Consider the following 72,089-nt stretch of genomic DNA (forward strand, 5'->3'; position numbering starts at 1 on the left):
CTTCACTGTCTGTGAAGTTATTTTCTTGGTCAGAAGCAATACTGTGTGGAATACCATGATGATGGATTCAGCATTTTGTAAGTGCATAGATGGTGGTTTTGGCCGAAGCAAATGTGCAGGAAAGGCAATTCCATAGCCAGAATAAGGATCTACTCCAGTAAGGACCAAGTGTTGTCTTTCCTATAGAAGAAAGTGGTCCAGTATAGTCATCCTGCCACCAGTTCACTGGCTGATCACTCTGGGGAATGGTGCCATATCTGGGCTCAGTGTTGGTCTCTCCTGTTGACAGATCTGACAGTCAGTAGTAGCTGTAGCCAGGCCAGCCTTGGTATGTGGAAGTCCATGTTGTTGAGCCCATGCATAAGCCCCATCTCTGCCACCATGGCCACTTTGTTCATGGGCCCATTTGGGCATTGACAAGAATGGCTGGGGAAAGAGTCTGACTGTCACAGAATGGGTTATTTTATCTACTTGATTACTGAACTCTTCCCCAGCTGAAGCCACCTTTTAATGAACATTCTTTTGTTATGTTTTTTTTGTTTGTTTTTTGTAGATCAGGCTGGCCTTGCACTCACAGAATCTGCCTGCCTCTGCCTTCAAAGTGCTGGGATTAAAAGTGTGTGCCACCACCGCCCAGCCCTGAGCATTCTTGTGAGCATTTTCACATCTTTTGCCCATTGGAGAAATCTACCCATTGACTTCTTCCCCAGATGTCTTTATCATCTATTTCCCAATTATGTGCTTATTAAGTCCCTGACCATAAGCCAATACATTGGCTACAGCCCATGAATCAGTGAGTATCATGATCTGTCTGTTTCTTCTTCCAAAAAAAATAATGACCATGTGTACTGCCTGAAGTTCTTCAGGCCATGAAGATTTCCCTTTGACAGTGTCTTTCAGGATTGTTTTGGGAAGGGGTTGTAATGCTGAAGCTGTCCACTTCTGGGTGGTACATACATAATGTACATAACCATCAGTAAACCAGGCCCTAGTCTTCTCTTCCTTACTCAACTGATCATAGGTCATACCCCATTAAGCTGTAGCTGCATGCTTGGCAGCAGATAGGATTGTAACAGGAGTAAAAACCTAGGTATTTGGGCAACTTCTTGATATAACTTGCTTGGGTCCAATCATGTGCATACTACTTGCATTTGACAATGTATTGCTGCTGTACACATCTTACTTTATGACTTGGTAGGCCAGATAATACCCAGCTCATGATGGGCAGATCAGGGTACATAAAAACTTGGTGGCCCATTGTCAAATGTTCTGTTTCCAGTGAAGCCCAATAGTAGGCCAAGAGTTGTCTTTCAAAAGGAGAATAGCTGTTTGCAAATGAAGGTAGAGCCTTGCTCCAAAATCCTACAGGTCTCTTCTGTGATTCACATATAGCGTCCTGCCAAAGGATTCATACAGCATCTCTATCTGCCACTGACATCTCAAGTAGCTCTGGGTCTGCTGCATCATATAATCCAAGTAGTAAAGCAGCCCGTACAACAGCCTGGACTTATTGAAGAGCCCTCTCCTATTCCAGACCCCACGCAAAGCAAGCAGCTTTCTGAGTCACTTGTTATATGAGCTGGAGTAACACACCCAAGTGAGGAATGTGCTGTCTCCAGAATCCAAATAGGCTCAGTAAATGTTGTGCTCCTTTCTTGGTGGTAGAATGGGCAAGGTGCAACTTATCCTTCACTTTAGAAGAAAAATCTCTGCATGCCCCACACCAGTGTACTCCTAAAAATTTCACTGAGGTGAAAAGCACTTGAATTTTGTTTGGATTTATTTCCTAGCCTCTGATGTATGTGTGTGTTACCAACAAGTCCAAATCTCCAACTCACTTGGTTCAATAAGAATAATTTCTTCAATATAGTGGAGCAACGTGGAAGAGACAATCTAGATCCCTTCCAAGTTATGACACAGGCAGGGCTGAAGAGTTGACAGATCCTTGAGGTAGAGCTGCAAAGGCGTACTGCTGGCCTTGCCAACTGAAAGCAAATTGCTTCTGGTAGTCTTTATGGACAGGTACCTAGAAAAGGCATTTGCTTGATCAATAGCTGCAGACCATGTACCAGGAGATATGTTAATCTGCTCAAGAAAGGACACCACGTCTAGTACAGCAGCTACAATTGATTGTATTTTTGATAGTCAGCTGTCATTCTCCATGATCCATCTGTCTTTAGCACTGGCCAGATAGGGGAGTTGAAGGTAGATGTGGTTGGAACAACCACCCTTGCATCTTTCAAGTCCTTGATAGAGGGACTAATTTCTGCAGTTCCTCCACGGATGATATACTTTTTTGGTTCACTGTTTTCCCTGGCAGAAGAAACTCTAAAGGCTTCCATTTAGCCTTTCCAACCATAATAGCTCTCATTCAACAGGTCAGGGAACCAATGTGAGACTTCTGCCAACTTCTAAGTATATCTATCCCAATTATACATTCTGGAACTGGGGAAATAACCACAGGATGAGTTTGGAGCCCAGTGGACCTACTGTGAGTGGGGCTTCAGCCAAAACTCCATTAAACCTGATTTCCATAAGCCCCTACTTTAACTGGAGGGCCACAATGTTTTTGAGACCTCCCGGAATCAGCATCAATTCAGAACTAGTATTCAATAGACCCCAGAAAGTCTAATTGTTTCTTTTCCCCCTATTGTACAGTTGCCATTGTAAAAGGCTATAGGTTCCTCTGGGGAAGGACTGGAGAAAGGCTGAAAGTTCTTCTTCAGGAGAACCTGGCCATCCCTCATTTAAGGGGTTCTGAGTCTGCAAACTGACTCAAGGCTTGAAATTCATTCACCAACCAAGATTACTTTTTGCCACGATCCAATGGAGTCTTTCTTTCATTTGTTTGAGAATTTTTCCACTTATACAGGACAAACAAAAATGCAGTAGACTTCTCATCTATTTTATGCCTGGAAATACCATGATTGGTCAGCTGGTATGGAAAGTTCATACAAGTCATTCTATCATAGAAATCACTTTGCTATGCTTCCCATTATGGGTTAGGCCACTAGGGACATTGCTTTGTCTATGCTTCCCATTACAGTGACTATGGTCACCTCACTTTGACAATTTAGGGCTGCCACTTTTTTGTTGTTGTTGTTGTTTTGTTTTTTGTTTTGTTTTTTAGAGACAGGGTTTCTTTGTGGCTTTGGAGGCTGTCCTGGAACTAGCTCTTGTAGACCAGGCTGGTCTCAAACTCACAGAGATCCTCCTGCCTCTGCCTCCTGAGTGCTGGGATTAAAGGCATGTGTCACCACCGCCTGGCTCAGGGCTGCCACTTTGAGGTCCAATTAAGCCTGTTGTTTTTAATTCATCCACCTGAGCAGCATTCCCACCCCTAAGGTCTGGCACAAGGAACAGAGTCACAGCAAAGCTCTTCAAATGTGCTGGTGCTCCCTTACCAGTTTGCATATTATATGATTAATGAAGGGCATGTCTTCTGGGCCTTGCCATTGTGGACAATGACATTTCACACAGTGCACCCACTCTAGCTTTGCAACTTCCTGAGCCTTAAAATCCCAGCCCAGAAGCAGTATCATAGGAAGGCCAGAGCTTCAGGCCTGGAGCAGTGTCAAGGGAGCCACAAGCCTCAGGCCCAGGAGAGAGGAGTGATTGCCAGGTGAAATGACAGCAGTGGTTTCTAGCAGTAGCTTCCAGAAACTATTGCAAAAAGTTCCTCTGGGAAAGAGCACCTGTGTCCCAGTCAGCATCCACTGCCACTTCTTGGTTTGAGATATCCCACTACTACATTGACCACTGGACCATCAGCCTCACCTACACCCCCAATGGGAGGAGCATCTACTGAAGCTGCAGCCCCACCTGCACCACAAGGAGGGATCATCTTAGCACTGGGACCACTTCTACCAGTAGGAGCATTCACCAGAAGCTCTGCTGTACTTGTGCCTGAAGGAGCAGTTATTGGAGCCACAGCCCCCAACTATACCAATTGGAGAAAGAGAGCACCCCTGAAGCATAAGCTCCACCTGTATTGATTAGAGGAAGAGATGTGTAGATAACAAGGTAAAAATATGCTTAACAATATAAAGAGCAATACAGCACCAGTAGAAACTAGTGCTACAACAGCAAGACCTGAGCATCCCAACACAGATGAAGTAGAAGAAAATGACCTAAAAAATAACTTTATGAGGATAATTGAGGCCCTTAAAGAGGAAATGAAAAATTCCCTTAAAGAAATGGAGGAAAAGACAAATAAAATATTGGAAGATATCAACAAATCCCTTAACGAAAACCAATAAAATCAATCAAACAAGTGAAAGAAATGATTCAACACATGAAATCTGAAATAGAAGCAATAAAGAAAACACAAAGCAAGGCAATTCTGGAAATGGAAAATCTGGGTAAATGATCAGGAACCACAAATGCAGCATAAACAACAGAATACAAGAGATGGAGGAGAGAATTTCAGGAATTGAAGATATGATAGAGGAAATAAATATTCATCAGTCAAAGAAAAAAATTTTTTTTGGTTTTTCGAGACAGGGTTTCTCTGTGTAGCTTTGGAGCCTATCCTGGCACTCACTCTGGAGGCCAGGCTGGCCTCAAACTCGCAAAGATCCATCTGCCTCTGCCTCCTGAGTGCTGGGATTAAAGGTGTGCGCCACCAAAGCCTGGCCAGTCAAAGAAAAATTTAAATCCAACAAATCCTTAACACAAAACATACAGGAAATCTGGGACACCATAAAAAGACTGAACCTAAGAATAGTAGGGATAGGAGAAACAGAAGAAGTCCAACTCAAAAGCACAAAAAATATGTTCAATAAAATCATAGAAGAAAACTTTCCCAACCTAAAGAAGGACATGCCTATGAAAATACAAGAGGCTTACAGAACACCAAATAGACTGGACAGAAAAAAGTCCCCTTGCCACATAATAATCAAGACAATAAACATATAGAATAAAGAAAGAATATTAAGAGCTGCAAGGAGAAAGGTCAGGTAACATATAAAGGCAGACCTATCAGAATTACACCTGACTTTTCAGTGGAAATAATGAAAGCTAGAAGGTCCTGGTCAGATGTTATGCAGACACTAAGGGGCCATGGATGCCAGCCCAGACTATTTTACCCAGCAAAGCTTTCAATAGTGATAGATGGAGAAAACAAGATATTCCATGATAAAACCAAATTTAAATATTACCTATCCACAAACAGCCCTACAGAAAGTACTAGAAGGAAAATGACAACCCAAGGAAATCACCTATGTCCACAAGAACACAGGAAATAGATGAGCTTACATCAGCAAATCCAAAAGAAGGGAATTGAGCACACAATGCCATCACCACAAGCAAAAACAAAAGTAACAGAAACTAGCAATCACTGGTCATTAATATCCATTAATACAAATGGTGTCATTTCACCTATAAAAATAAAACAGGCTAACAGATTGGATATGAAAACAGAATCCATCCTTTTGCTGCATACAAGAAACACACATCAAACTCACAGACAGACATTACCTTAGAGTAAAGGACTGGGAAAAAATTATTTTCAATCAAATGGACCTAAGAAACAAGCTGGTATGGCTATCCTAATATCTAACAAACTAGACTTCAAACTAAAACCAATCAAAAAAGAGAAAGAAGGGCATTTCATATTCATTACAGGAAAAAACCATCAAGAGGAAATCTCAATTCTGTACATCTATGCCCCAAACACAAGGGCTCCTCCATTTGTAAGAGAAACATTACTAAAACTTAAATCACAAATCAAACCCCACACACTAATAGCAGGAGACTTCAACAGCCTACTCTCACCACTGGACTGATCTGCCAGACAGAAGCTTAACAGAGAAATAAGAAGCTAACAGATGCTATGACTTAACAGACATCTATAGAACATTCCACCCAAACACAAAAGAATACACTTTCTTTTCAGCACCTCATAGAACCACAGATACAAAAAATTGGAATAAACCCTGTACCCTATCAGATCACCACAGCTTAAAATTAGAATTCAACAGCAACATTAATTTCAGAAAGCACACACACACGGAAACTGAGCAATGATCAAATGAACTACCACTGGGTCAAGGAAGAAATAAAGGGAGAAATAAAAGATTTCCTAAAGTTTAATGAAAATGACCTCACAACATACCTAAACTTATGGGACACAATGAAAGCAGTGCTGAGAGGAAAGTTCACAGCACTAAATGCCTACATAAAGAAGCTGGAAAAATCCCACACTAGTGAATTAACAGAACAACTGAAAGCGCGAGAACAAAAAGAAGCAAACTCACCCAGAAGGAGTAGATGGCACGAAATAGTCAAATTGAGAGCTGAAATCAATAAAATAGAAACAAAGAAAATAATGCAAAGAATTGATGAGACAAAGAGTTGGTTCTTTGAGAAATTCAACAAAATAGACAAACCTTTATCCAAACTAACCAAAAGACACACAGAGGGAGTATCCAAATTAACAAAATCAGAAATGAAAAGGGGGACATAACAACAGACACTGAGGAAATCCAGAGAATCATCAGGTCATACTTCAAAAACCTGTAATCCACAAAACTGGAAAACTTTAAGGAGATGAACAATTTTCTAGATAAGTACCACATACCAAAATTAAATCAAGAACAGATAATTTAAATGCACCTATAATCCCTAAGGAAATAGAAACAGTTATCAATAGTCTCTCAACCAAAAAAGGCCCAGGCCCTGATGGATTCAGTGCAGAATTCTACCAGATGTTTAAAGAAGATCTAATACCAATATTTCTCAGAAAATAGAAAGATCTCCCATGCTCTTGGATAGGTAGGACCAACACAGTAAAAATGGAAATCCTACCAAAAGTAATCCACAGATTCAATGCAATCCCCATCAAAATCCCAGCATAATTCTTCGCAGACCTTGAAAGAACAAGTCTCAACTTCATATGGAAAAACAAAATCCTAGGAAAGAAAAAAAAAAAATCCTGTACAATAAAGGATCATATGGGAACATCACCATCCCTGATTTCAAGCTCTACTATAGAGCTATTATAGTAATGAAAACAGCTTGATATTGTCATAAAAACAGACAGGTGGACCAATAGAATCAAATTGAAGATCCCACTATCAACCCACATACCTATGAATACCTAATTTTTGACAAAGAAGCTGAAAATATAAATGGAAAAAGAAAACATATTAAACAAATGGTGCTGGTATAACTGGCTGTCACCATGTAGAAGAATGCAAGTATATAGATATCTATTGCCATGCACAAAACTTAAGTCCAAATGGATCAAAGACCTTGATATAAATCCATTTGCACTGAACCTCTTAGAAGAGCAAGTGGAAAATACATTTGAATGCATAGATACAGGAGACCACTTCCTAAATAAAACATAGTAGCACAGACACTAAGAACAACAATTAATAAATGGGACCTCCTGAAACTGAGAAGTTTCTGTAAAGCAAAGAACACAGTCAACAAGACAAGACAGCTCCCTACAAAATGGGAAAAAATTCTCACAACAACACATCTGACAGAGGATTGATCTCCAAAATATACAAAGAACTCAAGAAACTAGACATCAAAATACCAAATAATCCAATTAAAAAATAGGGTACTGATCTAAACAGAGAATTCTCAACAGAACAATCTCAAATGGTGAAAAGACACTTAAGGAAATGCTCAACATCCTTAGTTATCAGGGAAATGCAAATCACAACTTCTCTGAGATCCCATCTTACACCTATCAGATTGGCAAAGATCAGAAACACCAATGACAGCTTATGCTGGAGAGGATGTGGAGTAAGGGGAACACTCCTCCATTGCTGGTGGGAATGCAAACTTGTACAGCCACTGTGGAAATCAGTATGGTGATTTCTGAGAAAATTAGGGATCATCCTATCTCAAGACCCTGCAATACCACTGTTGGGCATATACCCAAAGGAGGCACATTCACACCACGCGGACATTTGCTCAACTATGTTCATAGTAACATTATTCGTAATAGCCAAATCTTGCAAATTCAACTGAAGAATGGATAAAGAAAATGTGGTATATTTACACAATGGAATACTACTCAGTGGTAAGAAATAATGACATCCTAAAATTTGCAGGCAAATGGACAGGACTAAGGAAAAAAAAAAAAAAAAACGCCACTGAGTGAGGTAACCCAAAACCAGATAGACAAATATAGTGTGTACTCACTCATAAGTGGATACCAGACATAAAAGATACCCAGCCTACAATCTATAACCCCAGAAAGCTAGAATCCTCTTCCAGAAACAGATGGAAGCAGATGCAGAAATCCATAACTAACCATTGGGCCAAGCTCCTGGAGTACAATTGAAATGAGGGAGGAATGAAAATATGAACAAAGGAGTCAAGACCATGATGGGGAAAACCACAGAATCAGCTGACCCGAGCTAGTGAGAGATCATTGAGTCAGGTCTGACTAACAGTGAACCTGCACAAGACCAAACTAGACTCCCTTAATATAGGTGACAATGGTGTGACTGGGACAACATATGGGTCCAAGATCTAACTCTAATGCACAAATTGACTTAGTGAAGCCCAATGGAGAGCCTAGCCTAGACACAGGGGTGTGGGGAGTGGAAAGGTGCCTTGGTCCTGACTCAGCAAGGTGATGGGACAGACTTAGTAGACTTCCTAGGGGAGGCCTTACCCTCTCCGTGGGGCAGATGGGAGGCAGGTGAGAGTGGAGGGAGTGGGAGGAGAGGAGTGAGAGGGATGTAAAAATAAATTAATAAAAATAATAAAAAAGAACTCTTAGCTAGTGCTCCAACACCATGTTTGCTTTTATGCCACCATGTCACGCCACGACAATAATAGACTAAACCTCTGAACTGTAAGCAAGCCACCTCAATTAAATATTTTCCTTCATAAGAGTTGCCATGGTCATGTTGTCTCTTCACAGCAATAGAAACCCTAACAAAGACAGCACATACCAATGAACTTAGTCTGATCCTGTTGTATGTTCCTTCCACCATTACCCCACAGCCTCCAAATCCATCCCCACACAGGTTCCCCAGACTTGTGCTTGAATGAAGCAGCAAACTCATTAAGCTCTTTAGCAGTATAGGCACCTCCTTCTGGACGCCACCTTCAACCTCCGCTCTAGGAGCCTGCTTACCTTAAGTCTGTTCTGAAATTGAGTAGAAATGTAATAGAAACAGAAAAGATTCAAAGAAATGTATTATTACAATGGAAAATAATGCAAATAATTAAAGACTGTTGAGACGTTTCTAATAATAAGTCCTCTTTGCTATTGTTTGTTCTTTGAGACAGGGTCTTACTTTGTAGGCATGATAATATCAAATCTTTTTAAAAAATTAAAAAAATTTAATTACGTATATGTGTGTGTGTGAGTGCATGAGTGTAGGTGCCTGAACAGTTCAGAAGAGAGTGACATATTCGTTGGAGCTGGAGTTATAGGTGGTTGTGAATTGACTAATGTGGATGCTGGGAACCGAACTCAGGTCCTCTGCAAAAGTAGTACATGCTTTTAATTTCTGAGCTTTCTCTACAGCCTCTAATGTCCAACTCTTAATCTTCCTATGGGAGGCTCTCAAGACCTGGGAATTCAGGCATGAACCACAATGCCCAGCATTAGAGATAAATCAATAATTGTATTGCAAGGACAGAATAATGAAGCCAAGGAAACTACCTCAATTTGAGTTGCTTTCAATATAATGCAATTTAAACTGCTTATCAAAAACTTTTTTTTTTTTTTTTTTTTTTTTTGAGACAGAGTCTCACTGTGTAGCTCTAGTTATCCTGGAACTTACTAGGTAGACCAGGCTGGCCTCAAACTTACAGAGATCATTTGCCTCTGTGTCCCAAGTGCTGCTAATAACTATACATCTTTTTAACCCACATAAAAGTGGGATATGGGGATGATTTCTCCTTTGACCAGATAATGAAAATTTATTGTGTTTTTTGTTTTAATGCAGAACCTAACAAAAATATTGGGAAGACAGTTCTGTGAGTTAGAAGTGATCAAAAATAATTCATGTTTTTATCAAAATGAGTCTTTTTGAGTTAAATTTAGTATATCTAGTGTGGTCATTTGAAAGAAAATGGCCCCCAAAGGGGGTGGCACTCTTAGGAGGTGTGGCCTTGTTGGAGGAAGTGTGTTACTGTGAGTGTGGGCTTTGAGGTTTCTTATGCTCAAGATACTGCCCAGTGAGTTAGTCAGCTTCCTGTTGCCTGCAAGATATGGGATTCTCAGCTACTCCAGTACCATGTCTGTCTGTACTCCACCATGCTCTCCATCATGATGATAATAGACTGAACCTCTGAAACTGTAAGTGAACCACTCCAATTAAATGTTTTCTTTATAAGAGTTGCCATAGTCATGGTGTCTTTTTCTCAACAATAAAAACCTAAGACACCCAGTTAGGAGAGTTTTGTTTTGTTTTCTTAGATGCCCAAAACCAACTGCTTAGAGATGCTATGGAATACTACAAGATAAAGACAGATTTTTGGCAGTGCTGAATGTCAAATCCAGGGGATTGTACACGTTAGGCCAGTGCTCTACCTCTGAGCTACATGTCCATCCCTAAGCAAACATTTACAGGAATTACTGACAAGCAGATAAGACATAGGAACTGACTCTATAGTAGTATGACTTTTGGTCAGCTTAGTGTGGCTCATTGTGGAAGCCCTACAGGTATCAGTTATTTTCCTGCAACTTTTCAATAAACTGGTTATGTGAGGCTGCTTACTGCTAGCTTTGGTAGGCAAAAAGCTCTGATGAGAGCAGCCAGGTGTATGATACATGTATGTAATCCAAGAATCTAGAAGGAAGAGGCAGGATGGTAAGGAGTTCAAGACCAGTTTTTGCTACTTAGAGGGTTTGAGACCCATCTGGACTGTATAAAAAAGAAAGAAAAAGGAAGAAATTATTGTCAGAATGTATGTATATTGCAACCCCATAAAATAGCATGATATTTTACATATAGTTAATAACCAATGCATGATTCTGTAATTTACTTTGCTTTCATTTCCCCAAGAAATATATAACGTATAATTGGAAGTTTCTGTCCCCCCCCCATTCCCACAGCCAATTAGTCCCAAATAAATACACAGAGGATTATATTTTAAACTGTTTGGCTGATGGCTCAGGCTTCTTATTGGCTAACTTTCTCTTAATTATTAACTCATTTTAATTAATTCTGTGTATCTTCACATGGTCTTGGCTTACTGGTGATGCCTGGGCATCCTACCATCCTGGTAGCCATATGGTGTCTCACTGGTGACTCACTCTCCTAGTTCCTTTCCCCAGAATTCTCCTACTCTGGTAGCCCCACCCATACTCCCTACCTGGCTATATCCTGTCTGTATATTGATCACTATACAGTGAACCATTTATAAAACCTGTTTGTTACTAGAGAAGACACAGAAAACACATTTGAAATCACTACCATCTCTTTAGGATATAACCCAGTGGAGGGAAAAGGGACAAGTTTCTAGATGTCTGTTTCTCTGCAGAAGGCACACATTTTTCTGAGTTTAAAAAGGTCTGAGCATGCCACTGAGGGGTTTCATTCATTTTGCATACTTACATCTCTCTAGTCATGGACAGGTTGCATGATGTCCCTCTCCAGCTCTGTATCCAGAGAACTGGATTTGAGATGGAGGCTTTTGGGAGCTTGAGAGGTGAAGGAGACCCACACATGGGAGATGCTTCTGATACTCAGATTCTCTCTCCTTGCCCAGTTGTCACCTGATGATTAAGGTGTGTGAGTTAATATGGTGACTTGGCCTGGTGTCCTCTGAGAAGATGCGCTGTGCTTTGTTCTGTCTTGAATTTATTGAGAAAGATGTTTCAACAGAGCTCCACAAGGCAAACAGACTGCTTAGGCTCCCCCATATACCTCCCAAAAGTTAAACTGTAATTTTTTCTGGGTAGCAGAAAAGATACTAGCTATTGAGGGCTAACTGTGTCTGGAAAACATTGGAAAGACAAAAATGAGGATTTTTCAGAAACACAGTGAATGTGGATTTGAAGTAAATGATAAGAGGGAGAACCAGAGTGACTGCAAGTATTTCAGATGTCTTGAAGCTTGCACACTTATTTATGTTCCATCATTTGTGACATAGCAGGTGATGTCACCCCATGCTGGTCCCTGGAGGGGAGCCTAAGTGTACCCAGCCTTAACCATCCAGGAGCGGACTTGCCAAAAGTTTAAAGAGAAACACATGAGTCCTGGCTTGTTCAGCTTGTTCCGGTATCTAATTAGATACCCAGCAGTGGAAGAATGTTGAATAATAAGAGCGGGAAGAAAATGTGGCATGTCTTTTGTTGAAATTCAATCCCCTGGCTCCCTCTACCCCCAGTCTCTGCAACAGCCTGCAAACTTTTCAATCACTTTTTAAAGGATACAGTGAATTTTATCACAATTTTGTCAATCAAAACCACCTGGGCTCGCTCCATTGATGACAGGGAAAAACAAAATCATATTTGTTAAGACTGAAACTCAGGTAATAAATAATGGGGGTGCAACATGAGATCTAAGGTTCTTTACAAAGGAACAATGAATCTTGCCTCAACATTTAACTTGGAGAGGAGAATGAACTTTTGGGAGAGAAAAATCTTATGAGGTTGCTCTTGTGGCTCAAAATGACTCTCTCCTCAAGTCTCAAAACCATTCTGTTTTTCTGTCCTGAGGCCACAGTGTTCACCAAGAATGTCCCACATGCTGATCAATGTAGGAGGAATGAAACTGCAAACTGCCCTGGCCCAACCTGTAAAGCAGTGGAGCGTGTGTTCTGGTTATGATGGTTTTAGAGCGTAGCTCAGAAGAGGGCTGGTATTCAGCCCAATCTGGACTGAAGCCTACTTCAGTAAATAGAGTGCTAATGGACTGTAGCCACGCCTTCTCATTTGCATACCCATCTGTAACTTCTTTCTTGGTTCTGCTGAAGAGAGCACTAGTAAAAGTCAAAGAGGCCCGTAATCTGACCTTTTATAGACATTTCCTAAACCCTCTTTATGAGCAAGGAGATTCTGACAGCACACAGCTTGCTGCTTCGAAGTGAGGATTAAGATTTGGGATAATAAGGGACATTTCCGTCTGATTCTTGGGCACTGACATTGTTTTGTTTCTTGTGGCATGGAGAAAAGGAGTCTTTTTGTACCTAACAGGGGTCACCAGCTGCCACTCAAAGACCTCTGTCCTTTGGTACCAAAGTTGTTTGCTTGGGGTTGGTTTTGGCAAATAGCCAGAGTTTCTTTCCTCTGTCCCTTTTACCCTTCTTCTGGTTGGAAGGAGCCTGCCTTCAACCCAAATGCCTAGTGGTCCCTCGAGGATACATGGAGGCTTCCAGTTCATCTTTGTTGTAGCACGTGTAGCTTCGCCTACGGGAAGTGATGAATGTGAAGGCGTTGTTTTGTCCGTTTTTATCTTTAGCTTTGACTTTCACAGTGCTATCCATTTTAATACAACAGTGCAAAGAGAACAAAAGAAATGTAATCGTATCTCAAACAAGATCTTTGATCACTTAATTGATGAATTAAAGACGCTCAGAGGCCGTGCACCAGGCTGAATGCTTCAGATTTAGCGGTAATTTTAGAAGTGCCTGGTTATTAGATCCTTATTTCCAGCCGTCCTGCACGAAGGTATTTCCAAATGTGTATTAAAGTCAAAGCCAAGTTGCCTCCCTTCCCCAGCGGCTTCAGAGCTCGGGGGAACTTTTTCCTAAGAAGGCGATGTCAGAATACTTGGAAAGGTTAATTCATCTCTAGGTGATAGGAACCAGGTTGCACCCATTTGAATGGAAAGAACTAGAGTAGGGAGGGGGATCAAAATGAGACAGTAGGAGACAAAAGACGTCTGCATAACTAGAGAAAATAACCATGAAATGTGTAAAGCCTGTGCATCTTGGCTCAAAAGAAATCAGGCTAAGGGCAGTTACGAATTATAATGGTCATGGAAAAGCTATCTCCTCTGATGATTTCAGGTGATTAATGTCCCTGTGACCATGGCATCCTTGTTGGTCAGGATGGAGATGGTGATTTTGTATTTTTCTCATCTAACAGAGCTGAGATGGCAAGTCTATTCCTCCACAGCCTTGTCTTGCTTCTGTATCTGAATCTGAGCTTTCAAAGATCTTTTAGGGGCTAGGAAGATGGCCCAATGGGTAAGGTACTTCCTGTGCAAGTATGAGGACCTGAGGTTGGCTCTTTAGCACCCATGTAAATGTTAGGCATGGTAGTGGGAGCCTGTAGTCTAATCCATACTGTAATCTCCAGATTCACTGAGACCCTGTCTTAAAAAAATCAGATGAGGAACAATAGAGGAAGACATCTGGAGTCTTTCCGTGGACTCTTAAGTTTGCACTCATGCATGGGGGAGTGAAAACATACACACATCCATAAACCACACACATATGCACACATGCACACACAGACACAAACATAGACATGGACATACACAGACACACACACACACACACACACACACACACACACACACACACACACAGTGGGGATATTTTTTGAATTAACAGTTGTCACTTAGAAAAAAATACCAGTTCTAATGTGTCCCTGGAAATCCCTGGATATCAGAGACTGACCTCCTGGTACCTTTGGGTTCCCAGTAGGGACAGAGAACAGGGTGTACCTCATACATATTTTGGAATCAGGGCAACAAACCTACTCCTCGCTAAGATGTTGAAACCTTTTTACTTGGGGATCAAAGTTAAATTGGGATCCTCTGTCTGCTTCAGGCTTGTACTCTGGCACATGTGTTGGGTTGGGCTCCTGTACTCAGACCCCTCTTTTAACTTGTGATGTGTAGGCGCTGTAACAAAATACCAGAAACCAAGTAGGTTATAAACAAAAGCAATGTGTTTCTCACTGTTCTGTAGGCTGGAGAGACTGAGATGAAGATAGATTCTCTATCTGCTGAGGACTCTTCCTGATAGAGACTTCTTTAGGAGGGGACAACTTGTGTCTCTCCAGCCTTTTAGAAAAGGCTCTAATCCCATTGCTACTCACTGCCCAAAGGTCTTAGCTTCCTCACAACTATCACCGTGAACATCAGGTTTTCCACCTGAGTGTTTGGAGGGGGCAGAGAAACTCTGAGCTTTTTGTTGTTTTTGTTGATGATTCTGTGTGTTGACTGTACATCAGTACTACACTGTCTTGATTACTATTGTTTTCTACATTTACTTATTTGTATGTCTGTATGCATGTGTGCATGTATGTGTGCCATAGTATATACATGGATATCAGAGAACAACTGGTGATGATTGGTTCTTTCTTTTTAGGGATTGAACTCAGGTCATCCATCAGGTTTGGTGGTACCTTTACTCACTGAGCCAGCTTGCTGTGTTTTAGAATCAGGAAGTAAAAACCTTGTAACCGTTTTCTTTTTAAGATCATTTGGTTATTTTGGAATCTTAGTGAAAACTTGTCATATTCTGCAAAAAGTCAGTGGGGACTTCAGTATCAATTATGCTGATCTATAGATTAATTTGGTCACTGGCTTCTCTGGCAATATTGCCTAATTCATGAACATGGACTACCTTTCTGTAAGGTGTTTGTTCATTTAATTTGGTACCATTGTGTAGTTTCAGTCTGTAAGGTTTGCATGAAGATCCATCTCCCTTTAATCCCTTGAAAAACCATGTTAGAGTTGCCCTTGGCTCACAATAGGTTATGTTTCATTTAGTGCTATGCCAGAGTTTGTGTCTAAGTCTTTGATCTCTTAAGACCCTTATCCCAGTGGTGTGTGTGTGTGTGTGTGTGTGTGTGTGTGTGTGAATTGGGGAAGGTTCCAGAAGGTTGCCTTTCATTCTGCCCCATGCCTGGCCCTGATCTTTCCTGAGTTGGTGAGCCTATGTCACGAGTGCAACCTGGGGCAGGCATGCTGTCCCCTCCATCCTAACAGCTGATGTGACCTAAGATCCTTCTGTTGCACCTCTCTCTGTCTGGTTCTTCTTATTAAACATTTGGATACTCTGACAATTTGCTTGTGTCATGGAGCTGCCAGACTCTTCTGGGTTCCCCACTGTGATCTCTGTGACCTGCAGCAAGTCCCTCAGCTGGCACAGGGCTCTAGTGCCTGAGATTTTAATAAACAGGTAAAGGTAGATTAATCTTTCTTCTACATCAGCATCTCCTATTTGTCTAGTTCCTGTCTTGGTCATAATTCTTGCCTTGAGATGAGTTATATATAATTTGTTTGATATAAAAGCTAGTGAAGTCACTCAGTGTTGAGTGCCTTGAATTGCCTATTCTCTTGGCTTTCTTCTGTCCATTCATCTCTTACAACAGACACTTTTTATTCTTTAGTTTCCAGGCATCCACTTTGCTGTCTTTCTGACATCAAGTCTTCTCAGACCCTGGCATTGCACTCACACTCTATGGTCTATTTAAAATCTCATTAACTTCAAGTTTATGAGGATTTTAGAAATCTTAATTCAGAAAGAATTCTCCAAGTGTTGTTGATACCTCTCTGCTTTCCTTCCTTCCTTCCTTCCTTCCTTCCTTCCTTCCTTCCTTCCTTCCTTCCTTCCTTCCTTCTTTCCCTTTCTCCCTCCCCCTTCCCCTTCTCTCTTTTCCCCTCTCTTCTATTCTTCTTTGACTGTTGCTGAACAGTGCCCCTCTTTCTCATTCCCTATCACCAGAGGAACATGGCTTCCATGTACAACAGACTTTGAGTGGAGGCTTATGGGAATCAGTGTGGGTGATTATATTAAACAATGGGGGATGGTTAGAATTAGATGTAAACACCCACTTTTTATATTTGGTTCCCCCCTTTTGAGATAAGAGTCTCACTATCACTAGTTAGTCCAGGCTGACATATAATTTGCTATCCTTGTAGTTGAGCCTCTGAAGTGTTGGGATTACAGATGTGTGCCACCATGTCTAGCTCATTGATTGTTTTTAATCCTTAAATCTAGCCATGTGATTGGTTTGCTATGTTCAGTCTTTGTCTTTCTTGAATCCTTTATCCATATTTTTTCTCTGTCCCAGGCTCTTCAAACCTTGTCTTTCCTAATTCTCCTCCCCACTTCCTGAATGTTGATTTCTTTCTATGGTGGTAAAAAGAGATAGTATAAAAATATGTAATTCCAACCAGATTTGTATATAATTCTGTGGCAAGCAAAACACTCACAGTATTTTGTAGCCACCCAGTATTACCTAATTCTATGATCCAACTTTTGAACCATCCCAAGCAGAAATTCCTTGCTCCTTAAACAGTAACTTTGTAGTCAACCCTAGCCCTCCATGCCTATGATAATAACTGTTATTATAATTTATATACTTACATATTTGCCTATTCAAGTTTTTCCTTTAAGTGGAATGAAACACAATATTGGTCCTTTTGTGTTTGTTTCACATAGCATGGTTATAAGTGTTATCCAAGTTGTGGTATCAGAATTGTGTTCCTTTTTAAGGGTGGTTATGTTAAACTATGATACACTGTGTATATTGGTTATCTCTTTCTTGATAGACATTGGGATTGTTTCCACTCTTGGCTGTTATGATCAAGTTTCCATGGCCATTCATGTACAAGTATATGTCTGAGTCTCTTGAGGACAGTGAGTAGATGTGGTCATTCTGCGTTTAAAATTTTTAATTTTAAATTAAACCTTTTTTTTTGTATTCATGTTGTTTGTGTGTTTGGGCATGCAGGTACCACAGCATGTGTGTGGAGGTCAAGTAAAACTTGTAGGAGGTGACTCATCCCAGAGTCTCATGTTCACTGCTGAGTATAGTAAACTAGCTGGCCAAAGAGTGTCTGGGTTCTCCTTTCTCTGCCTTCCATCTCTCTTCAAGAGTGCTGGGATTCTAGGCACAGACACTACTGCATCAGGTTCCAGAATGTTGGGATTTGAACTTAGGTCCTCAATGGGAGACCATTGAGCCATCTCCCCAACCTCAGCCCACTTTTAATTACCTCATCCTTTACCACTGCTAGGCAAAAAACTCCCTTTATTATGTACACAAATGGAAAGGAGCTATGTAGTAGTAATTCATCTACTTTTAATTGGGATTATTTCTGCATACAGATTATATGCAACAGCTCATAAGATCAGAGTCATCACAGCTTATCATGTTTTGTATTTTCCTCCTATTTCATCTTTCACAAGTTTCCATGGTGGGCTTCCTATTCACCAGTGGTCACCTAACTCAAAGCAATGATGTCATTGGGATATTCACTACTGATCAGGTCCAGAGCAAATTTCCAACCATCACAATCTGTTGGTTTGTTTTAAAGTTCCTGTTCTATTTTCCTGCTTGTATGGAAGGGTGGCTCCCTGTATCAGGATGTAGGATGAAGCTTTTTTTTTTTTTTTTGATGTGCAGGCAGACCCATAGTCAAATCCATCTTTCTATATTTCACATCTTGCTTTAAAAATATGCCACTGCCTTATTCTTCCAGGAGGTTCACCTGCAGAGATCCTTTGTTCCTACACAGGGAGATGGAGGTTTGCAAAAGGATGGAGGAGTTAAAAAAGGAGTAGAAAGAATTAACAACGAGTAGAAAAGCTGAGACTTAAAAGGAATTGAGAGGGCCTGGCAGTTATTTCTGAGACAATGTATTCACTTTTCTCAGGCTAACATGGAAATTTCAGGAAATCTTTTTTTTTTCTCTTCATTTTAAGCATTCCTGTGCGGTGGTATCTCTATATGTGGTGTAGAAACTCTAATGCTTTATGGATGCTCCCAGATGCAGGCAGAGTTGGCAGTGGCTGAGATTATTCAAAGGCATCCCTGGACAGGGCACACAGGTCCTCCACAAAGGTGACATGCTAGACATTTTTGAGCTACAATGTGTGAACCTAAAGATGCCAAGATTTGAGAAAGGCTAGAATACTGATGATAAAGCCAAAGAAAGAAATACAAATAATCATTAAATTCTTCTTAGCTAATGGAATAATTAATAGTTCATATTTTTCCAAAGATTGATTTGTTCTGATTCTGTGTGAGAGTGTTTTGCTTGCATGTATGCATGTGTATTACATGTGTGGGATGAGCAGGGTACTTGGTGCAGCCCAGTAAAGGGCACTGGGTTTCCTGGAGCTGAAGTTATAGGCTGTTGTGAACTACTACCTAGGTGCTAGGAACTGAACCTGGGTCCTCTGCAAGAGCAGCAGTGCTCTTAACCACGGACCCATCTCTCCAGCCCCAACAGTTCTACTTTAGGGATTGATGTGTCATAAATCTTTTATGCTCATTGCCTCATTTTATTGTAACAATTGCCCTGAAAAAGTTTTTTGAAATTCATATTGTAAATTGAAAAGCAAAACAAACAAATCCTAAAAAAATCTAAACAAGGTCCAAGGAGATGCAAGGGTAGGTAAAGTTTTGATGGAAAAATGTGAGGGCCTTCATTTGGATTGCCCTCACAATGTTTAAAATGCCTGGTGTGTGGTGCTTGAGTGGAATCAGGCCAGTCCCTGGGGATTCTTAGCCATCAGTTTAAACAAAGCAATGTGTTCTAACACACACACACACACACACACACACACACACACACTACAAATAAAAAGAAGGCCATGACCTGTCTTTGATCAGGTTGAAGCACCTATTATTACCATTTCGATTTCACAGGAGGTTGAAGCCACAGGTGCTGAGTGACCTGCCCAGGGTTGTCCGAGATTTGGTTCTCTTCCTGTCATCAGAGTTCATGCTAGACATTCTTAGCATTATGTTGCTGTTTAAGTTCATTCATTCATTCATTCATTCATTCATTCATTCATTCATTCATTCACTACAATGCTGATTTTTGAACCTAGTGCTTTGCACATGCTGGGTTGTACACTACCACTGGGTCTCCTCTTTGATTTTATATTTAATTTTTAACCCCCTCTCTCTCTGTGTATAATGTGTGTTTGCAAGTGTGAGGGGGGCATGTGTGTGGCAGTCAGAGGACAAACCTTTAGGAATTGATTCTCTCCTTCCACCTGGAACTGGGGACTGAACACAGGTCCCCAGGTTCCCATAGCAAGTGCTTTCTCCTGCTGAGTTTTCTCTCTGGCTTTGGCATTTTACTTTGAGACAGTGTCTTATCAAGTTGGTTAAACTGGCCTTGAATTCACTCTGTAGTGCACATTAGACCTGAATTTTTTTTTCTCTCTGTCCCCTCTTGTCTCTTTCCATCCCCAGTAGTCTTTTCTCTGCTTTCCTGTCACATGGGTCTTTTATCCATTATATGTTTCTATAAAAATTAAATTCACTGAAAAAGGAATTAAATATGATCAATATTCTAATCCGTATTTTTTGAAGAGATACTGCAAAATAATATCAATTCTAGCTAATCATTAAGTTGGAAAATATTGTCCTGCATTTGTCTCCTAGGTAGCTGAGACTGTAGGCCTGTGCCTGGTACAATACCAGATAGAAATAAATGGAGATAAGACTAAAAAAAAAATTAAGAATTTTGTCTCACTAGTCACAGTTCAGGGGCTTGGTTGCCACTTTGACTATTGTCTGCCACTCCTCACAGCATAGCTGTGGTAATGCTTGGTTCCTTGTTTTGTGGACATTCTGTAGTACAAGGCTTCTGGAGAACATGTTCCAAATGCCCAGGAATTCTGTGACACACAGGTAACTACTGAAGAATGAGAAAAAGTGTGACTAAGGAATGGAGGGAATGCCAGTGAGCCAGTGAGTCTGCTAGCCATTCTTTTGATGTTGAGTATAGCATAGTTACACACACAACAGGAAAAGAGGAAAAGACGGTCCCTTTCCCGGAGTCTGGAGAAAGAAACAGGAGGCTGTGGGGCAGCTGCATTGGAAATGCAGTAGTTATCGAACAAGTGTTCATGTCGCTAGGACGCTGCTTCCACGCTGGATGCTTGAGGGTCCATGTGAAAGACAGACTTGGTCTGTGCACGGTTTGTGGATCCTGTGATTTTTTAGAACTCCCAGAAAAGCTGACAGGAACCGTGCAGATAGAAACCATTCATCCCGTCAACAGTCATGAGCGAATATTGGCTATTATTTTCTTCCTCAACAAATGTGGGAGATAGATTGCCTCAGGCAAAATAGTATTTTACACATGGTTTCCCCAAAGCCCTGTGCATATCCAGCACTCTTCTCAAAATGTTTGCATTTCTCCTTCCAAAAAGGAATTTGCATGACATTTCAGACTCACATTCTGTCTAGAAAGCAAATCCTGGCTTTTCATATTTAAATTCAAAGCTTTCTGATGTAAAATCTGCCAAGGCAATGTATGTTCCAAATTAGGTTCTTAGAGCGCAGGAGGCTTTTTTTTTTGACCATTAAAATAATTTTTTGGGAAAAATTCCTACCATCATGTCATCCTTCTTTCTTGGTTAAGGAAAATCATTGGTGTTGACTGGATGCTCTGTCTGGTCCTCTACTTAGAGAAAATTGAGCCTGAATTCCATTTTGGTGGCACTGTTCAGAGACACGGGCATGTGTTGTTATTGGCTAGCCACATGATGTCATGGGCGTTCTATTTTAAAGGCTATTTATAGCCTATTTGACAGCAGTTGTAAAAGGAAAAACAAAAACACAACAAACAAAATACCCCTGAGAGGGATGATTGGAAAGCAATGCAATTAGCAAAGATGGGCCAGTTACTGGATTTGAATGAACAAACTAGTAAAATTCATCAAGTAAACCTACATTGACTTCTTAGGGCTTTGCTATTGATAAATATTAAACATTGATAATGCCAAGTATATTGATTGTTCCTCTTTACCACAGACACTATTTTGAGGAGGCTTTATTATTTATTTATTTGTGTGTGTGTGTGTGTGTGTGTGTGTGTGTGCGCGTGTTGGGGGTAGAGTGGGAAGGAACATGCCATAGTGTGTGTCTAGAAGTCAGAGGACATCTTCCAGGAATTGGTTTTCTTCTTCTGCCACATGGGTCCCAGCATGGCGGCAAGTGCCTTTACGAGCTCAGCCATCTCACAGGCCCAATGTGGATAGTCATAGAGGAAATTATATACTTTGCAGCCACCACTTCGAGTGGATGCCAATATTTCAATGTTAGCTACACAATGTTTTTAGTAACATGCCAACATACATTTAGGGTAGGGTTGGGAAGGTCTAGTTAATGTGCAGGAAGGACCAAAACATCCTTTGTTAGTGTGCTTGGCATGGATGACTGGCAGCCAGAACTCAGTTTACTTGAAAAGACTGGGGTTCATCTTGCTGAGCCTGAAGGTCAAGGGGCATGAACTTTGCTTAGCCTGTGGCTGTGAGGTAGACAGATACCTCAATCATCTGAGACATATGATTCTGAGATCTTAAAGAGACCGAGAGGTGGAGCTTGGCTTAGAAGCAGGTATCAGTGTGTATGTCTTTCCTCCATCATCTTTTGAAGGTACCATTCTGAGCTTAGTTTCCCTTGTTCATTGACACATGCATAGCTCAGCATCTTTCCTCAATAGTCTGCAACAAGTTAAACAAATCATATATATATATATCACTCCCCATTGCTTAAGACTTTAAAATATCCCTCTTGGGGAGGATTATCTGTATGGGCTGGAGGACGGAAGACTTAGTGGAGCAGAGACCAGCAGTCTGCCTGCAGCCCCAAGCTGGAAAGAAATAAGCACACAAGTGAGACCATCTGGCCTCATCCAGTTCTCTTGGAGACCTCAAAAATCAGTGATACTGGCTCTGTGACTCACCCACTGTATATCCAAAGAGCCAACCTTCGCTTTTGCTTATCTCTAGCACTTATTTTGTATTACCTAATTTTTGCCTTATTTCTCCTCTCATCCCACTCATGGGTTTGGATGCTTCTCCTCCTCATTTGTAGCCCTCTAAGGAGTTTGAGACACCTTGATGTCAGGGCATGTTGGAAAGAGTTGATGGTAGGTGAGTTATGGGAATAAGTGAGTCAGAGGCATTCAAATGAGGTTCAGGTATTAGAATACATTTAGATTGGCATTTTCTTGGCTCTGGAGATCCCAGATTGGTGAACCCAATTTGTGTCAGTTCAGCTTCAACAGAGGTTTCAGCTGCCAAGTGAAATGTCACGTGGAAGGGCAGCTTTTGGTATCTCTGTGTAAGGTGAATTCTGGCCAAAGAGTATCACTTTGGAATTAAATGAGCTAGTAAAGCAACTAAAATTCAAACTAAGTGTAATTTACTATTATTATAGTTATTAGGTAGACATGGTGCAGATCTCAGCATAGAAGTTTACAGTGAATACCACAATGAACCTGGCAGGGGCTGTCACTGAAGTGGGGACCCAAGTCACTGAAGTGAGTCCCTGATCTACCTTGTCAAACTCAAGTGCTCTTAATTCTTTAATTAAAAAACTAGTTATTGTTATTGTGTGTATGTTGTGGTGGTATGGTGTGGTGTGTGCATACCATGGTTTACTTGTGGAGGTCAGAGGACATCTCTAAGGAGTCGGCCTCTCCTACATTTTGGTAGGTTGGGGACTCAAACTCAAGTGCAGAGGAACTCAGACTTGAATGCCTTACTGACTGAACCATTGCACTGGCTCTAGTCTTAATTCTTTGCCTTGTTGTATTTTACATGTAAACCACCTCTCCTGCGTTTGTGAGCTCTTGTCCTCTGATATCATGCATGGTTCAGTGGTTTATCACCATCTCTTCCTGTTCTGCATATGAAATAATGACTATATGGAGCAGGCCATGGAGTCATGGCATTGAAATGGCTCATGATGTTGTTCAAAATTCTAAAGACTTGATTACTTTTGAAAATTCCCCAACTCATTAAAGACATGCATGGAGTGATTTTTTTATTTCTGTTTGTGGGAAGAATCTGACTTGCATCCCTCTGGACAGTCATTGGCCATCCTTCTGATAAGGCCCAGTTAGAAACTGGGGGGTCTTATGAACGAGGGCAGGGTGTTGATCCCACCCTCCACTGTCACCTTCAGCATTGTCCCAGAACAGCTCTCTTAGCTCTTTGCTCTTGAATTCCATTCTTCCAAAGAAAGTTACTTTCTTTTCTTTTGTTAGAAGCTCTTTCCTCCTTTCCTCTCGGGCTCTCTCAGTAATTACAATTCTTTATGTTTAACCCATGGCCTGAGCATGAGGTCTTGTGTTTGAACCCTCGTGTGGCACTTTCTATTAGCTCTTACTGGGCTTCCACTAGGAATATCCCTTAATTCTCTTTGAGGTAGATGGAAAGTCTGCCTCACATCAGGTCCTGTGACTGCAGAAGTATATTGGATAATGCTGGGTGCCCTGTTGGTGCCCAACAAATAAGTTCTAATACTGATAAGAATGAGCAGGCCAGGGGAGAGCCATCCATCACCTCCCTCTGTCATGCAGCATTGAAACAGAATGACAGAAGGACAGGGGGCATGGTGGAGTGGGCAGCATACCAGGTCCAAGCCGCATGGGTTGGATCTTGCAGAGAAAGAAAATAACTCTACACCAGTCTTTCATCATTGCATCTGATTACTGGTAGCACAAAGAACACAGCTCAGGGGGAGGGGAGCTGCGGATGTAGTTCAGTTGGTAGCATGCTTGTTTAGCATGCAGGAAGGTGGAGTTCCAGTCTTTAAACTGGATGTGGTGATAAGTCTCTAATTTTAAATCCTGAAAGTAGAGGCAGGAGGATCAGAAGTTTAAGGCCATCTCCAGTTGAAAATAAAAATAAGAATGCAGTTCACATACCCTGTCCTGCACAGAATTCCCGCTTAGCTTGTGTGTCTCTTATGGAGCACAGAAAGGGTAGCAGGTAGAGATTCTAGCATTGTGGGCTTCTTTTGGTACTGGCATCTTGAAGGTTCGAAAAGTCCTTCAGCTTGAGTAAGATTTCTCTCTGGACAGAGCAAGGTAGAAAACGCAGAACTGTCTAGTGATTAAATTTCTCTCTTGGGTCTGGGAACAGTCCTCGAACCACCCAGCTCCACAGGGAAACCACATTTCCAGTCGCTATTTCCAGCTCTAAACCCCACTTGCTGTTTTGAATCCACAGAACTCAGAACTAAGTTTCTTTTCTTAGGCTTACAAATTTCTTCTCTCTCTGCCTTTTCCTTGATGGAAACTATAAATTGTCTTAATAAGATGGCTGATTCCATTCCACTTCTTAAAAAAAAAAAAAAAAAAAAAAAAAAAAAAAAAAAAAAAGGATTAGGCTTTGCACTTAATCATTTAAAAGTGTTCTGCCTGCCACTCACACAACATGTGTGAAGTCGAATGGGAATCTCAAATGACTCTGTTTCCACAGATGACCGTGTTCTGTCATAACAGGAAGTGCTACCCCTCCCCCACCATGTCGTGGTCAGCTTTTCGTCTCAGGTGCCACAAAAACAAGAGGCTCATTCTCCAAGTACTTGAAAGAAAACGCGATTGTGCTTTCTTCCATAGTTGCCTCCATTTGAGAAGCCGAGATCCCTTTTTAAAAAAAGAGCCTTCCAGATTGGAGTGGTGGAGGGACATTCCACAGGGCAGCTCCGGGCAGGATCTAGGAGTGGCGCTAATGGGGCCGGGGGCTGGGAGCGGAGATGCCTGCAGTTGGGAGAAATAACTACTTAAAGCAAATGCTAATGACTGAAAATGTTATCCCTTCTGCGTTTTTAGAAAAAAAAATAAAATTAAAGTAATAAAGGCTCGCAGCCTGTACCTCATCTCCAGTCACTCCACTGAAATTCCCAGGAGGGGCTTGGCTCCCTCTCCTCCCTTTAAAAATGGTGGACCTGGAACCACTTATAGGAGAGGTTTAATAAGAGGCAAATGTGTTTTATATTTTGTATCTTGTTAAGTGAAAAAAGATGGATTCTCACAAGTAGTCTCTTGGTGCAGATTTGAGTGGTGTGTGCAGGCGAGCTCGGGATGCTTTGCCAGCTAGCATCTCTGTTCTGATCCCCCATGGCTACTTAAAAATCTCCCCTCCCATGCCACTGTCCACCCTCCCGTACAACACCCCACATCCCAGAGCCAGCGGAGATGAAATTGCTTCATCTGTAGACTGGATCTGCGGAGCCAGGAAACTTGTTTTGTTTTCTATCTCTTTTACTAATAATTTACTTCTCATTTGATTTAAAGGGGAGAAGAAGAAGAAGAAAAAGAGGAAGGAGGAGGCGGGTGATGACCTTTCTTAGCTCATACCGTCTTAAAACACAGGAAAAAAGGGATTGTTGTACAGGATGGAACAAATCATGATAGCCAGCAACTGAAACAATTTGCAAAGATTTATGCAGAGGTTGTGCGTTTATTAGAGGCAAAGCTGGGGAAGGCTTGCACCTGTGACAAAATGACCCCCCCCCCCATAAAAAGATCTACACTTATAATAGCTCACTGGAAACTGGATGAGGGAGAACGATTTTTTAAAAAATGTATTTTATCTTAGATATATAATTTTACAATGAGACACATTCCCTTTCTTGTAATTTTTTATGACCTTTGGGTGCCAGATAACGCCATTCCTGCTGTCTGCTTTCACTATTCAGCATTGAGGAAGCCCATTATATCTGTCTTTGATCCAGAGATCGGGACTGCTAAAACTGATGGCCACAATTAAAGACAGTCCTGTTGAAAACCTGACCTCCGTCTGCTCTCAACTGCATGTAAACTTTTCAATATGGATGTAATTTGGTATTAAATTACCCATGCTTTATTGCTTTTTAGTACAGCCCTGTCTGTTGCCTTTTAAAGATAAAGGTAACATAAAAGAAAAATTGTGGTGTGGCTGCATAATTATGTAATTATAAACTTGTTTTCTTACATTCAGAAAACCCTTTGTGTGTGTGTGTGAGTCTATTGAAAAGTAATAGGCTGGTAGGATCTGAGAAGTAGCCTCTGTGGGGTGTGTGTGTGTGTGTGTGTGTGTGTGTGTGTGTGTGTGTGTGTGTGTACTCGTGCTCTCCTTCTTCTGATCTTTTTAACTCAGGCATCCACTGTGCAAGATAGGTCAGTGTATTTAACTATTCCAAACTATGTTTTCAGAGAGTAGTCTTCATTTAGGTGGAAGGGAGGTTTGTAAAAGATGTCTTCTGCTGTGTGTTTAGGATTGGCTCCACCAGGATGGAGTTTGCACCAGGGCTCTAGGGCAAAGCTTACTTGCTGTTATAAACCTGAGGCCCATCAGAGCCACCTGGGCAGCTCCCAAGTGTCTGGTATGAATTCTTGGCTTATTTCAGCCTCACTGTGCTTGAAATGAAAAGTGATGGCTGTGATTTTTTTTTTTAATGTGTACTGTGTTTCTTTGTGATGAACTGTATGTGCATATGTGTTTTGCAGGGAGGGACTGGAACAAACTCCCTCTAGCGGGACAGAACTATGTCTTGTGCAGCTATCTTGGACAGGGTATACCTCTCAGCTCCAGTGCCACCCTGTTATTTTGGCCAGGAGGAGTTAGGTAGAGTTTGCTGCAGGTTTGGCATTTGATAAAGGATGGCATTTGGAGACTTCTGACAGAATGTCTGTGTGGAGGGAGAGCTGAGATCTGAGATCACCATCCCATTATAAAATGCTCAGAAAGACCAATGGAGATGGCTCAGTGGTTAAGAGCACTGGCTGCTCTTACAGAGGATACAGGTTTGATTCCCAGCATCCACAGGGAGACTCACAACTATCTGTGACTCCAGTTCCAAAGGACTTGATGCTATCTTCTGGATTCCGTATGTACTGTACTCATGTGGTACATTTATATGCATGCAGGCAAAAATACTGATATGCATAAAATAAAAACAAATAAGTCTTTCAAAAATGGGGAGGAACATGTGGAGATCCACTAGATTAAACAATAACACTGCTGTGTGTAATGGAAATGTGGGGGGCCCTGGTTCCTCTTCTTGTTAAATATCCTGTGGCAAGAATTTCTCACTGAACTCCATATAAAACTGATCAGATAAAAAGCTGGTGTTGGAACAAGCCATGAAAAGTGTCCAATGGAGTTTTCTAGAAAGCCAAAGATTTGAGGCAGTAAAGGTTATAACTTGGGGGTCTGTGACATGGAAGTCAGCCTATCTTGCCTGTTCTCCAGAACTTCTGTCAAGCTATGTGTTTGGTCTGTGGTTCCCCCAGGCCTATCCTTATAGAATACTGGAATTGAAGCTCGACCCATGCTGTAATCCATCTGGTTGTTCTATAAATGTTGCATGCTGTGGAAAGCATATGCTGGGTATACTTTTGTTGGCTCTCATGCAAAGAGGCAATTCCAGAATAGCAAGGAAATTTTGAAAATAGATTCTGGCCTAAATTTAAATTTCATTCCCCAGCATCACTTGTTTTAGGGGCTGAAACCAAACAGATCCTCTGCTTCTATTAAACTTCCATGGAGCTACTGTTTGAATGGGGCACACCCCTCTTCCTCTGTGGTTGCTCATAGCACTGGTAAATGTGTTTTGGTTATTAGACACAGCAGGGATTGAAAACTGAATCATGGGACTAGATCTGAGCTCTCCAAGATAGTTGCTACTTGTCCCAAGTCTTTTGGTGTTTGAGTAAGTAACTGTACATGAGACTTTTAGTTCCTCAGTCGCACACTGTTAGCCAGTTTTCTGTCCCTGAAATAAGCACCCTAAATATTTCCTTGATGCAGAAGAAAGGTTCATTTTGACTTACTATTTTAGAAGTTTCAGTTCATTGCCTTTGGGCCCTGCCTGAGACCTATAATAGCTCAAAACATTTTGTTGAGATCATGTGGTAGAACAAGTCTTCTCCACATGACAGGGGAGGGAAAGAGAGAGAGGAACTGACCAGAGTGGCAGAATTCACTGTAAGGTCACACCCTCAGTGACCTAAGACCTTTACTACACTCCATCTCTTTAAGGTTCTACCATAGGCTGGGAACAACACTTCTAACATAAGGACTTCAGGGGACATTCCAGACCCACTGTGGATACCCCCATATTTCAAGACTGTGGTCACAGGAAGATAGTGGTTTCTGTCATAGGCAATGCCCTCACATTTCAAGGCTATAGTCACAGGGAGCTAGTGATTTCTGTTGTAGGCAATGCAGTCATGGAGTCTTTCAGTTCTCAGGGCTAGTTCATGGCACTGGGCTCAGCTCCTTTCTTACCTTGGCCATGTCATTGCACCTGAGTTTAGGCATCTGTACAGTGGGAATGATAATGATATTTGCTTCTTAACATGGTTGTTGGAATAATTAAACAAGGTGTATGTGGAGTTCTTTATGGAACTAGAATGTTCCTGCCTGTGTAATGTTCTACAGTGAAAACACTAAAGGCATTGTTTCCTATGAAAAACACTGGCCAAATGGGGCTACTGGACACTTACCTATTGGCCTATGGGAGGAAGAAAATAGAAGTTTTAATTTTTGCCTACTCTCAGTTAAGTAAAATAAAATTTAAATACTCTCATGGAGATGTGTCCCAGGCTTAGAACAGGGAGACCAATGCTGATAAAACAGCATTTTTCTTTTTTGAGGTAGGATCCCATAACTCAGGAGCTAGGCTGGGATTTGCTTTGGCCCAAGCTGGTTTTAAACTGGCCATCCTTCCTCTTAGCCTCTGGAGTGCTGGGGTTGCAGGTTTGGGCATCCCTGTACCCAGCCATTAGCTTTTATTTTTGTTGGGCCTTTCCACTAACTTGGAAAGGGGGAATAGTAAGGTATCACAAGTTTGTTCTGCAGTTAAATGAGAATGTCCATTAAAGTGCTCTTGATTATATTATTTATCAAAGTATTCATTACAAATAATAGGTCCCGTTTATTTAATATTTTATCACTGTGAACCAAATTTGTTTATAAAGCTATGGAAACAGCAAAGTTATGAATAGTACTCAGCAGGCGCTTTGAAGTGATTAGAGACCACATACTATAACTGTCTTTTGTTTAACTGCTCCTGTAGACGTGAATTCTGAGTTAAAAATGCATAAATTACTTCAAAAGACTAGAGAGAGCATCATTATTTCCTTTTCCCCTTTATGTTACCACTCATATTAAGAGCAAATTTGATATTTTAGAAATGGTGGTTGAGTCAGTTGAGTTACTGTGTAGTGTTAAATAATTCCATCTGGCGGTATTCTTGCTTATTTTATACAGAGCTGCAGATCTGAGGTAACAGATTCCTTCGTTCTTAAGGAAGGAGAGATCGTCATCTCCAGTGCCGAAACTTTAGTTCAGTATGCACAGTAGGGCAGCCTGTTCTGATTCTCCCTCCTTGTACAATTAGTTTGAGACAGTGTATTAATTCCTTTTCTGTTCCTGTGATAAGACACTGTGAGCAAAAGCAATGCAGGGAAGAGTTTATTTTGGCTTCCTGTTCTGGTCCATCATGGCAGGGAGGCATGGCTCCAGGCTGCAGGCATGGGGGCAGGAGAAGGGATTGGAGAGGTCACTTCTTCAACTGCGAACATGATGCAGACAGAGAGGAAACTGGAAGCTGTTTGAGGATATAGACACTTAAAAGTCCAGCCCCAGTGTCATACTTCCTCCATCAAGGCTGTGCCTCCACAAGGCCCCCAAACAGTGCTATAGACGTGGGACCAAGGGTTCTGATACATAAACCTATGGGAAAAATTTCCCATTCAAACCTCCGCATGCTGGGCTTCCCATATTTCAGTTAGTGCTATCTAGTGTTGTAAATGACAGTCATCTCAGAGGTGAAACCCAGGGCCTTATGCTCCTTGACATGAAACTAGGTGGTCAGTGTTCTGAAAATACTAACTAGTAGAGGCTGGGGAGTGGCTCAGGCAGGAAAATGTCTCTACTGAGTTCAGCCCTCATTATCCACATTCAGGAAAAGAAAAGCCAGGTGCTGCAGTCTCCATTACTCCAGGTGCAGTAATCCCAGCACCACGAAGGTAGAGAGATGAGGAGTCCCTGGGGCTCACTGCCAGCCAGGCTGGCTGAGTCCATGATCTCCAGGGTCAGCGAGAGACCTTGTGCCAAAATATAAGGTGGAGACCAATGAGAGAGACCTCTGACCTCCACATGTGTGCTTACACATGAACTTGTCCATTGCTTGTTCTGATTTATTACTGGATTTTTTTTTGGACAGGACATCTTACCCAGGCAGTTGTGACAAAATGAGTAAATATTCGGTATTCATTTCTACTCCTAGAACCTGGCATTGTGCTTCTTCCCACAGCCCAAGAACTCTTGACATAGCTGAAGCCTCTATTGTAGAGAATTCAGATCGTCAGGGAGGTCAGCACAGCCCGGAAGCACTCTGCAGAGATTGCCACCATCAGGGTATTCTTCTAATCTTTGTTTAAAAAAATAGCTCTTTCTATTCTGAAACATTTGCTAAAAATGACAGTATCCATTTGAAAGAAATCCGTATCAGTTAAAGCTATGAATGATGGATATACAGCTTGATGGTAGGGTGCTTGCATAGCATGTCGAGGCCCTAAATTTAATGAGAGAGAGGGAGAGGGAGAGAGAGAGAGAGAGAGAGAGAGAGAGAGAGAGAGAGAGAGAGAGAGAGAGAGAGAGAGGAAAGGAGAGATATTTCATATGGAAGAATGGCTATCTTTGAGGATAACTTAAAAGATCAAATTCTGTGAAGATCTGAAAATGATTTAGTCCTCTTCCTCCAGCATCCCATGGATTATCTTCATTTATAGCCACTCCAACATTTCTTTTCTCAAAACACTTTGCACCATCTTTGCAGTTCTCCCAACTCTTAGAGAAGTAACTTAATCATAGACCTGGACTTGGAAGAAGAAGCCTGAGTCTAAAAGGACTTAGTGGTTCCAGTGCCCTTGAATTATAAAGCTAATGAACCAAATCATAGATGCAGCTAAGTTCAGACTTAGTTCAACTCTGAAGAGCCCACAGCTTGCCTGTGTAGACACGATACCTAATTCGATTCTATGAAAATGCGGTCAGGAGCTCAATGCTGGGTAAGCCCGGTTTTTACAATTGTGCTACTGTGTGGGGGCCTTGGCTGTGTTTTTATTAATCCCTAACTCCTCATTGAGATTACTTTATTTAAATGTCATCACCCAGCTCTAAAACACGCTTTCAAAATAACCGTGGTGGCCATGGGATACAAAGTATTGGGAGAAGAAAAGGACTCCGTGCAGCCAACTTCTGTTTGATATGTAGACACTTTTCAGTGCTCTGGGGGCCCTGGTGGTGGGACCGAGTCAGCTTTACAGCTGGGCCTGGCCATCCCAGCTGTGCACACCATTCAGAGGGGGACTGCCATCACCACTGGCAGGGTTGTGCCTTGGAGGCATTTGGGTCATTGGCGGAGTAGGATCAGAGGGAAGGTATAAAAAGTGAGCTGAAGCGAAAGGGGTCTATAAACTAAAGTCTTATGATGCAAGGTGGGATGGGGGAGGTTCCTGGCATTCGACAGATGGAAGATCAGAGTCGGTTAATAAGTTTGGGGTGCTGGCGACTGAAACCAGATCACTGGTGTCTGCCAGCTGGAGAGAGGCGTCATCCCAGGTGGACGGCGACCTGGTCAGCTCCGTTCCAGCGTATGCCTGAGTATTCATTTCTCTCCACTCTTGTTCACTCCCTTTTCAATCCTTTGTCAGGAGACAGTGAAGGGCTGGCCTTTCCTCCCCCATGCTGCTCTGGGTAAAGGCAGAGACTGACGGTGCCAGCCTTAATTCCCCAAAGAAAAGGGCATCCAGATTTATGTGAATTGCTTTAGTTCTGAAACGAGAAAAGATAAAACAGGGTGCATTCACGTATTCATGAAGCAGCAGTGTGCACGTTGGCGCATTCCGCACAAATTCATTTATTGTCCCTGCCCTCTTATTTCTGAAGACCTTGTGCTCATTTTCCCTCAATAACATGAAAGCAGTTTCAGCACATGTGAATTTTCAAACTTAAACTAGGTAGCGGCGCTTCAAACATGCCCCAGGTGTGTGTGTTTGTGTGCCACAGGTTGATTAAAAAAGATCAGCATGATTCTACGAGGAACAAAAGTGCCCCCCACCCCCACCCCCCTACCACCCTGGCTGGTGAGATCTCTTTATCTGTAAAACTAATCAGCCTCTCCAGTTAAGAGAACTGTGCCCACCATTTTGACATCTCCAGAAAGATGACGAATCTTGGGACAGACATCCGATTTTCCCTTTCAGATTTCTGTCACTAAATCTTGCCTTTCTGTTGGGAGATGCTCTGACTTTGACTGCAAGAATGATATCTTGTAGGGGGACTATAGGGAAAAATGGGTCCAAGATGGTGGCCTTCAGATGTTTGTTATGCTCTTATACCAGCCAGGGTAACTGCTACTTAAAAGGCAGATGGGTGATGCTGTAGGTGTAGAACATAGCCTAGGACTCTACCCTTCAAATACACACTCCAAAGGATGCTGACCTGCAGCCGTGCTCAGAGGGATATTGGCTTAGGATGAGCGTGTGTAAACTGTCTGTGGACCAAATATGGCCTATTGTCTGTTTTTGTAAATAAAGTGTTATTAAAGCAATCATATTTATTTATTTTTGTGTTGTCTATGGCTGCTTTTTAACACATGCCTGCACACATGAGCATGGTAGATACATATGTGATTAATAGGCACATGGGAACCCTAACTGGTTACAACAGTGACCGCTTGACTTATGATATCAAAACATACCCTGGAGGGTATCCAAGATGCTGGCCCTCAGATGTTTGTCATGTCCACACACCATCCAGGGTAGCTGCTACTAAAAGGTCAGGTGGTGATGCTATAGGGGTGGAACACAGAGAAAAACCAACAATGGGCCAGATGTGGTTCACAGACAGTTCACACACCCTCACCTTAGGCCAATAACCCTCTGAGCATGGCTGCAGATGAGAATCCTTTGGGTATGTATTTGTAGAGTCCTGGGGTGTGTGTCCCACACTTAAATTTCTGCTTACAATAATCCAAGACCTGGCTGTGTTACACACTAGACTTGTGGCAGTGGCTAAGAGACTTAAGCTCACGGAGCCTCAGTTTCCTAGTCTGTGCAAAGGGGATGGTAACAGAATCTATGCATGAGCCTGCTGTGAACAAATGAAGTGTTTGGTGTTGTGCCTGGGACTTATTGATGCTTAATGGACACTGACTTTTAGTGTTGTCCACATCCTGGTGAGTATTGTGGGAGGCTACCAATCAGCCTATCCAGGTTTCCCAAGACTTTGGATGGCCCAGACCTCAAGTCTGTCCATTACAAACCAGACATGTTTGCAGGCATGGACTCCTCTTATTAAATGTCACTTCCAATTTTCTCCTTGAATACACAATTTCAAGGAGGTGTCTAAACCTTTGGAAGTGGTTATTCCAATCTCTTTTGAAAAATATTACTTAATTGTGGCCATGAAGCCCTGTTCCTCATCAAAAGTTCCCATCTGACAACAGAGGCAATATATGGCAAATTACGATAAGGATGGCAGGGAACCGGCCCCTGTGCCCTGCTGCCTCCAATCCTCTATGAATCACTGATGGTGGAAAAGATCCGAATGTGGATTTCATATGAAGTGAAAAGATCTGCCTCTATTCCAGTGGTGATTTCCTTGATAAACCATGGGCTGCAAAAAGAAAAGAAAAATCTGTAATCACAGATGCAAGTTAAATGGTGCCACTGGCCTCTTTAGAAACAGGCTGAATCTGCCCTTGAATAAAGAACAAAAATGCTTCATCATCATCACCACCACCCCCATTATCACTACCATTCTCACCACCATCATCGATTTTGAAGGACTTTGCCTCCCATTCAACTAGGGTGCAGATCAGGGTGCCAGGGCCACAGTTAGGGTTTACTGGGCAGAGACCAGGGAGGCCACAAACCATCTGCAGAACAGTGTCTAGCTGGCACCCATTGTCTCCCTAGCAAAGAATGACTTCCTTTTGCAGAGTTAGTCAGACTCTTAGAGAACCTTGGTTCCTGGGGAGAGATTGAAGTCCTCTCCCTGCAGGATAGGCTTCTGAGTCAGGTAGCAGACAGTGACTATATATCATCCATTTCTCTTCCCAAGAGCACCAGACACACCAGCTCCCTCCTCTGTCGTCTTAACTGTCACTGAAGGCTTGCAAGGAGTTGATCAAAGTAGGATGCACTCACCCAACAAGATCTTTAATTTTTAAGAATTTCGTATAGTGTATTTGGTTCGTATTCACCTCACAATTCCTCCCAGGCACACCCCAGTTCTATGTTCCCCAGTACATGCCCATTTTATAAACTGTAACCCAATGACTCCAACTTGTGCTGACCCCATACTCCTGGGTGTGTGTGGGAGGCAGGGCATACATTGGGCTGTGGTTGACCTACCAGGAGGCACATCCTTGATGAAACTGAAACTCTCTCTCTCTCTCCCCCCTCCCCCTCCCTCCTTCCCTCCCTCCCACCCTCCCTCCCACCCTCCCTTCCACCCTTCCACCCTGTCCCTCCCTCCCTCCTCCCTCCCTCCAGAAGAAGCCACTGGATGTCCACCCTCCTCAGTGGTGGGGCAGGGTCGGTTTTAACAGAGAGTGACTGACTGAATCGGGATGTGGCCCACAGATTGTAGAGCCGACCAAGTCCTCATTCTCATGCTCATCTGTTCATTATAACAAAGCGATTCAACTCGATTTTGACTTCCTCACTTCCTTCTAATGTTTACTGTAGCGAACATCACTAAGCCCTTGCCCTCCTAAGCATAGGGTCTGTCCTCAATGGGGTCAATAAGCCTCATCTTTAGGGTTTGAGTATGGCTCACATGGAAAACTTTTGTTAATTGACCATTCATTTTCTTTGCCCATTTTTATCATTGTCTTTTCTTCTTCATAAATGTATATCTTTACATATTCAGTCACAATACTAATTTATGTATGTGGTGAATGTTTCCATCTGGTCTCTAGTTTGTCTCCTCATCTTGGTTAAGGTGTGTCTCATCATGTAGATGTTTAAGTTTTAAATGAGGTCCAAAATTATCATCTTTGTTTTAAAAGTTTTGTTTATGTTTATGAATGTGTTCCTGCTTATCCAGTTGTGCTCCACATGCTTGCAGTACCCTGAGAGGCCAGAAGAGGGTGGAAGATACTTTGGATCCAGAATTACAGATGGTTGTGAGCTTCCTCCTGATACTACTGGTTTAGGAACCAAACCTGGATCCTATGCAAGAGATCTTCTTCTTCCTCTTCTTCTTCTTCTTCTTCTTCTTCTTCTTCTTCTTCTTCTTCTTCTTCTTCTTCTTCTTCTTCTTCTTCTTCTTCTTCTTCTTCTTCTTCTTCTTCTTCTTCTTCCTCTTCCTCCTCTTCCTCTCCTTCTCCTTCTCCTTCTCCTTCTCCTTCTCCTCTTCCTCCTCCTCCTTCTCCTCCTCCTCCTCTTCCTCCTCCTCTTTCTTCTCCTTATTTTTATGGTTTATACTTCTTGGGTTTTATCTAATAAACTGTGAACCCTCAGAATAGGCAACAAAAGCACCTGTGGACAAAAGGCGCCACATCAAACAGTAAAAGCTGCTGCAGAGCAAAGGAGATCAACAGAGCAAAGGGCAAACCTACCCCAGGGGTGAACACTGCCTGAGTCCACTCATAGGTGGAATCTACCAACATTGATTGCATAGATGTCCACAGAGATATGATGGTCACCAGGGGCCAGGTGGATGAGGGGAAATGGGGGAGGTACTGGTCAGAGGACACAAATTTTAAATTAGACCAAGGGGTAAGTCTAAGGCACTTATATATGGTATGGGGACTGTAGCTAATGAAAATGTATTTTATTCTTGAAAATGCCAAAAACCCAAATAAAAGATACCATCACCAAGTGCTCTCGCTCGAATGCATACACTGACAGCAGTGAATATATATCAGTTAGGTGATCAGTTAGTTATGGCCCACCCTGTGTGTTATGTGCAATAAATATACACAACTTCATGCCAATTTACAAAACATAGGTCTAGGGGATGTCTCAAAGAGCAAGAGTGTGTCCTCAAGCATGAGTCCCTGAGTTCAAATCCCTAGTACTCATGTAATAAAATGAGTGTGGCTACTTGTGTCTGAAACCCCAGTGTTGTAGGGGTGGATGCAGGAGGATCCTGAGAGCCCATTGGCGGGCCAGGCTGACAGAATAGCAAGATTCTAGTTCAATGAGTGACCCTGTCTCAAGACAACAAGGGAGAGAAAAATAGAAGATTCCAATGTCCACTTCTGGCCTCTGCATGCACGCACATGGGTGTATGAGCCTATGCAATATATCACACATACAGAATAAAAAATACACACTTGGAAGAAATTCTTTCCTGTTGGAGTGTCATAAGCATGTTTCTCATGGTATATTCAAATGAAATGACTTTACTTTAAAATTTTAAAAAAATTTAAATTAGAAACAAGCTTGTTTTATATGTCAGTCCCAGTTCCCTCTCCCTCCCCTCCTCTCCTGCCCCACACCGATCCCTTTCTGCTCCCCGGGGAGGGTGAGGCCTTCCATGGGGGGTCTTCAGAGTCTGTCATATCATTTGGGTCAGGGCCTAGGCCCTCCCCCATGTGTCTAAGCTGAGAGAGTGTCCCTCTATGTGGATTGGGCTCTCAAGTCCATTCTTTTGCTAGGGATAAATCCTGATCCATTACCAGAGGCCCCATAGATTGCCAAGGCCTCTTCACTGACATGCATGTTCAGGGGGTCTGAATCAGTCCTATGCCGGTTTCCCAGCTATCAGTCTGGGGTCCATGAGCAACCCCTTGTTCAGGTCAGCTGTTTCTGTGGGTCTCTCCAGCCTGGTCTGACTTTACTGTTTTAAAAATTAAAAACTCTTTTCTACATGCATCTTTTATTTTCTCTTCTTCCTCCTCCCCCTCTCTTCTCCTCCTCATTTTTTCTTCTTCCTTTCCCTACTCCTCCTGCTCTCTCTTCTTCCTTCTCCTCCTCTTTGCATTTTGAGGGAGAGCCGTGAAATATAATTCTCCCCCTTCCTCATGGGCAGCCCATCATGGTATATTCTTAGTGGAGTAGTCTCCATTTCCCATTGGGCTGCAGAGCACCTATGCCATCTGTCTGTGAGGCTCTGTGAGGCTGTCTCTATGCTGATACCAGGTAATCATATTTACTACTGCTCTTCAGGAGTTGTATCTGGGAAGCCCATGCCCCACTATTTCTTCTAAGCAGGGCTTTGGATGCTTTTTTACATTTTGCTTGTGTTTGATATTAGAAGTGGCTAATCATAAATTACTCACAAGTGCTCCTCTGGGGCTTAGGCTGTGGCTCAGTGGTGGAGGCTTCCCTACCATGATCAAGACCCTAGATCCAAGCCTCTCTGTTGAAAGAAAAAAATCACTGTTGCATTTTGATTGGTTAGTTCACAGATTATTCTGAGGTCAATTTCTATCTTAAAACCAATTCTCGCCACCCCTGAATACAGTATAGGCCTCCATGCTTTCAACTCTTTAAATTAATCTAACACTTTGTTTTAAAATTGATTGATCAGTATTTTTTTGAGAAAGCATCCCATTATGTGGTCCAGGCTGGCCTGGAAATATTGCTGAGGCTGTCAAGAGTTCCCCCTGCTCAGTCCTTTGGATCTGTGGTGATAGTTTTATAGCACCATGCCCAGGCCTTATCAACTAGGTCATCTGCATATGATGCTCTATCTGATAGGCTTTTCTGGAGGTGTCACTAACTGTGCACTTGCCACCTGGCTGCTGAGCATACAAAACCACTCCCTTGGGCATGATTTGTTCTTGTGCACATGGGCCAGGTCCAGTGGGTATGAGGTCTCCCTTTGCTTCTGGCCAGCCTATTCCTGAGGGTCTCGGGGTTAAGTCTAGTTGCTGTGATGGGAGCAGAATGGAGGAGCTGGAGCCTGGCAGCTGGTCTGGGGAAAGTCCTGGGGAGGCAGTCATAATGAGTAAATGGTTATTTCCTAGACCAGTTACTCTTTGTTGTCAGTGTTCTAACTATCTGCTTTGGATTAGTCTCCTGGCCACTCTGCTTGGGTTCAAATCCTACCTCTACCATTCACTCCTGAGAAAGCCACTAGCTCATTCCTCAGTTTCTTCTTGTGATAAAGAGGGAACTTCACCCAATTGGGAAGAACCATAGGTATCATCAAGGAAGTGTCAAGAGCGGTGCTGAGGTCATGAGGGACCTCTGCTCTCTGTCTCTGCTGTTGTTACTGTTGCCTCCAACCACATGGAGTCTATGTTTTCCTATCTATGCTTTCTCTTGACATGAGCTCTGGGACATACTCTGCCTACCCTGTGGGAATTTGACACTACCATCAGTATATTTCCAGTTCTTCACAGACCATAGTGAAGAAAGTCAATAATGGCCCAGCCTTTGTTTTCCAGGCTACTGTCTACCACATTCTCTTTCTTTGTAAAGAAATCTTATGAACACTAGTAAAACCAGCATTTCATAGGAGATGATTTGAGGACTAGTTCTTGAAAAAAATTACTGTTTTTTTATACATAGTACGGGAAAATATCTCAAGAAGTTATTTTCTTTTTATTGTTTTGTGAGTGTGTGCAGGAGTACTGGTGTGGGTGCTTGCTCACAGGACTGTGTAGGTACAAGAGGTCGACTTAGGTCTTGGCTAACATCACCCACTTACAAGGATTTATATTGTGAGTGGGTGTGCATGTGCCATGGTGTGCTTGTGGAGGTCGGACAACAGCTTTTGGGAATTGATTATTTCCTCCCACTATGGGTACTGGGTTTGTGTGCAGGTGCCTTTACCTGCTGAGCCATCTTGCTGGCTTCACTTTTGAGACAGGTTCCTTCACTGAACAGAGAGCTTGTTATTTGGGATAGACTGATTGGTCAGTGATCTCTGGAGAATGGCCTGCCCCATGCTGCAATGCTGACCTTACAGCCACAGGCTGGTAGGTCAAGCTTTTAAGGCTTTTACGTGACCACCATGTGGATCCTGGGGATCAAACTCACGTCTTCAAGTCTGGTGCCAGGTTACTTTATCTTCTAAGCCTTCTTGCCAGGTCTCAGAGGGTTTCAAAAGGAAAGCTGGCTAAACCATGGAGTACTCCATGGGTAGAAAAACTTATTGGGAAGAGAATTATCATATATATATATATGATATATATACAAATACAAATATATATAATATATATATATATATATATATGTATTTTACACAAATGAAGCAGCGTCAAACTCATGCTATAGAGAAAAAGGGATAAGTAAGTTTTTTTTTTTTTTTGTTTTTTTCGAGACAGGGTTTCTCTGTGGCTTTGGAGGCTGTCCTGGAACTAGCTCTTGTAGACCAAGCTGGTCTCGAACTCACAGAGATCCATCCACCTGCCTCTGCCTCCCGAGTTCTGGGATTAAAGGCATGCGCCACCACTGCCCGGCAAGTTTTGTTTTTAAGGTAAAAATATTTTTAATTTTAAATCCTGTTTTGTTTCGTGTGTGTGTGTGTGTGTGTGTGTGTGTGTGTGTGTGTGTGTGTGGTATGTGTATGTGCTTGTGTGTGTGGGCCCGGGAAAATGTATCAAGAAGAAATATTCTTTATCATGCTTTGTTTGTGTGTATATGTATGTGCATGTGCTGGCTAGCTTTTTTGGATTTGATGCTTGGAAGGACATGTGTGTGTAGGCCTGAAGTTAACATGACATTGGATGTCTCCCTCACCAGCTCTCCACTTTATTCTGTTGAGGTGGGGTCTCACTTGTCCGGGCCTCCTCCTCTCTGCCTCCGAGTCATTCCTGTGTGCTGTTTACATAGGTTCTGGAGATCTGAACTCTGTCTTCTTCATACAAGCACTGTATTCATTGAACAAGCTTCCCAACCTTCTTTAGATTCTCCCCACCCCCTGATAAGTATTTTAAGAAATTCCTGGTTTGGGGGTTCCTCTGCCGATGCAATAAGCCAAATCAGACCACATAGATAGATCTAGATTTAATAAGCAGAGCAAAGCAACTCCCAGGCCACTCTTGGAAATGGAGGAGAGAAATCATGTGGCAGGTATGGTGACCAGGTTTTAAATATCCTATAGGTTTGGCCTTGAGCAGCTCTGGGGGGGGGGGAACTGACCCTTGGTGGACTTTCTGAGGGACAGGGTCTGGAATGGGTGAGTGGGAGCTGAGGTGGAGCTTCCACCTAGACACTCTCCTTTGACGGTATCTGCTGCCCAGGGCCAGGGAAGTGTTTGATTTTATAACCACATGACATACCTTATTTAACAAATGAGGAAAATGAAATAGAAACAAGTTAAGCAACTTTCCCAGTTAGTAAGCAGTGCAGGTGGGATTTGAACTTAGATAATTCAGTATGAGACCGTGTTCCATAAAATCCCAAGCCCTATTGGGCTGGGCTTATTCATGGATCTCTGTAGTTAGTTGTTCTCTCTCTCTCTCTCTCTCTCTCTCTCTCTCTCTCTCTCTCTGTGTGTGTGTGTGTGTGTGATACAGAGTCTTGGGTATCCTTGGTATCCTGGTAGCCAGAGTTGACCTTGAACACCTGATCTTGCTGCCCCAGTGTCCTTAGTGCTAGGATCACAGAGCTGGCTGCCACTCCTAGCTTCTATCCAATGCTGTTAATCCCACCCAGGGCTTCCTGTAGGATAAGGAGGGACTTACCAACTGCCCTACAGTCTCAGTCCTAGGCAGTCACTTCTCATTTTAGTACCTGGGTTTGTGTCTTTGAGGGACTCAAATCACTGTTGAGAATGGCTTTGGGAGTGTGAGAAATGCTGTCATGATTGACACTACCATCCTGTTCCTTCGCTTTCTCCAGTGTTTTTTTTTTTTTTTTGGCCTTATGTCTTACCAAAACCACCCATGAAAATGCTCAACTGTGCGTCAAGAAGGATGTGTCAAGACACAACAAAGAGGCAGCGCTTGTCCTGGGCTTCTAATGAGCTTCAGGGTCAGGTGCCACCAGGCAGGGGAGGTGGGACAAGTTCAGGAAGTGAGCTGGGAGCAAGTCTCTTGCCAGGGTCACCAGTAAGGCTCACTGGTCTTTTCAGAGTCCTCACTTCCTCCTGCTTGGGAAGCTGTTTTTTTTTTTTTTTTTTTTTTTTTTTTTTTTTTTTTTTTTTTTTTTAGAAAAAGCAAACACCCAGACCCCCATGATTGGCTGACGTGTACTAGTTCACATGTGTTAAAATACAACTCCTAATTTGCATTGTGCATACACTTTGGATTTTAAAACTAGTTTATCATCCTGATTTCCTGGCTGGTGTTGTATCCTTTCAACATACTCCTGCTAAATAAGATGTCTTGGGTTAACACGAATTAGAAACGCTTCGTTGTTTTTATAGCTTTGTGAAGGAAGTTTTAAAAATGTGTTACCATGTATTTCTTCTAAAATAAGCTTCTTTTTAAAAATGTACAAATGCATAGACATAAGGCTAAAGAAATATCTCTGGGCTTATGTGTGAACACCCCCCCCTTGGTATGTGTGTCTGTGTGCACACACACGTGCTTATGTAAAGGAACATAATCACGATTGTACTCAGAAACATTAAAATATGAAAGGAGGCTTCTTCTTATTGTAAAGGAAAGGAACTGGTACTACTATCAATATCTACATATTGCTTCCTGGTAAATTATAATTGCATTACTCTTGGATTACATGTTAGACCATGCTAACTAATACCCAGAGACCACTTCCCAGTGATGCCATCACTAGGGATAGGGGTAGGCAAGATCCAGTTCTTCCTGTGATGGGTAGAACTGGCTTCCTTTGGAAACAGGCATTTCTTTTTCCGGAGACACTATCATTCCTTCTAGTTGAACTCTGAGACAAGATTCATTAAACACAGATTTTTTTTTTTTACTATCAGGAGTGCTCTGGATGTGGACCAGTATGCTTTCCTGCCTACCTTCCTATCCTCCTACAGGAGGAGCCAACGAAGTTTGAGCTTCATAAAAAGAAACTTTTCTCTTTATATGCACCAGTCTTATCACTGTATGGGAACAATAAGAATCAAGTGGCCATGTCAATGTTTTATAAATGCATTTTATTTTATGTTCTTTTGTTTGGTTTTGATTTTACACTTCTATGATGAACACACTTGGCTTTGTTGAATGAACTTTGGAGACAGGATGTGGCTGTGGTTTCAGAGCGTCCACTAGTGGGCACTGCAGTGCTACTAACATTGCGTGTCTGAGGATATATTTTTAATCTGAGCACAGTATTAAAAAAAGAAAAACAAACCAAAAGCACAGAGTAAATGGTGAGTTTTCTCCCCTTCAGAGAGGCTCTCCTGTCAAGAAAGACACCAAAAATATAGCTGGAAGATGCTATCTACTGAAATTATTTACTAAAATTTTAGAATAGAATGGCAGGGTGGGGATGAGTCCCGTTTCTGCCAACATTCATTTATATTTGCGAATTGTCACATTTATTCTTGTTTGATAGGCATGAACTCTGAAGCCCACATTATGCAGAATGGAAAGGTACTTAATGGCCTAGTCGAGAATTAACACTATTTATTAGGCGAACATACTGCTTTTTCCTATCAAAGAAAACCCGTTTGTGTGTTCAGACTATGTGATTTTGAGTAGGAAACAGTGTGGTTGGGGATAAGATGTCTGTTTGATATTTAGAGCCGAATTTGATGCTTTAATAAGGGAATCCTCTGTCTCCCTCATCCATCATTCCGCATCTTCATCCATCCAAACACCACTGTAAAGTTGTCAGAGCCTTTTCCATATTCAGTACTTGTATAAATAATGGCTGCTGTGATTTGAGAAAAAAAAAGGCGGTGTGCATTTCCTGGCGAGGTTATATATCTGATCACAGCCCTGGCGACACCTCAGAGTTTTTGTTTAAACACGCTGCAGCCTCGTGCATATCATTTGAGTCCTATAGTCAAAGGCCATTTTGTATATTGACCATTATTGTGGTTAGTACTTGCCCAAATGAAAATCAGTTTGGTGATGGTGGTGTTTATTCGTGTGTGTGTGTGTGTGTGTGTGTGTGTGTGTGTGTGTGTGTTGTGCAGCAACAGAACACAGCTCTGCTCTATCACTGCATTTCTTTCTTTCTTTCTTTTTTTTTTTATCATTGCCATTGCCTTTCCTTCTCTCCTCTCCTTTGCTGTCTTAGGGATTATGCAGGTTCAGTGCAATATTCTGAAATTAATCAAAGCAAGCAAAACCCCATGCCTTATTATCCGTGGCGGGGGAGAGAGAGGCTTCCGGGACCCACAGAGCTTTGTGATGCCGTCTGGTTGTATAACTAGAATTTTACACATTATCTTACAAAAAAAAAAAAGGTTCTGGTTTTCACACAATGAAACCTTTTCATGTTAAAGTTGTCCAGGCAATGGGTGTCTTCTTTCGTGAGTGACAAAGGTTTGGAATTTAACCAATCAATGCATTGTAATTTTCCTTATTTAAATGAGGAACGCATGGGGGGTTGACAATATTATTTTTTTAAGCTTAGTGGACCAACTCTAAGTCTCTAATGTAGTATGGGTCAAGCAGCTTTGAATAAAACGAGCTGAGAGCAAACTTCAGCGTACTTATCCGGTCTGGACCTTGTGTTCTGTCTCATCTTTTAATAATCAGGCTCTCCAAATTATTTGTTTCCACTAAATTAGTAGCCATTGTACCGATTGCAGACACTTAGTCTGATTGAAAGTGATAAAAGGGGATTATCCACTGGGCTGGTTGAGCGAAGGTTCTGATTTGACCCACTGCCTGGAGAGAAAGTATCTAATCTTATAAATCCCACTCACTTCTGCTGTGCCTTGTGACACTGACAGGAACACATTAGACCTCTTTGTCTTTAGTTCAGAGGAAGATGATGGTGGGATGGGTAGAACCAACACATGGGACAAATGGATGGAGGCCCTGTAGTGTCCTTTTAGTGGTGTCTTGAATTCTGTCTGTGTGTGCCAGGTTAGAGGGCTTTGTCTTGCTTTCTGATGGTAAATTCCCACCATCTTGGAAGAAGAGGCTGTTTCATTATTTATCAAGTGTGTTCTCAGTGTCGGAGGCTATTACAGAGCTTATGTTTCAAATCTAAACATATTTATGTGTGTTTGTGTAGCTTGTCCTCATGAAATAGAAACAGAGCCTGCCATCTTTGTGGGTTTGGAAACAAGGAGAAGTGACAGTTCCCATGGCTGATGGGGAGATGACTGGCACTGCTCACTAGAACATCTGCCATATGTGGTACATCCTCCTGCCTCATCTGGAACGGTGAACAGAAGACACTGTCTCTGGGAGAATGGAGAGAGGGAATGAGGTGACCAGTGGTAGACTGCCCCCGAGCAAAGAGCAATGAAGGAACTTAGGTCCAGGGACACATCCCCGTCCTCTTTAGGAGATGGCACAGTAAACCAGAAACAGCACAAGCACTGGGGTCAAGCAGACCTAGGTGTGAACATCCTGCCTCTTTCCTTTAGTGTGTAGTGACAGCTTCCCCGAACCTCTGTGCCCTACCTCTACAACAGGCCTCCAAGTAGCACGGTGCACATAACTGCAGCCTCAAATTCAGAGGTCCACCCAAAGATGTGCTGAGCTGTCTGAGGAAGGGGGAAGAAGTGATAAATGCTGTTTGGCAGCAAAAAGAAGGCAGTGCAAGCTCCATGTACCAGTGTCCTACAAGAGTCTTAATGGATGGGGTCTGTACTGTAGAGAGGCAACAGACTGTAGACATTGAGCCCTTCTCACCCACCTTTGAAGCCTCAGTAGGGAACTCTGTCCACAAAGCCCTTTTGTGGGTAAACTTTAGGGAAAATAGTATCAACTCTGGTCCTTTCTGTGCTGGCTCACTATCCAGTGAGCCTATGAGATGTCACTGACCATCAAATGCAGTTGTTCCTTTTTTCCATTGACGGGGCAACTACGGCTTAAGAAAGGAGGCACCATCTAAACAACTGGCATTTATGTTTCTTTTGCTTTGAATTTTGACTTATGTTTTATTATAGGGAAAAAAATCTCCAGAGATGGAGAGAAAAATACAGAAATTATATCTGGGAACTGCTGGTGGAATATGAAGTTCATTCAGCCATGGAGGATGACGGTATGACGGGTCCTTGACAAATTAAAAATGGAATTACTGTGTGACAAGTCAACACTGGAATGACATCGGGAGGAAAGTAAACTGGTACATCAAAGAGCCATCTGCAGTTCCATGCTCATTCAGCATCGTGTACAACAGCTGAGGCCCAGAGTTTACCTGCCTGGCTATCACAGGATACTGGGACAATACACAGTGGAATACTATATACCCTTTAAAAAGGAGGAATCCAGGTGATCTGGGAAGCAACAGTTGCATCTGGACTGTATTTGATCATAGGAAATCAGCCAGGCTCAGAAAACTAAATACCATGTGATCTCATTCCTATGCAAAATCTAAAAGAAAGAAAAAAAGAAAACAGAAATTTTTAGAAACCCAACAGTAGTTGCAGGGCCATTGGAGAGATATTGATAACTACAAGATTTCAGTTATATAGAAAAATAAATTCAGGTCTACTGTTTGAGAAGGTAATCATAGTTAATAATAGAAGTAGTTTATTTTGAAACTTGCTAAGAGAGACTTTTATGTGTTGGCACCCTAAAACTAATTGTATGAGGCAGGATGTGTTAATTAGCTCAACTGAGTCACTCTACAATGAATACAAATTTCAAAACAACAATAAACAGAACCTGTTTTTATTCTTTAATTAAACAAATGTTCTGGAAATAGCTCCTTTGCCTTGGGGTTGTGAGGTGATTCTGTGAGGATATTCTGCTCTGCTCTTCAGACTGTTGGGTCCAGCACTGTCTATTCCTTCAAAATTGTTACCTTAAGGTTTGAAATCAGATGGGTAAGGATGAGGTATGGAATAGGGAAGGAGATCGAAGGATTACATGAAGTGGGGCCAGGCTGGTCCTGGGGGCCAGGATGCGTGTGGCAAGGATGCTGGGGGGCTTGAGCCAAGATACTTGGAAGGAGATGGCCATGGGGCCAGGGAGCTGTGTGCACATGTGTGCCTATTCTCAGAACTCACTATTCTTTTCTTGTTTTCCATGATGTTAGATGTTTTTGGCCCTCATTACTCACTAGTGAAAGAAAAAGGACCCACCAATGGTATCCGATGTACCTGGTCCCCAAATTAGTGGGATTAACCTTACATGTTTAACATTGTCCTTGGAATAATTGGCAGAGGACTCAAATTCTTCCCCTCTTATCTATAGTTTAGATGTAAGGGAACAGCTACTTCGGAGATCAAGGACTCGATCTGTTTTGTTTCATTTAATCTCTGACAATTTGTTCAGTGTCTGGACAAACTAGAAGGGGCTCAGCACCATGAGTGAGGACCCTCTTATGCCCTTTCATGGCCCTTCACCCCAGTTCTAGGTAGAGTGCCAAATGACTGTTCTGTACAGTTCCTCAGGAATCTGGTGAGGATCTTGCTTGATGGTCCCCAGAACATTTCGTTGCATGAGACCCTCATGTTTCTTTCATTCTGTTCCCCTAAGAGTGTAGGAATGACACAAGGAAGGAAGGAGGGAAATAAGGAAGAAAGGAAGAAAGGAAGGAAGGAAGGAAGGAAGAAAGGAAGGAAGGAAGAAAGGAAGGAAGGAAGGAAAGAAGAAAGGAAGGAAGGAAGGAAGAAAGGAAAGAAGGAAGAAAGGAAGGAAGGAGAGAAGGACAGCCCTGGAATCACACGGTGGCTTCTCTCCTGCCTTTTGTCTTACAGAGGGAGCTACTGGTCTGTAAGTTGCTGTGCAGATGTCTGGGCTGCTGGGCTGGCCCTCCAGCTGGGCTGACTTAACCTCCGAGTGTCTGTGTTTGCTTTTGACAGCCAAGACCAGGAGGAGGAAAGCTGTTTCCAGCGGGATGAGCCTCCCCTCCTTTCCTTCAACAGCAGCTGGTGGAACGTCTGGGTCGCCCTCCTGCACAGAGTGAAGTTTGGATGAGGGACAGATGTATGGTCTAGGAAGAGTTTGTCCAGGAGCATGCTCAGCCCTGCCTACCCCAGCATGCAGGACTCCAGGGCATAGTGCTGGTGTAGGGCCTCTTTCTGCAGGAGGCAAATATCAGTCTCCATGACACTGGAAGTGAGCAAGTAGCATGGGATAGTTTATACCCATTTTCCAGATGATGTAATAGAGGCATGGGAAGGCAAACAGGTAAAATCAATTGTCTAAAGGGGAATCTAGGAATGTGTGTGTCTTTTGTGAGTATACATGCATATTTGTGTTCATGTGTGTGCCTCAGTATGTGTGAGCCAGAGATCGGCATGGGTCCTCAATTTCTTTCCACTAAACTTTTTATGACAGTCTCTTCCTGAGCCTGGAGCTTACCCTTTGGGAAAGCCTGGCTGACTGGCATGTCCCAAGGATCTTCCTGTTTCTGCCTCAAAGGTATCAAGATTACAGCACTAGCTTTCTGTGGATGCCGGGGAATGAACGCAGGTCTTATTGCATACATAGCCAGCATTTTACCAATGGAGTCACCTCCTCAGTCCCTGGGAATGCATATTTCTAAGATGCTCCATTGTGATACTGCAGCTCACTGATGTGTGACCTATTCCCTGGAGAAAAAAAGCAGAACATCTAAGTACATAGCGCATGGGTGAAACACATACTGAAACATGTTTCTTGCGTATACCCTTGAACACTAGCCAAGCTGGGCATCTCCTCAAAGGACACCTGACTGCTGACAAAATGATTAATCGAGGTATGGATAGGGAACACATACTGGTAGTTGAGACACCATGACATAAAATAAATTGATGGGCAGCTTTGCTGTTCAGCAGAATTGGCTAGTTGGACTGCTTTCTCATAGCCTTGCTTAGCAGAAGCTGGAGAACTTTGATGGAAGCAGAGACAGGGATTGCCATCTTATACATTCTCATTTTATCACACTAACCCCCACACACACTCGTGTGTGTGTGTGTGTGTGTGTGTGTGTGTGTGTGTGTGTGTGTGTAGGTCCAGTGTTGCTGTTTCTAACTATACTTGTGTTGTCTATTTCCTGTTGTTAGCAGAGGTGAGCTGGCCCCAAACAGCCTCTGCCACGTGCTCACAAACCTCTCACTATTCAACAGTGACTCACACATCTGTGTGCAAAGAGCCGCTGCCCTCAGCTGCAGGAGTTTATGCCTTCCTCGCCTCCAGATGATTACCCTCAAGTATGTAATAGTCATTTAATGGGGAGCAGGTGGAAGGAGAGATGGAGTCATTTTGAACAAAGGGAATGGATGTAAATTGCAGCATGAAGGATTTAGGTTAGACATTCACATACGAGGACAATTCTCTCCTGCCGGTAAGAGCAGTAAAACACTGGGACATAGGATCAAAGCCAAGTTGTGGCACATTTGGGGGCATTTGAAAGAAAAGGGCAGGTGGTTTTATTTCATGTCTTCAGTTCAGGCTCCTCTCTGCGGGGAGGACACTCAGTTCTGAGGGGCTGTGGTCATTTCTGGTTCTGTGTCACTAGAGATGAGAGTTGTGAGCACCTCTGATGAACAACCACAAGAGACACATATGAGAGAGAAAGACAGACAGAGAGAGAGAGAGACAGAGAGAGAGAGACAGAGAGACAGAGAGACAGAGAGGGAAGAAGGGAGGAGAGAGAGAGAGGGGGGAGAGGACATTTCTCACTGGTCTGGGGTTTGCAGCTTGGGCTAGGATGGCTGGCCGGTGAGTCTCAGGGATCTGTCTTTGTCTCCCTCCCAAGGGCTGGGGTTGCCACTGTACCTTGCTGGGGATCAGACTCAAGTCTTCATGCTTTTGTGGCAAGCATATCCCTGACCTAGCCATCTCCTCAGCTGGTTAAAACAGTCTTTGTCAAAGATTTAAAACATCGTACGCATCATCAGCGTCAAGAGGCCCATCAACCCATCACGTGTTCTTATCTCTAAGTTTTGAATCTTCTAACTTCTTGGTGTCTGCAATTGGAATTGTGTCTAAGGAATCAATAGGTACCAACTATCCTCACCTGGGGTGTATTGGGTGCTGGATGCCTACACATGGATCTTAAATTCCAACACCACTGTCCTTTGGGCCCAATAACATTTGGACATTTATCTCTCCAGAGAGAATGGCCATGCCTCAAAAGAACAGAGATGAAACATGGACATTTTTTCAGAGGATCCTGAAAATGAACTACAGTATGTCTTCATGAATGTATACACACACACACACACACACACACACACACACACACACACACACACAAGAAAAATGCATGCTCATTCATGCAATGCACACACATACTCAAAACACACACATACAAGCTCACACAGGAACACAAATATACATGCACACTCATATACATACACACATAAAGAGAAAAGGCATTTGAGCTTCTAGTGAATATTTTCTGTCTATTTATTTAATGGGTCAGTGACAGTGTATTTACAGTGAAATTCACAGCAGGCAAGTGGGAGCTGGAGGTGTTCTCCAGCATTAGGGAAGTTGGGGTATCCTCAAACCCTGTGAGCGAGTGGCCAGCTTTCAAAGCAAGAATGAAGGAGGAAAAATAAGCAGAACCTGGTAGCTGGCTGTGAGGTGTGTGTGTGTGGTACCATACCTGGGCGCCATCTACTTTCTGCTGGCATTTCCTACTCTATCTCAGAGTCAGCCTCTCCTGGAGCTCAGCAGGCAGCAGGTAGGCATCATGCAGGAGGCAGCTCATGAGAAATTGCACTCTATAGTGATAGCACTTTTGAGTTTTAAATCCAAAGTTGTGGTAGTGACACATGGCGGAGTACTGGACTAGCTTGCATGAGGCCATTGTTTTGTTTGTTTGTTTGTTTGTTTTTTAAATTGACTAGGGTGTGTGGCTCTCTTGGTAAAGTATGCTTTAGTGTGGAAACCTGAGCTTAATTGCTAAGAACCTAAGTGAGAGATAGCCAGGCACAGTGGAGCGTGAGTGTAATCCCAGCCCTGATGAGATGGAGGTGAATGGATGCCTGGAGCTCACCAGCTGGCCAGCCTTGCCTACTTGGTACACTTCAGTTCAGAGAGACCCTGCCTCAAAACACAAGGTGGACAGCACCCAAGGTGGACCTCTGGCTTTCACACAGTTTAGGCCATGTGACAGGTTCTTTAACCTGGGCTCTGTTTCTGCTATAACAAATTTGAAATGGCTTAGCAGCTTCATTGAAGAAACTTGTGCATGAGGATGCTTGAAGTAAAGAACCTCGTTGCTGTCTCATGCCTCTTTGTTATAACTCTTAGCTCTGCAAGCTACTAGGAAATGGGTAGAGCTTTCTGAAGGAAACCCTGGCTTGGTGGAAATGAAATGAGCAGCTATAGTTGAAGACTGGAAGCTAGTTGAGAGTGCCAAGTCTGGTTCCATGTTTGGTACCATGCTTAGATGGAATAGTTTCTGGGAACTGACTCTGGGAATGAGGCAAGTGTCCCAGGACCACGCTCCATTTTAACATGGTATCTATTTGGAACAATTGATTTTTGTAAGGAAGTCTGAGCAGGACTTGGAAGCCATCAACATGACATCAGAATGACATGGTGGGGCAACTTGGATGTTGCTTTGTTTCATAGAGTGGGGGGGCAGGGCAGGTTCCAGAGGGAGTCAGGTTGAAATGCAGATGACTAAGGAGTAGTCTAACAGGACTCAGAAGTAGAAAATTGAAGAACGGCGGAGTTGAAAGATACAACAATTAGATAAACCTTATGGATTCCTTCCAGTGCTGTGTGCACCACAGCAGGGGCCAAGCTTGGTGTCTAATGTGTTCCCCAGCTGGCAGGACATGCCAGATGTCTCAGCAAAGGTGGTGCTGAAGAGAGCTGGCCATTCTCACCATCCTAGTGGCAATCAGCTCCAGCCTGGAGGCGTGGGCCTCATGAGGGGCATTTTCAGGGTTCATTCCAAGTGGGGTCCTTCTGTTGTGAGCTGTGATAATTTTGGCCAAAAAAAAAAAAAAACAAGGAAAGATGAAGATCTCACGAGCAATCTCCATAGAGAGTCTGCTCCAGTTTAGGCTGGACATTGTTTTTTTCTTTTCTTAGTTTTTTATTAAATAATAAAATAGAATAAGAAAACAAAAACTAACACATTGGACTTGAACAAAGACATAAGAAAAAGAACCTAAGAAAAGGCACAAGAAACAGAGACCCTCTCGTTTGCACACTCAGGAATCCCGTAAAAACACTAAGCTGAAAGTCATAATATATACACAGAGGACTGGTGCAGACCCGTGTAGGCCCTGTGTGTGCTCATGCTGGGAATTCTTTTGTCTAGAATGACTCAACTCTTAAAGCATATGCTGCTTGGCTTAAAGGAAAACTAAGAAGGTGGTCATCCCTGAGTTGACCCCCTAGAAGCAAACATTCTCCATGACGTTAAGTCTATTTTTCTGTCTTTACTATTATTATTGTTTTGGACTATTGTACAAAGGCACCTAAATACTTGGGTCTTCATCATTCTGTTTCTTTCCTCCACTTGGGTTAATACAGATATTAAGTCTAATAGTATCTACTTAGCATAAACAAGAAGATAAAAATGATTTCTCTGATTGAAATGTTTGTTATTTAGCATTAAGCATCTTCCGACTCCCTCGCGTTTTCCATTTTAATCCACTCGGCGCTTGGTTTGGGGATTGCTAGATTAGTTTTAATCCCCTGTCTAATAGCAGAGTAGTGGTGAGATTTATTACACAGGCAGGGCCTGGTTCTTGGATTTAAGAGGGCTCATGTGCACTCTTCATGCATATTCAATTTGGGCAACCACGGGTTGTGTAGGAAAGGTTGGGGAGACCTCCTTCATCTCAGAGTGTTTCTCCTCTGGCACATGGAGTGCAGACGGCGTTTATTGCATTAATCAAAAGAAAATTGATTCCAAGTGTTTTTCTCTTTGGGGGTCAGATTAATGTCCTTAGAATCGTCCCCCCCCATGCTCAGAATGTACTCTGCTATCATTTCAAAGTGTTCTAGATGTTTTCTTTACTTCTTAGGAGGCCAGCTTGAAGGAAAAGATAAATACATTACTATAAAATGGGTTCTTGCCAAGAAAACTGGAAAAAGTTGAACGGTCCCCACCCAGGGGATAAATATTTTCTGACACCACAGGAAAACAGGGGAGGAGGTCTCTGTGTCTAGGAAACCTAATGGTTGCCATTTTCCCTCCAAAGTGATTAAAAAAAAAAGTGCCTGTTAATTTGGATATTGTAGGTTCACTGTGATTAGTTCAGTATTTTCTGTTTGTCATGTGATATGAGTCATACTGGATGGACAGGTACAGGGACCTGGGTAGGCCTTTGGTCCTGTGAGAGCTGCGACCACAGAGCTTAAACCCACCTGCTGAATGTAACTGGGACCCAGAAAGCCCTGCCTCTCTTGCCTTTTCTAGACTCATTGCGTGGTGCTAAACAGTTCTAAAGTATCTAAAGTCCTTCAGATGAAAATTTAAAAATTGCAATACATTTTTCCATTCGTGATGTGAAAAATCCAAAAAGAGCCCTTCCTCTTTCCTTCCTCCCCACCACCTGTCTCTTCCCCTCCCACAATCCTCCTTTCTTCTGGTTTCTAGTAGACAGAGTCATACTGTGAAGCCCAGTCTGGCTTGGAACTCATTGTATAGCCCCAGCTAACTTCAAACTTGCTTCCTAGGTGATAAGATTACAGGCATTTATAACTACACCTGAAAGGGCATTCTTCATTTATTAAGGGTATTTTCTTCAATCTTCAAATTTTTAGTTGGCTTCCAAATTTATCTTTCATCCATTACAAATGATGTCAGGTATGACTATAAGTAATCGACAGTTAATGTAATTGATTTTTTTTGAGGGAAAAGAACAAGAAGAAGACGTACTCTTTGAATGTTTCTTATGCAGTGATTTAAAAAACCATTTGCCTGATATGCATATATATATATATATATATATATATATATGATTTATATGTTACCAATTTCAACAAATGAAGTCAATGATTTTACCACACTTGGAGCATTGATTCAGTGTTTTGACCTCTCTGAGCAAGAGGTATGAATAAGTTGTTGGCTCTAATACTCACTATGGTGGCTTTAGTCCCCATGACTTTGTAATCATGTAAGATAATGCCGGACACACACTACAAACCTGTAACACTTCTGCTCTGGAAGCTCCACTCATTTAAATTTGGAAACAAATTTGGGTTTTTTTTTTCAACTTTATATTTTTTTCATTTGTATTTTGTAACCATCCATGTTTAAGCTCCGTGAGGTTGGGGACATGTTCATAGTCACTTCCTCAGAGAGTAGAGTCTGTCAATGTTATAGTTAACAAGTGAACCAATGATTAAATGGGTGCATCTGTTGAGATGTCTGTGTTTCTTTGGTGTAAGTTGTCAGACAACAACTTCTTGAATTATAGTTGTCCCCTTTATCCAGCTGAGGACAACTTCCAAGACTGCCAGTAGAGCTTAAAACTACAAATACTACCAAACCTATATAGAGTTCCTTCCCATATACATGTAATAGCTATATTATATATAACATATTTCATAGCCAATAAATATTATATAATAGTCACATATGCTTATGAAAATGTGATAAAGTTTAATATACACAGGTACTATGAATACTAACATAATGTTAATGAGAATAACATTTCTGCAATTTCCATTTCATAGTCTCACACTGTAGTTGCCTATGATTGCAACTACAGAAAGCCACACTGTGACTAAGGAGTGTGGGATGACTGTGCTGACTAAGACAATGAGGTCTTTTTACACATTGCCAGCTATAATCCACAATCAAATGGAATATAAGAAAGATATGGGGTAGGGGAGAGTTTTGAATCCAGGGGTCCAAGTATGATATAGTATATTTCCTTAATATGTATGTGTAATAATAAATGCATTATATACCATATGCCATATGGCATATATAAGTAAAAATAAAACCAATTAACGGGGAAAGGGTAGCCAAATTGGAGATTTTAGATATTTTTGAGGCAATATTTTTAGATGATTCTTCCTACTTAAATAAGTACAGCATAAATGCCCCATTTGGAGGCATTTGGGAGGGAGCCCAGAATTCTGTTTTTCTAATGGATTCTCAAGGGTATTCTGAGTCACGTGGTCCAAGGACCACATTTTGAATCATAAAGCTATAGCCAAGCTACCACCTGAAGTTGATACTTGCATTTGATAAAATCAGAAAGACCACTCTGCCATCATTTCAAAGCCATTGGAAGCACCCTCTGCCCCAGGAAACCCCCTTAAAAATCATGCAACCATTCTACATTAGTTACTTTTCTGGTCATTGACAAAAGCAGCTTGAGGGAGGAAACATTGATTTTGTCTCATTGTTTAAGGAGTTCCGGTCCACCATGGTGGGGAAGGTGTGTTGACAGCAGCAACATTGTGGTGGGAGGGTGCAGCAGGGATACCTTTCCTGCTTACAGCCAGAAGGACAGGAAGCAGGAAGTGGATAGGAAGTGAAGCTTGGCATTGCTGCTTTTTTAGTGAGATTCCACTCCTAAAGATTCTATAACCTTTCAAAAATGGCGACCCCAGTTAGGAACCAAGTGGTCAAACCTGGGGACATTTCATATAGAAACAACACAGTCATTGTGCATCCACTACTGGAGACCAGGAATTGTGCCCGTCCCTTTGTCTGACATTTACTAGAATTTGACAGGTATCTGTTACTCACCATGGCCTCTTTGAGGGTAGGACTTATGCCCTAAATTATTACCTATTAAATCTTAACAAGTCCACAATCTTTGGGAGACCTCATGTGTTACGATAAATCTTTCCAGGCCCTAGCGCCACGTGGGTGGTCTCCGCCAGCCTCCCGAGTTCTGCCCGCCACGTGGATGGACAAAATAATACAGAGACATATTAGGTACAAAGCTGCTTGGCCAATGACTAGGACTTCTCATCTGCTAGCTCAGTCTTAACTATCATAAATCTATATATGTTATAAGACTTATCTTATCGGACGCCTTATTGGCGTCTCTCCTTGCTGGTGGCTCACATCGTGCCGCTGGAGAAGGAAGGGGAAAAGGGGCCACTTCCTATTTCTCCTCGGTTAAATGAGTCTCCTTGCTATGTCACTTCCTGCCTGGATCACCACTTCTCTACTACATTTCCCAGAATCCTCTTTGACTCCTAAATCTGTCTAACTTGCTGTTTCATTGGCCAAACAGAACTCTAATAAGCAATCAATAAGATAAACATACACAGAAGTACTTCCCCCATCACTCATGAACATGTATTCCTCTACTATCCTATACAGAGAACTATAATATAGTATGAATACCTATAGGTACAGTTAATTTTTTTTAAATCATGAAACATGTCTTCATGTAAAAGAATGTGAGATGGTGTATATGCACAGCCTACATACACATAATATGTTGAACACCCACGTGCCTGCTTTATTTGCATGTATATTCTTGCCAACTTCTTTGAGAGTTGCCAGCCAGTATCATCTGTTAATTATTCCTTTGATTTTACATGCATATTGACATATAAACTGTACTCACTAGCAGTGACTGACTTTCAGTTTGCATTGTTTTGGCATTTTATGCAAACAGGCTTACCCAGAATGAATTCTTCTGTGTATCCCTTCACATTTTAGTCTAATAATGTGTTTTCGAAATTCATGGATACCACTCAGGCTGGTGATAATTCATTCAACATAACTGCTATAGGGCTGGGGAGTTGGATCAATGTGTAGAGTGGTTGCTGTGCCAGGATGAGGACCTGAGTTCAGATTCCTGGAAGCTATGGCTCAGTGGGTAAGGGTACTTGCTGCCAAGCTTGAAGACCTGACTTTGATGGAAGGAGATAATCAGGTTTCACAAGTTGTTTTCTGACCTCAACATGTATCTCTCTCTCTCTCTCTCTCTCTCTCTCTCTCTCTCTCTCTCTCTCTCTCTCACACACACACACACACACACACACACACACACACACACACACACCTCTTAATACTAAGGTGTGTGCTTTAGTGTCAAATTCAGTAAGTCCTTGCTAAATGCTGAATCTTGAGGCTTTTCTCTTCCATTTTCTTCAGAGGATTTCACACTCTTAGGCTTTTCATTTAGAACTTTGTTCCATTTTGAGCTAATTTTTGCCTGTGGTGTAAAGAATCCAACTGAGTTATTTTGTATGTAGATTCCTAGTTTTCATAGCAGCATTTGTTAAAGACTGCCCTTGAGTGACCTTAGCACCTTATCAAAACCACCTAGCCACATATGTGAGCATCTCTCTGGCCCTTTATTCTACTCCATCTGCTTGTGCCCCTGTTCTTATGCCAGCAGCGTCTCTCCTTGGTCCAATTACTGTAGCTCTGGTCCAATTACTGTAGCTCTCTAAAAACTTGTCAAAGCAGAAAGTCTGCGACCTCAACAGCTTACATTAGTTTTACTAACATTGGAAAAGTTGAGATCTTCCACTCCATGAACATGGAATGTCTACCCACTAACTTGTATCTTCTTTAATTCCCTTTGATGCCACTGGAAGTGGATTTCTTTTCCAGATACTAGTGCAGTGGTTCTCAACCTTTGGGTCATGGCTTCAGGGTTGAACGACCCTTTCATAGAGGTCTCCTAAGACCATTGGAAAACAAAGATATTTACATTATAATTCATAACAGTGGCAAAATTGTGGTTATGAAGTAGCAATGAAGATAATTTTCTGATGGGGGTGTTCACCACAACATGAGGAATTGTATTTAAGGGTCACAGAAACTGGAAGGGTGAAAACCACTGGACTAGTGCATAGTGCCCCCCCTTTGTACATTTTAGACACTTTTTTATGCATAGATGTTCTTCCTTGTGTTGTAAAAGTTTCTGTGTGGTTTCCTGTAACAATAAGTCTTTCCACCAAGCTGCCAGAGCCCTGCTGCCATGTGGGTGCTTTCTGCCAGGCTGCCCAAGTTCTACCTGCTGCCATGTTAAGGTCCCAAGCAACACACAGAGACTTATATTAGGTATAAATGCTGCTTGGCCAATGACTAGGATTTCTTATCTGCTAACTCAGTCTTAATTATCATAAATCTATATATTTTGCAAGACTTATCTTATCGAGGATGCCTCCTGCTGGTGTCCTCTCTTGCCAGCGGATCACATGGTGACTCCAGAGCAGAGACCAGGAGGAAGAGCAAGAGAAAAAAGGGAATGACTTCCTTCTTGTCCTTGCTTATATATGAGTCTGCCTGCTATGTCACTTCCTGCCTGGATCTCTACTACATTTCCCAGAATCCTCTTTGACTCCTAGTCCCACCCCACCTCACTTGCTGCCTCATTGGCCAAACAGTACTTTATTCAATAATCAATAAGATGAACATACACAGAAGTATATTACCCATCAGTTTCCCACATTTGTGGTTCCTGTGGTTTTCATTTACTGTGTCTTGCCCTCTATAATGGTATTCTCCTCTTCTTGTGAGTTCACGTATTGATCTGGTAGTCCTTCAGATCTTGCCAGTCTACCTCTTCAGTGAAGAGTCACTTAAAACAGTTATGTATTATCTATTTTTCTTCATTTTGAACATTTATTACTATATTTTGTATAGTGTGTGTTGTGGGGGTGCACACATGTAGTTTAAAGGATAGTTTGGGGGAGTTGTTTCTTTACCTTTACCATGTGGGTCCTGAGATTACCAGGTTTGGTGGAAAGCTCCTTTACCCACTGAGCCATCTCACTAGCCTTTATTTATTTATTTATTTATTTATTTATTTATTTGTGTATGGACATGTATGCATATGATGTGCATGCTAGTGAGGACAGAGGTGGAAGACCAATGTCCCTGTCACTCTCTGCCTTGTGCCTTTGAGTCAGGGTCTCTTGCTGAACTCAGAGCTCCTGGCATTGAGCCCTAGAACCCATCCTGTTTCTGCTCCTCAGAGCTGGGCTTACAGGTAGACATGGGACTGTGTCCTGCTTTTATGTTGACGCTAACATTGGAACTCTGGTCATCATGCTTATACAACAAGAGCTTTCAACTGCCGAGCTGACACTCCAGCCCAAGAAGCTCTTACTTCTGTAGCTAGGAGGCACCCTTATCTGGGGTGTGTTGTTGGGTTCTGAAGTCTTGGGTTTTACTTCTTTCCTTGCTTGTCCTAATCTCTGTGCACTAATGGCAGTACTTCATCTGGGTCTGCATCCAGGGATGCACTGTCCCTCTTCGCTGCTTCTTGCTTTGGATTAAGCTAAAGGTTTTTGGTAGAGTCTGAAGTCTGACTCCACAGAGATTCTCCCTATGACTTATGAGCTCAATAAGCCTCCAAACATGCCCATTCAGAATGTAGTTGTTGTGAACTAAGTTCCCCTCAGGGTTTTTGAACTGCCATAATGCTAAAAGGGCAGTCATGGAGTCTCTTTGAAAGTATTTCTTGTAAAAACTAATGGTTACTGCTGTAAAAAGAATCCATAAAGTTTATCTTAAGTTTTTTGCACTTATTTTATAATTTGGGTGGTGGTGGTGGTGGTGTGTGTATGTGTGTGTATGTGTGCTGCACAAGTGGTGGTCAGAAGACAATCCATGAGAGTCAGTTCTCTACTTCCACCATGTATTCGCCAGGGGTCAGACTCATAGGTCATCAGGTTTTGTGGCAAACTCTCTTACCTCTTGAGCCATCTTCCAGTTCAAAGTTTATCTCAACTTTACATATTTTATCTCTGATTTTGTTTGGAATTTATCTGTACATACTGTTATCTCCTACTCACAAAGAAAAGTTTATTACTGCTTTTTTGGACAATGCATATAGCTTTTAATTCATTTCATTTTCTCAGTGCATGGACTAGAACTTCCTCTAGTCCAGTGTTAAATGGCAATGAGACAGTGTATGTACTGATGGAGGCCAGAATAGGGCATTGGATCCCCTGGTACTTGAAATACAGGAGGTTTTAAGCTGCCATATGGATGCTGGGAACTCAAGTCTGGTCCTCTGCAAGAACATCAAATGCTCTTGACCTATGAGTCATCTCTCCAGTCCCAAGAATTAAATCTCAATGGAGAAACTGCTTCTAAGATTTAAATTTGATCCTAAGTTTGATATATATCACAGAGTACATACTAACCCAATCATACTGGTTAATTGAAGAAAAGGTGGAGGTGGAAAGTGTTTAATATGATTTTTAATCTTTTAATATGTTCACTTATTCTTCATTCTTGTCTATGTCCAATCTGAGCAAAGCTAAGCTCATGATTCTTGTTTTCTAGCTTCCCTTGTGTATATATAGTTCTAATTGCAGGAGAATTTAAATACTTGTGAGGTTGAGGTCAGGGAGAAGTATTGTTAAATATGCTGTTCTTAAATTTTGTTCTCTTTCATCAAGTTCCCTCTTTTTCTCACTTACCCTAACCAGGAGGTGATAACTTTCAACCTTTGGCAGTGCTAACTTCATCAGCTGTTGGCTAATATGAGGCTGAAAGATGCTCTGTGGAAGATACACATCCTTGCTTAGCTTTCTTCCAACCTCACTGTAGGATATACCCCCTCCATTAATGAAACTATAGTCTTCATGCTTACCAGCTGCCTTCTCTCCACAAACTTTTGATTGAGTGAGAAAACATGTATACCCACCAGCTGAAAAATACCCTCCTTCCTGGAAATTAGGAGCTAGGACCCAGATAAAACCAGATATGTATTCTTTAAGTAGGTGAATGTGGACCATGCAGATTCAGTAGCTGCCATATCCTCATTTCTACCCACTGTGGGGACTGTGGACAAGAGGTATGGTGGCAAAGAGCAAAGAATTCAGTGAGAAGCTGAGGGGACCACTCGGGTCTCTGACAGCATTCCTCCTTCAGCCTAGTTGCCTTACAAACTTTGGATCTCAGGAGACACCCCCCCCCCCACGTCTTGGAATGGTTTCTCTTTGCAAAAACCATATGGGATCACTGGCTTTGGCATCAGGTTCACCTGTCTGAATTCTACTCTACATGTTGGCTACATGCCTTTGAGCAAGTTACTTAGCCCTGCTTGCCTCCAGTTGTGCATTTGTGAAACGGGTGCTAGTCACTGGCATTGTGCACAGTTCTTGTGAGGACAGGTTTTCAGTAAATAATCATTGTGAGCTCTGAAGCCATCTTCTGGTCGGAAACCATCTTTGACAGCACATGGTTGGCATTTCTTATCACATGTCCCCTTGTGCTTTGTGTTATTGCTTCTGCAATACTTGGCTGTCTTCTTATTGGATCTCAAAGTTCCTAGCAGGGTGAGTCCTAACACACACATCTCTATGATCTATTGTAAAAACCATAGAGTGTGTGTTCAATAATACTGCTGGAATGGGTTATCTATGTATTCTTTTGAGTCTCCTGTCTGAGAACACCAAATGTCCAAAGTAGAATATCACTTCTGAAATATGCTGGCCAAACACAAACTCAGGGATCTTCCATCATGGGAAGGACTCTGACGAAGGTGAAGTGTCCTGCCCTCTGACAGGCCCTGAAGGTGCTATGTTGCTTTCCTCCTAGTTTTTCTAATGAGATCCCACAAGGAAGTCCAGTATGTACAGCTGACAGGTGGGGGCTCTGTAACTAGGCAGGGACAATATGCTCTGAGCCCCATGTTCTGTTCTCAGGGTAGACACATTGGCCGTGCCAGTCTCACCAGGTCTCAACTCCAAGTTGGGACTGACCATTCCTGCCTAGCTCATGGCCTCTGACCTCCAGTGAGACCAAGAGAGAAATGGCCTAGAAGCCCAACAAGCAGTACCCTATAAATTTGTGGCACCTTTATAATAAGATTAAACAAATGGGAGAATGTAATGCAGTTAATTAATGATTGTCCCTCAATCACAGCTGTTTTATTTTGTGATTATGGAGCCATCCTGAGATGTGGCATGACAGATTTTTCTTTCACTAAGATAAAAGCTCAAATAATCCCTTTCCTCAATTTCTTTATATTTTAATATCTTTATATTAATAAGACATTAAAATGTTATGAACTTTATTTTTCAGTTATCAGAAGAAAATACTTCTAGAGTTTATTTATATCTCTAAAATGTTATAATTTAGTGTTAAAAAGTATACTACTTAAAATGAAGAAAAATATATGTTGCAACTTTGTTTTCTATGATTAGAACAAAACTCTTATAGTAACACAGTGAAGTTTTAATTTTCTTTCTAGTACACACATATTACTATACTTTTTTCCCTTCTGTGTGGTTTACACATTTTTCTCTTATTGAAAATAGGTTTTTTTTCTCACATAATATATCTTGATTATAGTTTCCATTCCTTCTACTCCTTCTGGTTACTCCCCAGGTCCCCTCCCATCTGGATCCACTCCCTTTTTGTCTCTTATTAGAAAACAGACAGGCTTCTGAGGATAATAATAAAATAAAATAAAAAGATAAAACAAAAAATTAACACACCAGAATTGGAGACAAACAAAAAGAAGGAAAAGAGCCCAAGAAAAGGTACAAGAAGCAGAGACCTACTTGTTCACTCAGGAATCCTATGAAAAGCCATAAAACATACACAAAGGACATGCAGGCAAAAAGAGAGAAGGAATGTTGAGTTATAACATTTTAGAGATGTACATAAACTCTGGAAGTATTTTTTTCTGACAACTGGAAAAAGAGAAAGTTTATGACATCTTATTATAAATAAACAGTGTTACAATAAGTCTTTACTCCATCTGCCCATGCCCTGCCGTCACATGGGCACCCAGAATAACACACAGAGTCTTATATTAATTTACAATGCTGCTGGCCAATTGACTAAGATTTCTTATATGCTATCTCAGTCTTAATTATCATAAATCTATATATTTTATAAAACTTATCTTATCGAGGATGCCTTCCACTGGTGTCCTCTTCTCGGAATCACATGGCGTCTCCAGAGCAAAGAGCAAGAGGAATAGGACTAGCAAGAGAGTGATTTCCTGCTTATATTCTGAGTCTGCCTGCTGTGTCACTTCCTGCCTGGATCTTTTTGCTACATTTCTCAGAATCCTCCTTGACTCCTAGTCCTGCCTAACTTGCTTCTTCATTGGCCAACAGTACTTTATTCAACAATTAATAAGATAAACATACACAGAAGGACATTCCCCATTAAAACAGTAAGATAAAACTGAAAGAAAGGAAGAACCCTCACATGACATTTTGAGAGAATGAACCATTGAAGATGGTATTGAACTGTTTTCTCAACAAACTCACCAGTAGATGGTTGGGTTGGCCATCTATTGCTAGGTGTGCAGTCTGCCTGTAAGACTAGTTTGTTTACCCAGCGAGATTTCCTTGGAGGAAACTAAATTTTCCTTTCTCTTCTCTTCTTTTCTTTTCCACTTCTTTCTTTTCTTTCTTTCTTTCCTTCTTTCTTTCTTTCTTTCCTTCTTTCTTTCTTTCTTTCTTTCTTTCTTTCTTTCTTTCTTTCTTTCTTCCTTTGGTTTTTGAGACAAGGTTTCTCTGTGTAGCTTTGGAGCCTGTCCTGGAACTAGCTCTTATAGACCAGGCTGGCTTCGAACTTACAGAGATCCACCTGCCTCTGCCTTCCCAGTGCTGGGATTAAAGGCATGTGTCACCACTTCCCAGCTTGAGAAATTTTCATTTGCAAGTGGTTATCAACTGGAGAGTGCTCTGGGTTAGAGATGGGGGCATTTGTCCCATTTCTCCTTTCAGCTCTAGGGTCCATCTGGTTCACACACATGCAAACCCTGTGCATGCTGTTTGTTTCTGTGAGTTACTATGTGAATTGATCCTGTTGATTCAGATGGTCTTGTTTTCTTGGTGTCCTCCATCCCCTCTGTCTCTTATACTGTTTCTGCCTTCTCTTCTTCCAGGTTCCCTGAACCCTGAGGGGAGGGATTTGATGGAGACAATGTCTCTAACTCTCTGCATAATGTCTGACTGTGGGTCTTTGTATTTGTTCCCATATGCTGTAGGAGGAAGCTTTTCTGATGATGGCTGAACAAGGCACTGGTAACGTATAACAGAATGTCACCAGCAGTCATTTTACTGTTATCCCCCCTCCCAATAACAGTAGTATATGATTTTACTCTAGATTCTTGGACTATCTAGTCTCAGGTTCTTGGTCACTCAAGCAATGTCAGGTATTGTTTTCATCTTATGGGGTGGGTCTTAAGTCAAATCAGATATTGGTTGGTTACTCCCATAAGCTTTGTGTTACCATTGCACTAACATATCTTGCAGGCAGGACAGATTGTAGATCAAAGGGTTTGTGGCTAGCTTGGTGTTTATGTTTCTCTTTTGAGAGCATGCACCCTTCCTCTACCAAAGATGCTAGGACATAGAGGCAAAGGCTCTATGTAGACACCAGCTGAAGTTCTCCATGTCCGGCTTGACTTCTCCACATTCAGTGAGGTGAGTAGGTGTTGTTTTCAGCAATGTGGCCCTGCCATCAGTTTGTGGCAAACAAACTATAGTCTTGACAGCCATCTGGTTTGTTTGGGGATTCCCATGGGGACCCCTTTGGCCAATAACTCGATTAGAAGTAAAAGTTTTGTTTGGTGACAAGAGATGTCTAGTTGGGCTCTGTCTCCCTCATTATTTGGTGACTTCATTTAGACCTCCTTCATATGTGTATTTATTTTAGGAAGTTTCTACTAAATAAGGTTTCCATACTACTTCTCAAATGGGCCTTAATTTTAGCTATATTTTTCCATGTTCCCTCTTTTTCCCCTCCTTCTCCCCCTTGATGCTCCTATTCCAGGCCTACCATCCATTCATATTTTATTTCCCTTTCCTAGGGAGATCTATCTGTGCCCTCTAATCCCTTACTCAATACTGAACCTCTGTGGTTCTATGAATTGTAGCTTGGTTTTCATTGACTTAATAGCTAATATCCACATATAAGTGAATGCATACCATATTTGTCTTTCTGTGTCTGTTTTTTTTTCCTAGCTCATTCCATTTACCTGAGAATTTCATGAATTTCTTCTTTTTAATGGTTGAGTAATACTCCATTGTGTAAATGTACATTTTCTTTATCCATTCTTATGTTGAAGGACATCTAGGTTGTTTACATTTTTGGCTATTATGAACAGAGCAGCAATGAACATGGTTGAGCACACATCTCTGTGAAAGAATGAAGCATCCTTTGGGTATATGCCCAAGAGTAGTATAGCTGGATCTTGAGATTGATAGACTCCCATCTTCCTGAAAAACAGCCACACTGATCTTCTACCAGCAATGGATGAATGTTTCACCTTAATCTATATCCTTATCAGCATGAGCTGTCACTTGTTTTATTGATCTTAGACACTGTGATGGGTGTAAGATGGAATCTCAAAGTGGTTTTGATAATCATTTCCCTGCTGCTAAGGATGGTGAGCATTGTTTTTAAGAGTTTCTTGGACACTTTTGAGAATTCTCTGTTTAGATCTGTACCCAAGTTTTAATTGGGTTATTTTCTTGATATCTAGTTTTTCTGAGTTATTTACATATTTTGGATATTAGCCTTCTATTACAATGGTTTCCAAGCTTTCTAATCTGTGACCCATTAATACAGTTCCTCATGTGTGGTGACCCCCAACCATAAAATTAAAATTATTTTCATTGCTGCTTCATAACTGTAAAGAGCCTGGGATTCACAGACAGGCATGGTAATTGGTTTCTTCTATTTTCCTTTGGCTTCCTTACATTTCAGAGTGGAAAATGTGGAAACTAGTGGCCTAGCAATGTCAATGGGCACAGAGGAAAAGGGGGAGCCAAGAAATGCCTGCCTTGTCCAGCCAAAGCAGCAGTCAAGGACTTTCACAAGGCCTGTCCATTTTCTAGAACTCCTACAACAAAGCACTGGAGACCAGGTGGCCTATTAGAAATCTGTTGTCTTGGTGTTTGGGGGCTGGAAGTCAAAACCAATCTTCCAGATAGCTGGTTCCTCTTAAGGCCTGTGAGAGAAGAGCCAACCTCTCCTTGAGTTGTTGAGGGCTTCCTTCCTGTGTCACCACACTGTCTTCCCTCTATGTGTGTGTCTGTGTCCACCCCCATCTTGTACCTTTGTAAATAAGGATGGCAGTCATTTTGAGTTATGGTTTTCCTTTGTGGTCTTATTTTCATGGATCACCTCTGTTTTGATTCTATTTAACCTCTGTGACTGTCTGAGGTCCAGAGAGTGGTGCTTCATCATATGACATTGGAAACAACTCTGTTCAAACCCTAGCAGATAGTAACTATATCATAGATATCTGGATTTCTCTTACCCATTCTGGCAATGGTTAGGTAAGGGCTGGTACTTCTGCCTTTTGAGGATATATCAGAAAAACCACGTGGGGAGTTAGAATCCCACTTTACCCCAGTCCTCATTAGGGTGGTGTCAGAGGAAGTACAACAGAGCATAATTACCTGCAGTGCCCACAGTAGCACGGCATTGGGAAGAAGCAAGTCTCTGTTCCAAGCAGAATGGTATTGGAGAGAGGTGGAAAGTCTTAATTTATATGCCCAGCAGCAGCAACAACAACAACAACAACAACAAAAACCATAGGGCTGGTCATGTGACCTGTGTCTGAAGTGTCAGCACTGCCAGCACTCATGTGAGGCCAGTCTGAGCTGCTGGAGTAAGTCTGAGCTGCCATGGTGAGACCTTTTGAAATGCAGGAAAGGAAGGATGGAAACAGAAGAAGGAAAGAAAGGAAGGCAAAAAAGAAGGAATGAAAGAAGAAGGGAAACAAAGTTAAGAAAGGTAAGAGTTGAGAGACAAAGCAGAATATTCATTTTTTTCCCTCATGTGGTGGCAATATGAGGATGTCATCTCTCTTCTTCTATTGGTGTGATATTAAAATGACTTGTTAATCCAGAAGACTTAAACATAGTCTAGAGTCTTATACTATGCAAAATATCCAGGTATCAATAGAAGGTATTCATAGTAAAACCATAAACCTCTCACCTTAAATGAGAAGAAAATGATACCATCGAGGTGACTCAGAAGTTTGAACTGTCTGAAAAGGATCACAAATAGATACCATGAAAATGCTTTAATTACCAACTGTGAACAAAGAAACAGGAAGTAACTGAAGAAAAATGAACCAAATAAAAATTTTAGAACTAAAAACTAAGGTAATGGAAATAAAAACTCAATGGATCGGTCCAACAGAAGAATGGAGAGGGAAGGAAAAGGGGTTGGTGCATTTGGAAAAAGAAATGGTAGAAGTTATTCAATCAGAAAGAGAATGGAGACTTGAAAAAAAGCTTCAAAGGCATTTGAGTGAATGGAAAGTGATCTAACATTCAAGTCACTAAGGTTCTAGAAGGAAAGGAAAATAAAGATGGGACTGAAGAAATATTTCAAACTCCGAGGGAGGGGCAATGACAGGAAACTTCAGGCACATACAGTCGAGATGACCATGGACATGACAAAACCAAAGATATCATAATGACCCAGCAAGCAGAGGGGGGAGGGGGAAAGAAAAAAGAAAATATAAGACCAAGTCTGAACATATCAATAGTTATACTAAATATAAACAGTTTAAACATACAGGTAAAAGACAGAGATTGGCAGAGTTGAATTTGAAAATCCACTTTAGCTGAGTGTTATCTAGGAAAAAAAACTTACTGGAATATCATATGGGCAAATTGAAAATATCAGGGCCAGAAAAGATACTCCATGCCAATACAAATCAAATGGCTGAGTTAGTATAAGAGAGAGAGAGAGAGAGAGAGAGAGAGAGAGAGAGAGAGAGGTGCTGACAGTTACAACTAGAGAAATCAATGCCTTTCCTGGAACATGCTGAAGACAGCATGAGTACAAAAGACACAGCAAACACCATTAATGGCTTTGATTGCTGTTATTGAGTACTACCCAGTGATAACAGAATGCTCATGCTTTTGAAGCACCCATGCAAAGGATGGTAAGATGGACCATACTCCTGGGCTACAGTACAAACCTCAGCAAATGCAAGAGTTAAATTAGAGACTATTGTTTGCTCACTGTGAAATCAAAGGAGAACCCAGTGACTTAACGGAAAGATGATAGCAAGTTCACCAAACACTCAGAAACTAAGACACATCTATAATTAATTATATATTAATTAATCTATATTAATAACTACGTGGAAATAGGTGGGAATAGAACTACAACACCATGATGGAACATATAGCTAAGGCAATTCTGAGAGGCAAAGTTATAGTACTAAATGCTTATATTGTTATAAAAAGATGGCATCTCAATGACTTGTGCAAGCATGTCAATGAACTGGAAAAAGAAGTCTAAGATAAACCCAAAGCAAAAAGGAAGTAATAAAGATTTGAGCAAAAAAAAATCAATGCAACAAAAAGCAGTAAAGTAGAGAAAATCAATACAACAAAAAACTGCTTCATTGAGAAAAATCAATAAAATCAACAAAGTTCCAGCATGACAGATGAAGGAAGATTGAGAGAATACACAAATTAGTAATATCTAAGGAGAAGCAGGGGACCACTGTGTCTCACAGATATCAACATGATAAGATGAAAATAGTAGGACAATTCTATACACACAAATTTGGCAACAAACTGGTAAATCTCATCATGAAATAGGCAATCTGAATAGTTCTTTACTTCTTAAGGAGACTGAACTTATGATTTTTTTTCTGAAAAGGAAAAAAATCATGTTCTGATAGTTTCACTTCATAATTCTATTGAAATATATGAAGGATTAACCCCAATTATTCACAAACCCTAAAAATTAGAAAAGGAAAGCAACAATTAAGAATGAGTGGTGCCCTGATAGTCAACCTAAAGACAGTACTCCCTGAAGAAAGGGAAAGGAAACATTGCAGCTCACCATCACTCCTGGACAAAGACACAATCTTAAGATACCAAGCAAATGCAGCAGGAGACAAGTAGACTCATACACACAGTCATCCTAAGAATGCAGGATGAAAATTTAAAGTAAATCGTTTCTGTGATATTAAAAGGTTGGAGAAGAAAAATATTATAATTAATCCATATGCTGGGCATGTAAGCAAATTCAATGCCTACTCGTGATTTTAAAATCAGTCTGCTACAACCGTGAAGCGAGAGAGAGAGAATCGTCTTCTGATAACAGCTACAAGGAGGTTGGCGGCTATCTCATGTTCTCATGTGCAAAGACTAGACACTTTCCTCATGGTTGGGAGATAGGCAATGAAGCCTGTGCTTCCCCCGGCCACTTCCCCTGATCCACTCCTGCTCAGTTCCATGGTAATACATTCTTGGAGTAATAACAAACAAACAAACAAAAAAAGAGATAAAAGGCAGAAGGTATACAATTCAGAAAGCAGAAGTAAAACTTTGCACCTTTATAGATGAAATAGTTGTTTAAACTCCCTAGAGCTAGTGAATGAATTCTTCAAGGTGTCTAGATATAACCAAATAAATCATTTGCATTTCTATGCAGTAGCAGAATATGTCTGCAAATGCAACATTAACAAACAGCAGCATGAAGAGAATGAAAACACAAATCATGAACAGGAAATATATTTGCCAAAAAAAAAAATGGTCTGATACCAAAATGCATGAAGAGTGATTAGAACAGCACAATATAAGCGAAATGGCCTCATTAAAAATGGGCATTTAGAATTACTTCACCAAAGCTCATACACAGATATGTCCAGTGTCATTTGGGAAGGTTTCTTGGGAATTGCCAGGAAAAACAATGAGCTCCCTCCACAGATCTCTGGCTAAAATCTTAAATGGGTAATATTAAATGCTGACACAGAGTGTAGACCACCAGGACCTCCCATTTGCTTCTGATGGGAATGAAGAAGGGTGGAGACAGTCTGCAGAAAGATGGGTGGTTTCCTTTTTTCAAAACTAAACCTAATGTTGTCACACAATTCAGCAATCACACAACATGGTATTTATCCAAGTGAGTTGAAAATCTACATTTATATAAAAGCTCACACATGCATGGTTATGCTGTGTAACCAAGCAGGTGTATGCTGCTTGGTTATTTAAACTTGAATGTAACCTCAATTAGAAAGTGAATGGTTAAATAAACTGTGGTGTACCTGTATAATGAATATCATCAATGACAACAATAAGAACAGAGCCTTCAAGCTGTAAGAAGACTGAAAGAAACTTTGAACATGCATTCCTAGGTGAAAGAAATTGATCTGAAAAGATAAATAACATATAATTCAACAATGTGATATTCTGGGAAATGAAAAGCTACAAGATAGCAGAATGTAAGCAGTCAGCAGAGTTGAAGGAGTGTGGAAGGAAGGGCAGGGTGAATGGCTGAAACACATAGGATTTGGGGGTATAGAAATTACTGCAATGGTGGTTATATCGGTTGAAAACCACCCCACTGCAGGAACATCAGAGTGGATGCTAGTGTACACTCTGGTTAACATGTCAGTATTGGCTCATTCGTAGCAACAATGTAGTACAACACTAGTATTTGTTCATAAAGCGCTAACATAACAAGACTAATGAATCAGCAGAGGGGTCAGGTGAGGAGATATACGAGAATGCTGTAGTTCCACTCATTTTTTCCCCTTGTAAACTTAAAACTTCTCAAACGGTCATTTGGTAGGGCTGAAGATATAGTGCAGTAGCATAGTGGCTTCTCATGCATAAAACCCCAGGTTTGATTCCTATTATTACAAACAAGCAAACAAATTACCCATAAAATGACAACAAAACCATCCTTCAGTAATTTATAAAGAAATGTATAGGTAGACATCTAATAGAAAATGTGGAACTTGTGTGATGAAGGAAGCCAAAGATGTAAATAAATGGAGAGATATACCATGTTCATGGATTCAAAGATTTGACATAGTAAGGGTATCAGCTCTCCTGAGGTTGACACTAATATATGTTTAATGCAGTTGCTATAAAACCTCATCAATATTTTCCTCATTGAAAACTAATATTCATAAATGTACTTGAAAAGGTAAGAGAAGTAGAAGAGCTGGTCTTGCTGGGAAGAATCAGTGCAAATGGTTTCCACACAGACTTGATGAGGGCAGACATTGTCCACACTCACTGGGTCAATGTCCTGGGTCTGCTGTTGTATAGTAATTATACAAGATGAAGGAAACTTGGCAAAGCACACCTGAGATTCTTTTCTACCTCTGTGGCTTCCCATTGAGGTGATGGATATGTTGTTGGTTGTGGTGATGTTCTTACAGGCATGTACCTACTGTCCCATCCATATGCATTGCCATTGTTTCAGTCATCTGTGAGTCATTTCTAAAATGCCATTCTCACTTTCCATGGTCTCTTACATATGCTAGGGACACCTGGACTTTGAGGTGACTTGCCTCAAATTTCTGTTCACTGCCTTCTAGTTATAATAATTTATGACTTTCCTCAGAGACCAGAACAGATTATAAGGGAAATGGATTGCTTTTCACTTTCATTCTCATTCATAATGTCTCCATACACATCTATGGAAAATAGTGTGTGTGTGTGTGTGTGTGTGTGTGTGTGTGTGTGTGCTCTCATGTGCACCTGCATGTAAATGCACACACATATATTAGAGTATGTGTATGCAGGAGCATGTGTGTCTGCGTGCCCATGTATATGGAAGTCAAAGGTCAGCCTTCATGTTGTGCCTTAGGAATCAGATACCTTATTTATTTATTTTTTTTTAGAGAGAATCTCTCAAAGGGACCTGGAACTCACTGACTAGATTATGATAGCTGGTCAGTGAGCTCCCTGGGATCTTCTATTTTTGGTTCCCCAATGCTGTGTTACAAGTGTGCAACACCAGTGGCCTTTTAAATGGATGCTGGGAATCAAACTCAGGTCTTCATGCTTGCATGAGGAGCAATTTATGGGCTGAGCAATCTCCACAGCTCTACTTCTTAAAACTGTAGAACAAGAACATGCCATTTGGAGCCTCTTCCTTGGTCTTAGTATGTCATCCCTACCAGTCCCAATGTCACTCACGAATACTTCCTCATCATCTCAGCATCACATCTGCAGCCCCAGGCTCTCCTGCAAACACCTCCAGCCTGACAGATGCCTCCAACCATTTTAGTTTCTCTGTCTCTTCAATATCAAATTAAAACAATTTCCTGTGTTAAATTCCTCTGTGTAAGATTACCAGAGTGGTCCTGCTTTCTTGTTTTACTTTGACTCATGCATCTAAACTGGGTGACATGGAGCCAGGGATCTGTCTCGGGAAGTGACAGTCGAAAAATCTGAGAAGAGACACTGTCACTGTTCTAGTTCAATTTGTGGGTGGGATAAAATAACATTCTAGAAAGCTGCTTCTAACTCACTTAAACATGTGCTATTTTGTTTTAGATTTACAAATGGAGGTGGAATGTAAAGTTTGCCATTCTGTGATTTGAGGAATCTGGAATTATGGGCACCCATGGGAAAGCTAGAGCATGGAGTTAGGGAGAGGATGGTTTGCCAATTTTTTTAAAACCAGAACCCATAGTTCTGAGAGCACTCAGAGATGTCAACTCTTGCAATGTCTGGAGAAAGTGTGCTTGACCCAAGTGTTAGCTCTCTCCCAGTAGACCCCAAGAGCAATGACTATGGCAATATTCACTCACATGGCTTTGCTACCCTAAATGATAACCAAAGCAAAATAAGACAAGTGATCCATGGTGAAGCCAGCATA

This window comes from Cricetulus griseus, chromosome 3 (genome assembly GCF_003668045.3).
Source record: "Cricetulus griseus strain 17A/GY chromosome 3, alternate assembly CriGri-PICRH-1.0, whole genome shotgun sequence".
NCBI classification, from domain to species: domain Eukaryota; kingdom Metazoa; phylum Chordata; class Mammalia; order Rodentia; family Cricetidae; genus Cricetulus; species Cricetulus griseus.